Consider the following 72,089-nt stretch of genomic DNA (forward strand, 5'->3'; position numbering starts at 1 on the left):
CTCATTTTCACAATAAAAATGGTTTATGATCAGTGGGATAGGCTTCACTCTGGGATGTATTTTTACAACAATCTATGATAGTTTCATGGTCACCATTATTGGGACTAGATTTCAGTTCCAGGTTTTATTAATTGAATTTAAATTTCATTAGCTGCTGTGGTCAGATTTGAACCTGAGTCCCCTGGGTTTTATCCTAAGCCTCAAGCTAACAAGTCCAGTGACATTACCACTATGCCAATATTCCCCCTTATGTATGCAACTGTGTGCCAAATGTGACTTTATCAAGATACTCTGCTTCTCCTTTTATTACATTTCTCATTAATTAACAATGAACCATATCATGACATTCTCTTCACTCCTTTGAATGAAAATGCCATGAGATGCCTTGTTTGCACGACTTCTTGGCCAGTATCTGAAAGACTATACTGGAATGCATTGATTCAACCCATACATTCAAAAGTGAATCAATCAGGATGAATCAATAGGAAACTGGAGGATATGGGAAAGAAAAGTTTGAAATAGCTCAAATCCTGAAAGACAGAGACAATTGAATGTGTTGAATAATCTTTCTATTCCGTGTTGTGGAATCACAGAATCACATGGGACAGAAAGATACCATTTGGTTCATTGTTGATGCTCTGGAAAAGCTCTTCAGATAAATCCACTCCCTTGCTCTTTCCCCAAATGTGTCTTTTCCTAGTCCATATATCAATATATATGCAAGTTATTATTGAATTTCCTTCCTCCACCCATTCATGTAGGATAATCCAACCCATAACAACTCAATGCTTTACAGAAACATCTTTTTCTCCCCTTCTTGTTTTGCCAATTAAATTTGTGTCCTCTGGTTCCAAGTCTTCATGTCAACAGAAGCAAATGTCTCACTATTTGCTCCATCAAAACTTTTTATTATTGATATGTGTTTTATTACCTCCATTACGTGGTTCATATAATCCCTACAGTGCAGAAGGAGGCCATTCGGCCCATTGAGTCTCCACCGACCACATTCCCACTGAGGCCCTATTCCCATAACCCCACATATTTACCCTGCTAATCCCCCTGACATTAGGGTCAATTTAGCATGGCCAGTCAACCTAACCTGCACATCTTTGGACTGCAGGAGGAAACCGGAGCACCTGGAGGAAACCCACGCAGACAAGGGGAGAATGTGCAAAATCTACGCAGACAATGACCTGAGACCATAATTGAACTCGGGTCCCTAGTGCTGTGAGGAAGCAGTGCTAACCACTGTGCCACAGTGCCGCTGGTTTGCTGCAAGAAAATAAAAAAAGTGGAATGAAAATCTGCTTTTGTAAAATCTTACAGTTATTAAGAGCATTAACCAAACTGAGACCACTGATTTATATCAATAAGCCCAGTTGCATTTTTATTACTTGGGTTTCCATGATGTTTACTGGTGTATTGGGGATTGCATTCAATTATCTTCCTTAAAGATATGACCATGGCATATTTATGAGTAAGGCTATCCACCCCAAATTTTAACTTGTTCCCCCCCCTCCCCCAGACCCCCCTTTCAGCTGTGCATTTCCAGTCTGGGTTTCACCTCACTGACCATAACCCACTAATCACAATTAGATTGATCTCCCATCTTCTGAATAAATCCTATGGCACAGGTAAAATCACACGGATGGACACAGAATGGGATTTCATTTGTCGAATGCTTCAAAAGGTCAGAATGCGTTGAAGACATGAGGCTCTTTGAAAAAGCAATCATAAAACCATTAAAAAATTACAACACAGAAGGAGGCCATTCGGCCCATCTTGTGTATACCACCCAGATGCCCTTTCTAATCCCACCTTCCTGCAACAATCTTTTTGGCCAAGCAAATAAACTAAATGAAATTAATAAGGGGACAAACTAAAAGGGGCAGCTCCCAAAAGGAGGGGAATCACTGGAAACAAAGTGGAAAGGAAACTTAAAACATTAAATCAAAATAATGCACCCCAGTCCCTGTGGTGCCCAGCAGGCACGGAAGGCGTTTCCTTCCTCTACCTGGTCCATAGCCCTGTAGTTTACAGCACCTAGAATCATAGAAACCCTACAGTGCAGAAAGAGGCCATTGGGCTCATCGAGTCTGCACCGACCACAATCCCACCCAGGCCCTACCCCCATATCCCTACATATTTTCCCACTAATCCCTCTAACATACGCATCTCGGGACACTAAGGAGCAATTTTAGCATAGCCAATCAACCTAACCCGCACATCTTTGGACTGTGGGAGGAAACCAGAGCACCCGGAGGAAACCCACGCAGACACAAGGAGAATGTGCAAACTCCACACAGGCAGTGACCCAAGCCGGGAATCGAACCCAGGTCCCTGGAGCTGTGAAGCAGCAGTGCTAACCACTGTGCCACCGTGTGGCTTAATCCAATCCAACCAGTCCCAGTCCCACTCCCCTGCTCTTTCCCTATTGCCCTGCACCCCCTTTAAGTATTCATCCAACTCCCTTTTCAAAGTTATTTCGCAATTTGCTTCCACCACCCCTTCAGGCAGTGCACTCCACATGGTAACATCTCCTGTCCGAGGAGTCCAATTGGGTGCGTGAAAGACAGTGGTTGAGCTTGTTTCGATTTCTCATTGGCCGCGGAATATTTGCAGTAAATTTGTGGAGGAAGTGGGGAGAGGAGTTTCGTTCTTCACTGCACTCGGGAAGACACTGTGCCACTTGGGGTCGTGGCTCACAGCCCCTCAGTGTGAGCAGATACAATCAGAAGGGATACAATCTACACAAGATGTAAAGCAGGCGGGGAGGGGAGGGTTGTCAGGCAAGCTCGCTAAAAGTTTCCCTTTTGCCGCTTTTCTTTTCTCTCGCACATCTTAATGTGTAGTTTTATAAATGCGTCTCGTCCAGAACACCATGTCAAACAATTCGAGTAACTTCCTACTGCTTCCCATACCGGAGGTCCCGGTGCTTGACTACCTGCATAACAGGAACGTGAAGATCGTGGTGCTGGGAGCAAGGAGGGTTGGAAAGACTGGTAAGAAAGGAAAAGGGAGAATCGGGATTGTTAACTTGTCTGCACTCGAAATTCATAAACTCCATTTCCACTACTTTGATCGTGATTTACTAACCCTGAACCGAGAACAAGGAAGCATGCTTTACAATTGTCCTTAAATCCCTAACTGACTGTAACTGATTGAACCTTCTGCTCTGGCACTGACACTTCTGCCGTTAACTTTACCCCCCAAATCGCAATGGTAAAATTACAAATATTACCACCTCCGGTTTAAACTGCTGTTGTAGCGAGCCCTACCTAACAATTCAGTTACTATTATCTCAAACCCTAACCGCTAACTAAACTGTAAATGTTCTCAAATACAGAAGGCTGCTTATCTCTAAATACTGTTAGCCTCCTGAACTTCCAAACCGTAAGTAAATGTATAGTTTCCCTGAATCGCTGTTTGCTATTGCCATTGGAGCAGCGCGTAGATTGATCCCCGGTCGAGAATTCATACATTAAACAGGAATTTCACATTTTTTAAAAAACAAGAAGGATTTTCTTAGTTTTAACACAGATGTGTGTGTTGTCCAGGAAGGGGCTCTATGAGATCGCCACTGACATTGTGACAGTGAAGTTAATGAGAGCATAAACTTGAAAGTTAAATGATTGGATTGTACAGAGGAGTTTACATTTCTGTTTAAAGTGATCTTTTCACAGAATAAGCAAACAGAGTATTGTCGCCCATTAGTTTGCCAAGGACAAATCTTTCTGATAAATGTATATGCTGACTCGTTCTAGTAGGGTTCTGATGTTTAATGCTAATCTGATTTATTCATTTAAGGCCCCTTTTCAATTACTCCCTGTTGCAGTTTGTAAATCCCTGAGGTACATTAGAGATCAGTAAATTCGTTTAACGTTTCCGGAAGGAAGAACCTATCACAGGGTGAAATGCCCGGCTTTATTTCTCTTTTTGAGAAGTGTGATGGTTGAAGTGTGGTTTAGGGCTTGCTAGGAGCTAGTAGGCATATCGATCTCCTGCAAAGGTGTCAGAGGGGATGGTATTTTAGTCATTAAAGAATTTGCACAGTGATTCCTTTCTCATCTGTTATCCCTGTTTCCACATATACTTTGGTGAGATTTGCATGGAGTAAATGACTGAATACAGTATAATCAAATCAGTGCTCAAAATAAACTTTCGTTTTTTAAAAAAAAAGTTCCTCACTCTATACATGCCAGAAGCAAGTTAGTCCTGCAAATGAATCCTTTTTTATACTCCCTCCTCTGTCTTTTGCCACCTTTATCCATTTTTTCTCTGTTTTCCATTTCCACTCTTAGATTCACACAATCCCTTCATGCTCCTCATCTCAGATTGGGCTGGGTTCTCTGCATGCTTTCCCTATCTGACTATTGTATCTTTTTTTTAAAAAGTGAAAGCTTCTTTTCAGGAATGATTTGGATTATACTGTATTCAGTCATTTACCCCATGCATATCTTACCAAAGTATATCTTAGTCCCAGGGATGAAGGGGTTGACATATGAGGAGGGATTAAATAGTTTGGATTTATACTCACTGGAGTTTAGAAGAATGAGAGGGGACCTGATCAAGGTATATAAAATTTTAAAAGGGATCGATAAAGTAAATGTAGACCAAATGTTTTCTCTTATAGGGCAATCTAGAACAAGAGATCACAGGTATAGGTTGAGAGGTGGTAAATTTCAAACTGAGATAAAACTTCTCGCAGAGGGTGGTGAATTTGTGGAACTCGCTGTCCCAAAGTGCAATGGAGTCTGAATCGTTGAATAATTTCAAGAGGGAGATAGACATACTTCTAATAAAAAAGGGAAAGAGGGATATGGGGAACAAGTGGGGATGTGGATTTGTGACCAGGGAGAGATCAGTCGTGATCTGATTGAATGGTGGAGCAGGCTCGACAGGCTAAATTTGCCTATTTCTGCTCCTAGTTCCTATCAATTAGCCACAAGAGTTTTTCTGGTGCTTGCTTATTGTTTATGAGCCAAATAGTCTTGTGCACGGTTGCCTCCCTCCTCACGATCCTTGCCTCACATCATTGTTAATTGCGGTTCTCAGCTCAGTGATCTGAAGCTCAAGTTTTGGGTCATAGTTCTGGGAGTGGATCCAACCAAAGAAATATTAGAAGCAGACCATGAAGAGAGTGGCACCATGTTGCATAGTCCTACTTTAGGAAATATTGAAACAAAAGTAAGGAAGGATAACCAAGAGGTAAATAAATGGTAAGCCATGATATCTAAAAACGTGACATGAGAAATGTATCATAAGTATGAGGATGTAAACCTTTCATGTAAATAGATAACATGATGTAGCTAAAGTCATAACAACCAGTGCTTATATAGTGCCTTTAACATGAAATATTCCAAGGATCTTCACAGGGGCACGACAGTGGCACAGTGGTTAGCACTGCTGCCTTACAGCGCCATGGCACTGGGATCAATTCCAGCCTTGGGTGACTGTGTGGAGTTTGCACATTCTTCCCATGTCTGTGTGGGTTTTCTCTGGGTGCTCCAGTTCCTTCCCACAGGCAAAAAAGATGTGCAGGCAAGGTGGATTGGCCATGCTAAATTGTCCTTTAGTCTCCCAAATGTATAGGTTAGATGGATTAGCCTTGGTAAATGCATGTGGGGTTATGGGGATTGGGTGGGGAGAGATAGTCATAGAATCATAGAGGTTTACAGCATGGAAACAGGCCCTTTGGCCCAACTTGTCCATGCTGCCCTTTTTATAAAAACCCCTAAACTAATCCCAATTGCCTGCATTTGGCCCATATCCCTCTATACCCATTGTACCCATGTAACTATCTAAATGCTTTTTAAAAGATAAAATTGTATCCGCCTCTACTACTACCTCTGGCAGCTTGTGTGAAAAAATTGCCCCTCTGGACACTTTTGTATCTCTCCCCTCTCACCTTAAACCTATGCCCTCTAGTTTTAGACTCCCCTACCTTTGGGAAAAGATATTGACTACCTTGTCTATGCCCCTCATTATTTTATAGACCTCTATAAGGTCACCCCTCAGCCTCCTACACTCCAGAGAAAAAAGTCCCAGTCTATTCAGCCTCTCCTTATAACTCAATCCATCAAGTCCCGGTAGCATCCTAGTAAATCTTTTCTGCACTCTTTCTAGTTTAATAATATCCTTTCTATGATAGGGTGACCAGAATTGCACACAGTATTCCAAGTGTGGCCTTACCAATGTCTTGTACAACTTCAACAAGACGTCCCAACTCCTGTATTCAATGTTCTGACCGATGAAACCAAGCATGCCGAATGCCTTCTTCACCACTCTGTCCACCTGCGACTCCACTTTCAAGGAGCTATGAACATGTACCCCTAGATCTCTTTGTTCTGTAACTCACCCCAACGCCCTACTATTGACTGAGTAAGTCCTGCCCTGGTTCAATCTACCAAAATGCATCGCCTCGCATTTGTCTAAATTAAACTCCATCTGCCATTCGTCAGCCCACTGGCCCAATTGATCAAGATCCCGCTGCAATTGGAGATAACCTTCCTCACTGTCCACCAGGCCACCAATCTTGGTGTCATCTGCAAACTTACTAACAAAGATGTGCGGGTTAGGTTGATTGGCCAGGTTAAAAATTGCCCCTTAGAATCCTGAGATGCGTAGGTTAGAGGGCTTAGCGGGTAAATGTGTGGGGGTAGGGCCTGGGTGGGCTTGTGGTCGGTGTAGACTCGATGGGCCGAATGGCCTCCTTCTGCACTGTGGGGTTTCTATGATTTTAATGCCCCCTATATTCTCATCCAAATCATTAATATAAATGACAAATAACAGTGGGCCCAGCATTGATCCCTGAGGCACACCGCTGGTCACAGGCCTCCAGTTTGAAAAACAACTTTCTACAACCACCCTCTGGCTTCTGTCAAGAGGCCAATTTTATATCCATTTAGGTACCTCACCCTGGATCCCGTGAGATTTAACTTTATGCAACAACCTACCATGCGGTACCTTGTCAAAGGCCTTGCTAAAGTCCATATAGACAACATCAACTGCACTGCCCTCATCTACCTTCTTGGTTACCCCTTCAAAAAACTCAATCAAATTTGTGAGACATGATTTTCCACTCACAAAGCCATGCTGACTGTCCCTAATCAGTCCTTGGGTCTCTAAATGCCTGTAGATCCTGTCTCTCAAAATACCTTCCAACAATTTACCCACCACAGATGTGAGGCTCACTGGCATGTAGTTCCCAGGCTTTTCCCTACAACCCTTTTTAAACAGAGGCACAACAGTTGCCACTCTCCAATCCTAGGTAAGATATTCTGTCAGACAGTTGGTGCAGGCTCGATGGGTTGAATGGCCTCCTACTGCAGTGTAGGGATTCTGTGAAACCCATGGCATTGTGCATTGTAAGAAGATATTGGGCCAGATGAGAAAAACTTTGAGATGTCTTAAGGAGGAAAGAGATGCAGAGAGAGAGAGTCATTTAGGGATGGAATTCCAGAGCTTGGAGTCTAGGCAAGATATGGCAGTGTGATGAAAATCTAGTTCATGATCCATGTTAATATTTTAATGGTAATATTTAGTTCTGGGAAAATTTAAAGTTTAACTGTAGAAAATGGGATAAAAGCAGCTTGGGATTCTGTTACATTTAAAACGTAGGAGAATATTGGCTTATTAACAGCTAGAAAGGTAAGTTCCTAAAACAGCAACTGGGCTTACTTCTCTGCAGAGCTGAAGACGCAATGTCTACACTGCTTGCAAAGAAGTGGAGTACAGAGAGATGTTTTGTTTTGGGAGTGAGAATCAAATTAGTTTAAAAGCCTTCAGTGAACCCCAAAAGGCTCCATCATGGAGATGGGAGCTGTTTAAGAAGGTTCTCTGATTTCAATTTATCTGGGGAAGAGGCTGGACACTAAAAGGGTGCTGCTGTTAGTGGGTTTCAGGACAGTTAGAATTCAAAGGATCTGTGAGATATTGGTGCAACTGCGGCTCAAGAGTAGTCCTAGGGAGCTGAGAAGGTGGTGGAAGGTTGCTGATTCCATGTGGAGAGAGTTACCACTCAGAGGAAGCCCTGGGTACTATTTATAGCTCAGCGCAGCTAGGAGATTGGAACTGAGATGCAGTGCCAGATTAGTGAGGACAGCAGCCTGTGGAAGTGTGCAGGTTATTAGAGGCGGCAGCGCAGCTTTGTGAATCCCAGGAGAAAAGATTGAACCATCGGGAAATGGGCAGTCATTGAGGCAATCTAAGTCTGAGAGAATTCGGAAGTTAGATCTTCAAAAGCGAGGACTGGAAATCCCTCATGAGGGAGATAGAATTTTAATGAGATATTGTGACTCACATTGGTCACTAATGTCTGGATGGCTTGCTGAGAAATCTGTGGCAGATGGAACCAAAACAGATCCCATTCAATGCGCAGTGCGGTGAGTTCGACCACAATTTGCCTGTTAATTCATATTTACCTCATGTTAATTCTGAATGTTAAAATGGAAACTCTAAATTTGTTTTACTCTTCTGACTTTGTATAGTAAAGTTTATTTTGGTTGTTTAAAACCGTGGAATCTTGGGTCTTTATTCTCCTCGTGGGTAAGTTAACTTAGTGCTAATTTATTAGTGTGACAAGTAGGCTTACATTAACACTGCAATGAAAATCCCCTAGTCGCCACACTCTGGCGCCTCTTCAGGAACACTGCCAATGCACCTAACCAGACTGTGGGAGGAAACCGGAGGAAACCCATGCAGACATTGGGAGAACATGCAAATTCCGCACAGACAGTGACCCAACCCAAGGCCTCTGGCTGTGTGAAGCAGTAGTGCTAACCACTGTGCCACCGTGCTGCCCAACTGGGTAACTGGAATTTCAAACTTTATCTACTTTAAGAAAAAGTTACTGGTCCCTATCAGGATCGTAACAACAGCAACCAATGGTGTTGCACTTGAAATTAGGGATGCTCAAGGGGCCAGAATTAGAGAAGTGCAGAAATCTGAAGGGTGTAGGTCTGAAGAAGATTACAGAGCTACAGAGGAGTGAGGCCATGGAGAGATTTGAAAACTAGGGTGAGAATTTTAAAATTGAGGCTTAATTGGGAGTTATTGCAGGTCTGCATACACAGGGATGATTGGACCTTGTGCAAGTTAGGACATAGGTGGCAGAATTTTAGACAACCTCAAGTTTATGGAGGATAGAATGAGGTCAGTCAGGAGTGCATTGGAGTAATCAAGTCTAGAGGTAACAAAGGCATGAATGAGTGTATCAAAAGGAGAAGGGCAGTTGAGCAATGTTTCAGAGATAGAAATATGCAATCTTATTTATAGTGCGAGTGTATGGACAGATTTTATCTGAGATAAAAAATTATGATTATTGAGCAGAAAAGCTTCCTTTTTCATCTCAACTGAAAAGTTGCATTTCACATTTTTCTTGCAGCCTTGATTGTACGGTTTCTCACAAAACGATTTATTGGAGATTATGAACCAAACACAGGTATGTGTTATATGAGCCTTATTAAAATGGAGAGAGATTGCAGAACTCGATGGTACAGAGGGATTTGGTTGTCCTGGTACGCGAATCATATGTATGCAGGTACTGCAAGTGATCAGGAAGACAAATGTAATGTTGCTCTTTATTGCAAGGGGAATGGAATATAAAAGTAGGGATGTTTTGCTACAGATGCACCAAGAAGGTTCACTCCCCTCATTCCTGGGATGAAAGGCTTATCTTATGTGGAAAGCTTGGACAAGCTGGGCCTGTGTCTAATCGGGTTTAGAGAATGAAAAATGATCTTATGAACAAACAAAAAGGGAACAAAAATCGGACATTGGGCCTCTCAAACCGGCTCCACTTATTTAAAAAGATCATAGTTGATCTCTGTGTTTCTAATTCCAAGTTTCCATCTACCTCAGACAAGAGAATCAAAGGTTACCAATCTCACTCCACTTTAAAAATATTCAACGACCCCTACCTCCACCACCTTCTGACACAAAGGGCCCTATTTTACCATTTTGATTCTAAGTGCTGGATGGACTTGAAACTGGGAGTGTTTCAGATCTGACTTTTAGACCCGTTCTCAGGCGTCCCCCATACGCACTCTGCCTACAAAGATATCAGTGATTCTGAATCGCGCTGCACAAGCCTGTGGGTGGGGCTCAACACACCCGAAACCCTGCAGCTCCGATCAGCACCTCCAACTGCACATGCGCAGAAAAAAAAGATAGAATAACGCTCCCCTGCCACATCCCTCCTGGGCTGGATAATGCCTCCCCTTGGCCCCCACAGACATTGCCCCAGTCCCCACAACATTACTGACTGCCTTATCCCCCCCACCCCCCACTACCCAGACTGTTCGTAAACCCCCCCTTTCCCCCATCGATCTCAGGCGGAGTGGCAGCAGACCCCCCTTTCCCCACCCCCACCGATCTCAGGCAGAGTGGCAGCGGACCCCCTGCCTCCCCACTCATCTCAGGCAGAGAGATCTACCCTCCCCCCTCCACCCAACGATATCAAGCAAAGTGATCCCCCTCACCCCCACCCTGGACCCTCCCGCACAAGGCCCCCATCTTCTCTGGACTTCAATGGCTGTGTGACATCTCCCTCTCTCTCCCCTGTCCCCAATCATTGATGCACTCATCCACCAGCTGCCCCCCCCTCCCCATCAGTACACCTGCAAGTGCTCACTTGCCTTCCCCTCACTTGCCTTCCACTTGCTGGAATGCTCTGCCAAACTGCCTGCAGCTGATCTGCCCTAACAAAGGGCAGCTCCATTAAAAACTCAAGAATGGACAGTCAGGCAGTACAGGACAATGTGCGCACGACCAGTCCCCCATTTTTCTGAGGGCGATCTGGGCAGGCTACTGGATGCAGCAGAGACGAAGCGGGACACCCTCTTCCCCCCAGGAGGACGCAGATCCAGGGGTTCTGATGGAAATGTGGCCTGGGAGGCAATCGCTGCCTCGGTCAGTGCCAGGGCACTGGCCTCTCGAACCGGGAAGCAATGCTGGAAAAAGGTCAATGACCTCATCCGGGCAGCAAGGGTGAGTGCTGAACCCAATTTTGCATCTTCCCCCAAATCTCCCCCAGATCCTCCCATCCCCAGCACCCTGCATGCTTCCAGCTCCTGACCCTCAAGCACATCCTTCCTATCTCCCCCAAGAGCCCACTGCACTTGCCCCCTAAGGTCCACCACCTGATACTCTGCAGGAGTCACGCCACCATTTCTTTCATGGCTCCTTCTTTCTCCACAGGAGAAGACCGACCATAACACCTGTGAGAGGGCGAAGACAGGAGGTGGTGAGCCAGATCTCCAGGTCCTCACCCCCTTTGAGGAGCGGACACTGGAGCTCTCAAGGGAAGGGGAGATGCGGGCTGTCAGCGACAGCATGATTGGGCTGCCGTCAAGACGTGAGCATCTATCATTCCTCCACTCACTTCGAGGCAACTTCTCGGGGGCATGAGTTTCGGGTGCGAGGGGCAAGGTTTAAAGGACATGTACAAGGCACGTTTATTTGCACAGAGAGGGTAATGGGTGCCTGGAACTCGCTGCGGGGGGAGGTTGTGGATGCCGATAAGATAGTGACCTTTAAGGGGCGTCTTTACAGCTACGTGAATGGGATGGGAATAGAAGCATATGGTCCCTGGAAGGATAAGGGCTTACAAATCAGATGGGCAGCCTGGTTGCTGCAGGCTTGGAGGGCCGAAGGCTTGTTCCTGTGATGTTGGTGCTTTGTTCTATGTTCAATGGAGAAATGTGAATCATGTGTTTTGCATCCCGGATTCCTCTCCCCCCCTTGCACTTAACCTTGTGTCCTGTGTGCATGGACAGAACCTGACGCCTCGGGGCCTTCTGGACTACAAGCCCCTGCTGCAGCTCCCACCCATCCTGTTCAGGACAGCTCGGACAAGTCCTCGGGGGTTATGGGTGAAGGGACCTCCGAGGGTGACAGCGTTTTGGCGTCAGCTTCCACCTCACAACTCACCATCCCAGATACTGACACGTCGGTGAGTTCAGTTAGTGATGAGACTTCTGGGTCATTCGCTGCTGAGCACGACATATTGATAATGTTCATCAGGTGGAGGAGGGACCATCCGAGGCCTCTAGCACGCGGGGCCTGCCGGAGGCAAGTACTCAGCTGGCCCCAGGCTACATGCTGGGCCTTTGAGATCACTTCTCCCTCAGCTGCTGGAGATGCAGCAACAGAGCCAGAGAATGCAGGAGGGGCTGATGGCCACACTGGACCGACTGCGAGGCTGTTGGGAAGAGTCCCAAAGCTTTCAGGTGGCCAGCTATTGCCTGTCTTGTGTGCGTCCCAGGCCAACAGTGCAAGCGTGGCATCTGCAGTGGAAAACCTGAGGCAAGGGATCCTCATCATGAAAGGCAGGCTCCAAGCGATGGCCGAGTCACAGCAGGCCACAGCAGAGTCCCAGAAGGCTGCGGCCATGTCACAGCGGGCCACAGCTGAGGGACTGAACAGACTTCTCGAGATTCTGCGGCCCATGGCTGAGAGGCTTGAGATCTTGCAGGAGACCCAGTGGGAAAGCGCTGAGACACAGCGGGCTGTGGCTGCAGCTGTTGAGAACGTGGCCCAGTCTCACAGGGTCACGACTGAGGGGCTGCAGAGCATGGCCCAGTCTCAGAGAGCAATAGCTGTGGCCATTGAGAGGTGGCCCCCGACTCAGGTGGCCATCGCTGAGGGCTCGACCACCATGAGTAGGACGCAGGTGGTCCTCCAGGACTGGCAGGGCCAAGTGACGCCGAAGCTTCTGGAGCTCACTGGTGTAGCACCGCCATCCCATGGAGTGACCCAGGGCCTACAGAAACCCCAGGGGAGGAGGAAGGGCTTGAGCCCACGCCGGAGCCTTCCAGCCAGAAGGTGGCTACACCTTCTGACTCCCCCCTTCCTGACCCCGGGGTATCTCAGGGGCCGCGGGATGAAGAGGGTGCCATGGAAACATCCCAGATACCTGGAAGCCGGCCAGGGTGCACAAGGTCCAGGGCCTCCCGAGGACACCCGCCACAGACGCATCACAGGCAACGGGGTGAGGTAGGCAGATGGCCCCCTCCACCTCCGATGTACAATCTGGGGAGTCTCCGAGGTTAGGAGGCCATGTAAGGTTAGGAAGTAGTAGTTGCACTGAGATGGCACGGATGAAGGGCTACGTTAGTTAGAAAGATATTTAAGCACCTTAATGTTTTCTGTTCACAAGTTTTTATGTTAGAACGTATTACTTAATCACCTTTATAGCAATTAAATGTTTTTTCACCACCCACCTGTGATTAATTTGTCTCAGATTTGTCTCGAATAGGAATCCTTTTCCATTGATGATCGCTGGAGCGATGCTTCATGTTGATGTCAGTTGGGGAGGCCACTCAGTGCTGTGTTACTGAGAAAAAGAAGCCATTGATTCCCCAGAACCCACGAGCGATTCCCTCCCATCCCCCATCCCACCCGTCCCAGGGCCCTGTATGAGGGTTTCAGATCCCTTACCCACTACACAGACATGGGGCCAGGTGCCAGCATACATGCAGAGCTCAGGTAGGAGTCAGACTAGTTTGCACCAGGGCATCATCATAATGGTGCTTAGCGAGTTGTCATCACCCTCCTACCTGTCAAAAAACTCACTAACACAGAGTACCCAGGCCCACCACTCTGTGTGACAATGTTTCAGGAGATAGAAGGAATTTTTGGGGGGAGTATGGAACCCACAGACACAAGCCCCTAGCGAGTGAACCGCCTGGTGATCAGGGCCTCCCTAACCGCACTCGCATGCCTCATTTGAGTTGCCAGCCCTCCAGCACCTGGGTGGTGTTCCTCAGCATGCTCTTCCTCTTCTTCCTCCTCCTGCTCTTCCTCCTCCTCTTGCTGGTCATCCTCCTCAGCGACGCCAGCTGGTCAGTCTCCACGCCCTCTTCCTCCTCCAATGGGCCACCTCTCTGTAGAGCCAGGTTGTGCAAGGCACAGTACACCACCACAATGCAGGAAGAGATCACAGGGCTGTATTGTAGGGCCCTGCCAGACCAGTCCAGGCACCGGAATTGCATTTTGAGGAGCCCAATGCACCTCTCCACTACCGTGCGAGTGGCTACATGGGCCTCATTATTGCGGGTCTCCACCTCAGTCACAGGACTCCGCATAGCCGTCATCAGCCATGTCCGAAGCGGGTAACCCATATCACCCACGAGCCACCTCTGCAGCTTGGGCTCCTTCTCAAATGCCTCCAGGATGTCTGAGCTCCTGACAATGAAGCTGTCGTGCACACTACCTGGGTGTCTTGCGCAGACGTGCATAATGTTCATATTATGGTCACAAACTAGTTGAATGTTCAGGGAGTGGAACCCCTTTCTGTTGATGAATCTTCGTGGATTCTGTAGGAGGGCCTTGAGGGTAACATGGGTGCAGTCGATGGCGCCGTGTACGTTAGGTATCCCCACAATGGCCGCGAACCTGCAGTTGGGCTTCCTGATGGGCCTGGTCCAGGTTAAATTTGATGTACTGCCCAGCCCGGGCATGCATGGCTTCGGTGACCTGCTTGACACAGGTGTGAACAGCTGACTGGGAAATGTCACATACATCTCCGCTAGGAATCTGGAAGGAGCCAGTTGCATAAAAGTTCAGAGCAGCCGTCAATTTGATAACCACCGAGAGTGGGTGCCCCACCCTGCCCCTAAGTGCCAGGTCCTGCAATAGGTGGCAGAGGTATTGCACTGTCTCCTTTTGGAGGCGGCGACGTCAGCGGCACATGGTGTCCATCTGTTCAAATGACACTCGTGCACGGAAATGTCGTGGGTTCTGCTCCCTCCTCCTGCTCCTTCTCCCTCTGGGTGAATGGCGGCCACCTCCTGCTTCTGGTGGTCGTCTCCCTCTACTCCTGCAAGTGGTAGGGTCCGGACCCCCTGTGCCCGCAATTCTCCCTCCAGCTCCTCTTCCTCAGCTCCAGCAGCAACCAAAAGAACAGCAAGATTGATCAGTTGCATTGCAAAAGCCATCTCGTCACTCTGAAGAGGGTTGGGGGGGGTGGGGGGGGGGGAGGGGTGGTGGTGGTGGAAATGGAGAGAAACACATGTAGAGGTCAAGGAATGCTGCTTGCCCCAGCCCATCAACAGTCACTGTCCATACCCCCCAATTCTCCCAGCCACATGTTTCCCACAATCACAGCCCCCCTAATTCCCCCAGCCACATGCTCTCCAAACTCACAGCTCCTTGAAAAGCTGAGAGGCTGCAGCAGCGCAATTTGCAAGGGCTTTGTGCACATCCTTCAGCTGGAAGTGAGCTGAGTGCACTGGGACCAGCAGCATCCACAAGACCCGAGGTCAGTGCTGAGACCAGGGTCCGTGCTGCAAGTTGGACATCGGGAGAACCTGCTGAGCAACAGCCGCCCATCCCCCACACACTTGCAGAGCCGCCACCCACCCGAGAAAGAAAATGGCCGCAACGAAAGGACACCCATGTGCAGCAGAGAGCCATCAGATACTATGCACTTACCTCCTCATTAACCCTCACTGATGGAGCACTCGAATCAGACTTTTATGGAGCATGTCTGTTTCGGGCCGATTCCAGATTGGCAAATGCAGTGGTGAAGGGGGAAGTGCCGGTAACGTTGGGCGTGCAGCCCATTAAGCCAATTTAAATGCATGCAAATACATTTAAATGGCCTTCGTGCCCATTTTGGGTGCAGTCCCAATCACGCCCATTTTTGGGCCTTGGTAAAGGGCGACCCAGTACGGAGACGGGCGCAGATCGCGCTACTCGCCTCATGCCCAACTTTACCAAGTTTTCATGCCTGAAAATGGGCGCAATTTGATGGTAAAATCGGGCCCAAAGACTTCCAAAGTCACACAACCCTCTAAGAGGAAAAGAAAATCCTCATTTTTGTCCTAAAAGGATGAGCCCTAATTTTAAAATTTTAGTTCTGGACTCAAGAGGAAACATTCTTTCCACATCCATCTTGTCAATACTGTTCAGGATCTTGTATACTTAAACCTCACACTCTCATAAATTCCAGTTTACAATCTGTCCAACCTCTCCCCAGAAGACAAGTTGCTCATTCCAAGTATCAACCTAGTACAGCTCTTCTGAACCTCCTCCAATGCATTTACATCCTTCCTTAAATAAGGAGACCAAAACTGCACACAGTATTCAAGATGTGGTCTCACCACATAGATACACAAAAGATCCCGAGGGGACTTGACAGATTGGATGCCAAAAGGATGTTTCCCTTCAGGGAGAGACTGGAAGCAGAGGACACAGTTTAAAAATCAGGAGCCTCTCGTTTAACAGAGATGAGAAGACATTTTTTTCTTGAACACCGTGAGGTTGTGACACTCTGTTTCCCAAAGACTGGCAATGGCAGAGCCATTGAGGTAGAAGGATTCTTAGCTAACAAGGGAGTCAAAGGCTATCCAGGATCGGCAGGAAAGTGGAATGGGGGCCACAATCAAGAGTTGCATGATGTTATTGAAGAGCTGGGCAGGTTTGATGGGCCAAATAGCCTGCCTCTAATTTGTACATTTGGGTGCTTTTCATTTGTCAATTTATTTTTAGTAAATTTAGTAAATATATATTCTTTAAATATTCATATTTAACATATTCCTTAAATTTCAGGAGCTCTGTACTCGAGACAGATTAGCATCGATGGCGATCATATTTCATTGCAAGTGCAAGACACTCCTTATGCTAATCAGGTAGAATCGATTTCTCTATTTTTCCTTTTGGGATTTCTGGACTTGCCCCGATAATTTCAAAAGAGGGTCCCCTCCAATTCTAGTATCATTTTCTTTCTACGTCGTTACATCAAACATTCCGTAGGCTCCCTTAATGAGAATCCCATTTCCCAATGAATTGAGTCAGTTTTTCTTTTGGCCCATACCGGGTAGGTTGAAATCACTTGAGCTCAGTTTATATAGATCCAGCACAGCAAACAGAAGAGATATTTGTTCATCAAATGGATTCGAACCATTATTTAAGCCACAGTGACCAGGTCACTGGCACACAGTCAGGCTCTGTGGCCCGGAAAGGAAAGAGAGGGGTTAGGAGAGCAATAGTGGTGGGGGATGCGTCGGTTAGAGGCACAGACAGGCGATTCTGTGGGTGCGAACGGGACTCCAGGATGGTAGTCTGCCTACCTGGTGCTGGGGTCATGGATGTCTCCGAGCGGATAGGAGGCATATTAAAAGGGGAAGATAAAGAAACGGATGTCATTGTACACATTGGTGCAAATGACGTAGATAGGAAGAGCAGGGGGATCCTACGAGAGCAATTCAGGGAGTTGGGAAATAGGCTAAAAAGTAGGGCCTCCAGGGTGGCCATCTCTGGGCTGCTCCCAATGCCTCGTGCCAGTGAGGCTAAGAATAGGGAGTTAGTACAATTGAATGCTTGGCTAAAGGACTGGTCCAGGAGAGAGGGCTTCATTTTCCTAGATCAATGGGAAGTTTTCAGGAGAGGATGGCACCTGTACAAGAAGGACGGGTCACAACTAAGTTGGAAGGGCACGAATATCCTGGCTGGGAGTTTTGCTAGTGCAGTTCGGGGGGGTTTAAACTAGTATGGCGGGGGGTGGGGGGGGGGGGGGGGGGGATCAAAATATTAGGTCTACAAGTGTAGAGGCTGGGGACGAGCCTGGGGCTGGGACAAGGCTGGCAAAGAAGAAGAGCACTCTGGGGGAGGATGACCTCACTGGGCCTGGAGGTCTGGAGTGCTTATACTTCAATGCAAGGAGCGTAGCAGGTAAGACAGACGAACTTAGGGCCTTAATGCTCACGAGGAATTTGGATGTGGTTGCAGTGACAGAGACTTGGTTGAAAGAGGGACAGGACTGGCAGCTGAATATTCCGGGGTACAAGTGTTTTAGGCGAGACAGAGGAGGGGCCAAAAGAGGTGGGGGAGTAGCAATATTAGTTGGAGAACGTATTACAGCGGTGCAGAGGGAGGACAATTCAGAGGGGTCGTGTAACGAGTCACTCTGGGTGGTGCTTAGAAACAGGAAGGGCGCAGTCACTATGTTGGGGGTGTACTACAGGCCCCCCAACAGCCCAAGGGAAGTGGAAGAACGGATATGTCAGGAGGTACTGGATAGGTGCAGGAAAAATAGGGTTGTTGTAGTGGGAGACTTCAATTTCCCTGGTATAGACTGGAAATCGCTGAGAGCAGGGACTCTGAATGGGGAGGAATTTGTAAAATGCGTACAGGAGGGTTCTTTGGAACAATATGTAGATAGCCCGACTAGAGAGGGGGCTATACTGGACCTCGTACTGGGGAATGAGCCCGGTCAGGTCTTCAAAGTTTCGGTACTGGAACATGTGGCAAATAGTGACCACAATTCTGTTAGCTTTAGGATAGTGATAGAAAAGGATGAGTGGTGTCCCAAGGGTAAGTTGTTGGATTGGGGGAAGGCTAACTTTAGTGGGATTAGGCAGAAATTGGCAGCTGTTGATTGGGAGAGGCTGTTTGAGGGTAAATCCACATGTGGCATGTGGGAGTCTTTTAAGGAACAGTTGTTAGGGCTACAGGACAGGCATGTGCCTGTAAAAAAGAAGGATAGGAAGGGTAGGATTCGAGAACCATGGATAACCAGGGAAATTGAGGGACTGGTCAAAAAGAAAAGAGAGGCGTATGTTAGGTCCAGGCAGCTAAAAACGGAGGGAGCTCTGGAGGAGTACAAAGAAAGTAGGAAAGAACTCAAACGGGGAATTAGAAGAGCAAAAAGGGGTCACGAAATGTTCTTGGCAGACAGGATCAAGGAGAATCCCAAGGCATTTTATTCATACGTTAGGAACAAAAGGGTTGTCAGGGAAAAAATCGGACCTCTCAGGGACAAAAGTGGGGAATTATGCTTGGAGCCCAAAGAAGGAGGGGAGATCCTAAATGAATACTTTGCGTCGGTATTCACAAAGGAGAGGGATGTGTTGACTGGGAGTGTCTCGGAGGGGAGTGTTGAACCGTTGGAGAAAATCTCCATTACAAAGGAGGAAGTGTTAGGTTTGTTAGAGAATATAAAGACTGACAAATCCCCAGGGCCTGATGGAATCTATCCAAGGCTGCTCAGGGAGACGAGAGATGAAATCGCTGGGCCTCTGACGCAAATCTTTGTCTCGTCACTGGACGCAGGTGAGGTCCCAGAGGATTGGAGGATAGCTAATGTGGTCCCGTTATTTAAGAAGGGTAGGAAGGATAACCCGGGTAATTATAGGTCGGTGAGCTTGACGTCCGTGGTGGGGAAGTTGTTGGAGAAGATTCTTAGAGATAGGATGTATGCGCATTTAGAAAGGAATAAACTAATTAACGATAGTCAGCATGGTTTTGTGAGAGGGAAGTCATGCCTCACTAACCTGGTGGAGTTTTTTGAAGAAGTGACCAGAATGGTTGACGAGGGAAGGGCCGTGGATGTCGTCTATATGGACTTTAGTAAAGCATTTGACAAAGTCCCTCATGGTAGGCTGGTGAAAAAGGTTGGATCTCATGGGATAAAGGGGGAGGTGGCTAGATGGGTGGAGAACTGGCTTGGTCACAGAAGACACAGGGTGGTAGTGGAAGGGTCTTTTTCTGGCTGGAGGCCTGTGACTAGTGGTGTTCCGCAGGGCTCTGTATTGGGACCTCTGCTGTTTGTGATTTATATAAATGATCTGGAAGAAGGTGTAACTGGGGTGATCAGTAAGTTTGCGGACGACACAAAATTGGCAGGACTTGCAGATAGTGAGGAGCATTGTCAGAAGCTACAGAAGGAGAGAGATAGCCTGGAAATTTGGGCAAAGAAATGGCAGATGGAGTTCAATCCTGATAAATGCGAAGTGATGCATTTTGGTAGAAATAATGTAGGGAGGAGCTATACGATAAATGGCAGAACCATAAAGGGTGTAGATAGGCAGAGGGACCTGGGTGTGCAAGTCCACAGATCCTTGAAAGTGACGTCACAGGTGGAGAAGGTGGTGAAGAAGGCATATGGCATGCTTGCCTTTATAGGATGGGGCATAGAGTATAAAAGTTGGGGTCTGATGTTGCAGATATATAGAACGTTGGTCCGGCCGCATTTGGAATACTGCGTCCAGTTCTGGTCGCCACACTACCAGAAGGACGTGGAGGCTTTGGAGAGAGTACAGAGGAGGTTTACCAGGATGTTGCCTGGTATGGAGGGGTTTAGTTATGAGGAGAGATTGGGTAAACTGGGGTTGTTCTCCCTGGAAAGACGGAGGATGAGGGGAGACTTAACAGAGGTGTATAAAATTATGAACGGCATAGATAGGGTGAACGGTGGGAAGCTTTTCCCCAGGTCGGTGGTGACGTTCACGAGGGGTCATAGGTTCAAGGTGAAGGGGGGGGAGGTTTAACACAGATATCAGAAGGACATATTTTACACAGAGGGTGGTGGGGGCCTGGAATGTGCTGCCAGGCAAGGTGGTGGAGGCAGACACACTGGGAACGTTTAAGACTTATCTGGACAGCCATATGAACGGAGTGGGAATGGAGGGATACAAAAGAATGGTCTAGTTTGGACCAGGGAGCGGCGCGGGCTTGGAGGGCCGAAGGGCCTGTTTCTGTGCTGTATTGTTCTTTGTTCTTTGTTCTATTATCAGAGGGGAAAATGTGTATCCTACTTTATGTAGGCAAAGGCAGAAAGAATTGAGGTGCATTGAAACAATGGTAAAAAGAAAAGGCAGCGTGATATCCTTCCTGTGTGTATTGTCTTTCAGCAAACAGCTATTTGATTTGAAATAAATTTGTATATAATTGCTTGTCCACTGTTTGTAATCCCTAAAGAAGATCAAGCCAGTTCAAAGAATTATAATTAATGTTTAAGAGCCTTTTCTTTTAAAGTCCTCTTTTGCAAGCAATCTTCAGGGAGGATTTTGCATATTGTCAGTGTTCCTGCCCCCAGTGACAAAGTTGACAGCAAACCTGCCCCAGCTGCAGTGGGCTGCCCCGCAACCATTTAATGCTCAGAGGAGCGGTAACTGGCTCTGGGCAATGCCCCCATCTGGGAGGAACTCACCCTTCCAAGAGTTGCTGGTCATTCAAATGGCTGGCAGCTATTTGGTTCTAGCTGCACCACTGGGAACCGGACCTTGGGGGAGGGTGCGGACATCTGATAGGCCCAGGAGGAGGCAAAAGATGAGCCCGCCCCCACCTTTCCCACCAGTAGCCGAGGAATGGGACCTGGCCAGCTTCAAAATGAATTCCACTGTCCGCTGCTGCAGGAAAAAACGTTAGCTGGGAAAATACCGAGAGTGATTGTCCCTTTAAGGACAACATGGCAGAGTAAGGGTCACCTGGCTTGGGGTACCAATTGGGACTGAGGATGGATAATCACTCCAGGGGGTAGAGCCTTCTCTTAGGCAGAGAGACATGTAGGGACCTAGGTGAAACCATGTGGCTGCTGTAGACTGCTGAACAATTCTAAATAGGTCCTTTTTGTTTTCACTGATGGAATCTCTGAAAGTGCATCATCTACATAAGGATAAAATTGCCATGACACTGCCTCTGGCCTGACATCTGTGAGTATTCTGTTTTAATTGAAGCACTCGCCCCCTCTGAGAATGCCTCTCTTTGAGTGAATAGACCCTTGTGAGATATTGAAATATTGCCAGATCTTGAGTATTGTAGAATCAGAAAAGATGGACAGTTCCAAGATATGTGGGTGGGCATTGGAGAGGACACAGCAAGACCCCTGGGTCAGAATCCACAAGAAAGGTGAGCAAAATGCAGAAAGGTACCTCCAGTTACATTGTACACTAGGAAGTGGTCCGGGAGGCTTGATGCATTAGAGAGGCTGAGGGACAGATGCAGAACAAACCTGAATTGGCTGGTACAGTCAAAAGCTTAAAAAGAAGCATCTTTTTAAAAAAAGAGAAAATAACCCTGCGAAGCAAGAGCTGTGGCTTTAAGTTAAAAAATAACTTAAGTTTTAATAAAGGGAGTCACTGCTAAGTGTTTTTTTTTGAAGAGCAGACAGTAAGCAGTGCTTTAAGTTAAAAAGCAATACTCCAGGTGAGCTGCAGTGAGGTGTCCCGAAGTGTGGGGAAATCAAGAGGTTGAAACTGAGAAACTCCCAGAATGCAGGATCAGAGCAGAACCTGCAGAGGTTCCGTGGCAGCAATTGCTGCACTGATGGGTTTCAGGCAGAGTTTTAAAAAGAAGTTAACAAGTTTATAAAAAACAATGGCCTCTTGGACCTCGAGTGCACAGGGTCTCTGAGTGAAATTAACAAAAAACAGCACATCAAAAAGAGATAGCGAGAAGAAAAGAACAGACTCCTTGAGTTTTAGAAAATCAAAACAAAAGGAGTGGCCAGGGATGCACCAAAATATCAAAACGGGAAAAACAGAGAAAGCCGACAGCTGCTGACATTTAAGTTTTTAAGAAAAAAGACAGTCTTAAAGTGGCAATGCATTTAAAGAGGTAATACATTTAAAGTGGCAATGCACTTAAAGTGGCAACAGAGAGACATATGGGGACCTAGGTGGAACCATATGGCTGTTGTAGGCTGCTGACCAATTCTTATTAATAAACTTTTTTTTTCACTCATGGATTCTCTGAGAATGCATCATTAAGTGGCCACGTTAGGGCTTCAGTTAGCCAAAGGGTGAGTGAGCCGACTGATGTTTCCCCTACTGCATGTAAAATTATTGTGGGACCATGGGGAGGGGTTGATGCTTTAAAAGTTGACCAAAGCACCATGTCTACTTTTATATCCTCGTTTTCCCCACACTCCTCCACCAGGTGTGTAAAATTCCACCCCACATGTTCTGTTATCCATTTTCAGCATTGAATATTCCTAAATCAGAAACGAATGCCAAATAAAATCCCTTTTGCCTTACACAGACACGATGAGCCCGGTTTTACCATTTTCATTCTAAGTGCTGAATCTGGGCGTAATGCAGATCCGACTTAGAAATCTGCTTTCAGGCGCCCCCATACGCACTCAGCCTGAAAAAAAATCGCTAGTCCCATTTGCGCTGTGGGCGGGGCTTAGCGCGGCCAGAACAATCGGAGCTCTGAACTGCGTATGCGCAGTTAGAAACAAATTTGAAAAAGCGCGCCCGTGTCAGATCACTCCCGGGCCGCAGAAAGCGGAGAAAGCGGCCCAGGAGTGACAAGCGGGAGCGATGGTGCACACAGACATCACTGTCCCCCTTATCAACCCCCCCCCCCACTACCCACACACATTACTGTCCCCCTTATCAACACCCCCCACTATCCCCCTTATCCACTCCACCACTACCAACACACATCGCTGTCCCCCTTATCCACCCACCCTCTCCGCTACCCAGACCGATCACCACCACCACCCCTGCCCCTTCTCCTCCCCCACCGATCGCCCGCAGAGTGGCAGCGGACCCCCTTGCCCACCCACGCGCCCACCAGATATCCATCTGCCCCCCCCTCCAAAGATCCATCTGCCCCCCTCCCTCCCTCCACCAGAGGTCTATTTGCCTCCTCCCCCCACCAGTGAGCGATCGGGCCTTCCCCCCCCCCCCCCCCCACCAGACAACGATCTGGCCTCACTCACCCCCCCCCCCTCCCCACCAGACAATGATCTGGCCTCACTCACCCCCTCCCCCCTCCAAACAACGATCTGGTCTCACTCATCCCCCCCCCCCCCGCCCCCAAGAGAATGGTCTGGCCTCACTCACCGCCCCCCCCCCCTCCATCCCCGGAGGAACATCTGACCCGCCTCCTCCTCCCTCCCCACCAGACAATGATCGGCCCTCCCCCCCACCACCAGAGAACGATCAGCCTTCCCCCCCCCACCAACAAACAACGATCGGCCCTCCACCCCCCCCTTCCCACCAGAAAAACATCTGACCCGCCTCCTCCTCCTCCTCCTCCCCCCCCAACCAGACAACGATCTGACCTCACTCCCCTCCCCACCCCAACCAGAGAATGATCTGACCCGCCTCCCTCCTCCCCTCCACCACTGATCTGAGTCAGAGAGCCGTTGGAAGCACTGAACGTGTTCTTCAGCAGCTGGAGCGCCCGATTCAAACTTTTATTTAGCAGGTCCATTACGACGCGGTTCCGGATTGGCAAACGTGGTGATAAAGGGGGAATTGCTGATAAAGTTGGGCGGGCAGTTCATTAATTCAATTTAAATGCATGCAAATGCATTTAAATCGCCGTTGCGCCCGTTTTGGGCGCGAAGCGGATTGCCGCCATTCCCGGGTCTCGGTAAAGTGGCAAACTGTGTGGACGCAGGCGCGGATCACATTAATGGCCTCACACCCGACTTTACCACGTTTTTGCGCCTGAAAACGGGCGCGACGCAATGGTAAAATCAGGCCTAATGTGTTTGACTCAAATCTCCAGCAAGCACCCATGTAACAGACCAGTTGTCACCAGAGAACAGCTGGTGGATGTCGCCTGTATATGTTTTAGAGAAGTGCCTGACATTCCCTCATGAATCCATCAAACTTGGAATACTGTGTGCAGTTCTGGTCATCCTGTTATTAGAAAGGATATTATTAAACTAGAAAGAATGCAGCAAAGATTTACTAGGATGATACTGGGATTTGATAGTTTATGTTATAAGGAGAGGTTGGATAGACTGAGACTTTTTCCTTGGAGCATAGGAGGCTTAGGGGGTAATCTTATAGAATAAAATAATGATGGGCATAGACAAGGTAGATAGTCCATATCTTTTCCCAAAGGTAGGGGAGTCTAAAACTAGAGGCATAGGTTTAAGGTGAGAGGGGAGAGATACAAAAGGGTCCAGAGAGACAATCTTTTCATGCAGAGGGTCTGGAATGAGCTGCCAGAGGTAGTAGTAGAAATCATAGAAACCCTACAGTGCAGAAGGAGGCCATTCGGCCCATCGAGTCTGCACCGACCACAATCCCACCCAGGCCCTACCCCCACATATTTACCCGCTAACCCTCTAACCTACACATCCCAGGACTCTAAGGGGCAGTTTTTTTAACCTGGCCAATCAACCTAACCCGCACATCTTTGGACTGTGGGAGGAAACCGGAGCACCCGGAGGAAACCCACGCAGACACGAGGAGAATGTGCAAACTCCACACAGACAGTGACCCGAGCCGGGAATCGAACCCGGGACCCTGGAGCTGTGAAGCAGCAGTGCTAACCACTGTGCTACCGTGCCGCCCTAGTAGAGGTAGTAGTAGAGACAGGTACAATTTTGTCTTTTAAAAAGCATTTAGACAGTTACATGGGTAAGATTGGTACAGAGGGATATGGGCCAAACGTGGGCAATTGGGACTAGCTTAATGGTTAAAAACTGGGTGGATTGGACAAGTTGGGCTGTGCTATAAACCTCAATGACTATAAGGCTGGAATTTTACCGGCACACTTGCCCCGATTCCAGGGACAGGCAAGGCTCGGAGAATGGCATTCTCCATTGGCCTCAGGGCAGGATCATACGAACCTCGCACGGACGTGCTGTTAAAATTCTGCCCTAAGTGTGGGACTATTGATGTAAAACCCACAAACCATCAATCTGCATGCAATGAATTGCCACAATCATTCAGGAATGTGTTCAAGGGGGAAGAAAGTGGGATGCTTATGGAATGGAGAAGGATTTAGAAATGTAGCAGATTAGATGGGAGATATAATGCCTCCTTCCAACACAGTTCCCAAATGATGTGATCAACTCACTCTTTAAACCTAAGTACTTCTTAAGTTCAATTTGTTTCTATCATTTTGAAGCTCAAGATTAAATTACAGCTTGAAGATCATTGAATTCTGTTGCTTTTCCATTTAACATAAACCATTTGGTCTTGTGTAGACTTTTTCTATTATTCGTCAGTTTTCTGGAAGTGATGATGACATTACAACCCCAGTGATTCATGTTGAATTTACTGCATGTTTTATGAGTCTGTTCGTCAGTAATTCCTATAACCAGTGCCTTGAGAATCTGGTAAATTGTTGAGCAAACATTAACAAGAATCAGCAAAAAGGAGAGCAAAAATGCTATAGAATAAATATTTTGCTGCAAATTTATTTCATAGGAACAAAAGTAAGCCATTCAGCCCATCAAGCCTGCTCTGCTACTTAATATGGTCATGGCTAATTGGACAATTCAATACCTTTTACACCCATTATCCCCATAACTCTTCATGTTATTGTAAATCTGAAATCTACCAATTTCTGCTTTAAACATATTCAATGAATGAGCTTCCACAGCTTCCCTCAGGAGTAGAGCATTCCAAAGATTCACTACCCTGTGTGTAAAGAAATTTCTCCTCATCTCGTTCCAAAGTGGCATCCCCCTATTTCGAAATTGTGCTCCCTGGTTCTAGACTCCCCAACTAAGGGAAATACCTTATCTGCATCTACCCTGTCTATTCCTTTAAGTATTTTGAGGTTTCAATTAGATCACCTCTCATATTTCAAAATTCTAGAGAGTACAGGCCTAGTTTGCCCAATCTCAGTCCTGCCATCCCTGGAACAAGTCCTGTGAACCTTCGTTGCACTCCCTCTGTGGCAATAATATCCTCTCTGAGGTAAGGAGACCAAAACTGCACACAATATTCCAGATGCTGTCTAACCAAGCTTCTATACAATTGAAACCAGACCTCATTACTCCTGTACTTGAATCTTCTTGCAATAAAGGCTGACATTCCATTAACCTTTCTAATAGCTTTCTGCACCTGTATGCTAGCTTTCAATGACTTGTGGACAAGGGCATCTGGGTCTCTTTGTACATCTAGACTTTTTAATTTTTTACCATTTAGGAAATTCTCTGCTCATCTGTTCCTTCTTTTACCAAATGGATAAACTCACATTTTTCCACATTATGTTCCATCTGCCAAGTTCTTGCCCACTCATTATGTCTGTCCAAATCCTCCTGTAGCTGTTTTACATTTTCCTCACAACATACACAAACTTGGTCCCTACATCAACTCTCCTTTATCAATTTTGTTAGTAACATCTTCAAAAAACTCCCAAGTTCACCAAACATTATTTCCCATTCCTAAATCCATGCTGACTATGCCGAATCAGATCATGATTGTCGAAGTGTCTATCACATCCTTTATAAGAGATTTCAGCATTTTCCCTACCACTGATGTAAGGCTAACGGGCCTGTTAGTCCTGTTTTCTCTTTCCTCCCTTCTTTCACATTACAATTAATAACCAATTTTGAAAGAAAGTAAATAGAGGGGCAACAATGGAGTTGGGTTTAATCCTGTAGGAATAAAAATATAGATTGTTTTCCTGAATTCAGAGGCTGATACTTATCAATGAAACTGTGACTTGTCTATGCCATTTCCTCAATGGAGACTACAGCAGGATCAAATGCCTGTATGGTATTGCCAGTTATCTCTATCTGTAATCTTCTCCGCCCCACAAACCTCTTGAGATATCTGTGCCCCGCTAACTCTGATGTCTTGTATATTCCTAAATATAATTGCTGCACTGCTAATGGTCATGTTTTCAGCAGCCTAGGCCCTAAACTCCTAGAATTAATCATTTGTTAAGAGGGATGGTTAGTCCAGTAAGAAGTCTCACAACACCAGGTTAAAGTCCATTGGACTTTAACCTGGTGTTGTGAGACTTCTTACTGTGCTTACCCCAGTCCAACGCCGGCATCTCCACATCATGGTTAGTCCAGACATTGGGTTAAAAGGTACATACAAGATGGGCGAGTCAGGGCTGAATGAGAATTAAAGGCAAGTTTTCATACACCGTAGTCTGGGAGGAGTGGAGTCAAAATATAGAAGGAGGATTTAACATTCCTCCTTCCCATTTGGGAACAGAGTTTGAAGTAGTTCAGAAAGATATTTGCAGTTGATATTTTTTCCCTTTAAAATACACTCCTTTTAAAAACTTCCCACCTATTTCTCCTAATCTTTGACAAGTCTTTGGTCATCTGCACTAGTATCTCCTTATGGCTTGGTGTCACCTTTTAATAATGCCCCTTTGAAGAGCTCGATTTTACTCCATTAAAGTCGCTATATAAATGTAAGTTGTTGCTTTTATTGTCATTGGGCAAGTATTAAGTTCAATGGCTTGTTTTTTTTTGCATGGAGATATCCAGCACTAATATGAGATTATAACCATTCGGATACTCATAATCATGGGGAATGCAGTGGAAGCCTACAATCAATATCAATTACTTCTATCACATGAATGACTTTCTTTATGATTTGATCATATACAGCTAAGGGATTAATCGAACCACTTTTGACTTGCTGATGGACAATTTGCAGGCAAAGCCCTAAGCAAAGGTGTATCATCCTCCTGAATATTAAAATTCCCTCTAGACAGGCAGGCATGGATTATATTATACACAGGCCTGGCCTTCACATCCAAAGAAAAGGAATATTTACTAGGTACAGCAGCAGTGGTGGCTTTCACTTAAAAAAAATTCCAGCAAACCAGCCTAGGGAGAGAATTCTTATAAAAATACTTATGAGTTGAATCTGCACAGATCCTGTTTCTTCACAGCGGCATTGTAGAATCAATCAGCCCATTATGCCCATGTCAGCTCTTTGCCAAGACAACTCACCTAGTCCTCCTGCAGCCCCCTTCCCCCGTCTATTTCTTGTAGCCCTGCCATTTTGTTCTCTTCAGATAATTATCGACTTCTCTATTTAAATGCCTCAATTGAATCAGTTTACACTACACCCTCAGGCAGTGTTCCAGATTCAGATCAATCGCTGCGTTTAAAATGCTTTTCTTCATGTCACCATTGTGTTATTTCAATGACCTTACATCAGTGTCCTCTGGTTGTTTTTTGCCAATTGGAACATTTTCTCCTGATCTACTCTGTCCTGACTCCGCCTCATTGTGAACACCTCTATCAAATCCTCTTTTCAAAGAGAACAACCCCAGCTTCTCCAGTCTATCCAAGTAACTGAACTTCCTCATCCCTGGAATCATTCTTGGGAATGTTTTCTGCATCCTCTGTATCTGTATGCTCATGTCCATGTTATATTGTGGACAAATTAGCAGCAAAATTGAGAGTTTGTGACATGTTTAATTACAATAGAACAGCTTGAGCAATGCTCCAATAGTCATCTTTGGCCTTGCCTGTCAAGGTTTGTGCATGAAGAATGACCAAAGTGCTGTTGGCACCTGTGGACCATTTACTGGAAAGAGTTGGCATTTTCAAGAGAGAAGGGAAAGGTCTTTCTTTATTCCAGCAGTTCATTTTCAGTTTTATTTTAATTTTTAGTTACACATTCCATTCATGTTTCTACTTCTCATTCAATATGGTACTTTATCTTATAGTGGTGTACTCTCAAACAGTTATTTGTTTATTTATTATTGTCACAAGTAGGCTTTCATTAGCATTGAAGTTACTGTGAAAATCCCCTAGTCGCCACACTCTGGCGCCTGTTCGGGTACACTGAGCATGGCCAATGCAAATAATCAGCGCCTCTTTCAGACTATGGGAGGAAAACGGAGCACCCGGAGGAAACCCACGCCGACATGGGAAGAACATGCAGACTCCACACAGTGACCAAAGCTGGGAATTGAACCTGGGTCCCTGGCACTGTGAGGCAGCAGTGCTCACCACTGTGCCACCGTGCCACCCCCAGTGCCACCATGCCACCGGCACCAGAGTGCAACTACAGCTGCAATCAATCCATCAAAAACCTACTGTAGTTTATGTTGTTGTGTAAAGAAAATGTTCAATGTTAATCTAAAATTATTAGCTATAAATTAAGCACAGGTCTATTAAATCATCATTCCCCACATGTCAGATTGCGATCACAGCATCATGTTTGTTTACTGATTGGAACTTTGCTTTCTCTCCTTGTTGCAATCCTCTGAAAATCAATTGATTTTAAAGTTGGGAAGCTCGTGAGGTGCAGAGGGATCTGGCTGACCTAATGCATGAATCACAAAAGACTAGTGTACAGGTATAACAAGTAATTAGGAAAGCTAATAGAATATTGTCATTTCTTGTGAGGGGAATTAATTACAACAGTAGCAAGATTATGCTTCAGTTGTACAGGGCATTGGTGGGACCACATTTGGAGTATTGTGGACAGTTCTGGTCCTGGTTCCTTATTTAAGGAACGATGTAAATGCATTAGAAGCAGTTCAGAGAAGGTTTACTTGACTAATACCAGGAATGGGCGGGTTGTCTTTTGAGGAAAGGTTGGAAAGGTTGGGTTTGCATTCATTAAGGTTTAGAAGAGTAAGAGGTGACTTGATCAAAACCTTTAAGATCCTGAGGTATATTGACAGGACAGATGCAGAGAGGATGTTTCCTCTTGTTGGAGAATCTAGACCTTGGGGTCACTATGTGAACATAAGACGTTGCTTATTTAAGGCAGAAGAGGAGATTTTTTTTCCTGACGGTTAAGAGCCTCTGGAACTCTCTTCCTCAAAAGGCAGTGGAAGCAGTCTTTGAATATTTTAAGGCAGAGCTGGATAGATTCTTGATTAACAAGGGGATAATAAGTTATTGGAGGTTGGCAGGAATATAGGGTTGAAGTTACAATTGTTCAGCCATGATCTTTTTGAATAGCTGAGCAGGCTCGATGGGCCAAGTGGTCTACTCCTCCTAATTTATATGTTCGTGTATATGTAAATAGAACTGTAGTAGAAGGACGTGGTAACTAAAGGGTTAACATAGGACTGAGGACAGTACCAATCAGGGTGATGTAAGAAGGCACGTGACCGAGAGCTGAGGTCAGTCTAGAGATAGGTAGCAATATGTAAGGACCTAGCATGGTATCCTCTCCATACCTTCACCCTTTACATTAGATATGTGCATAGTTCAGTAATGCTAATAAAGTCTTCCTTGTAACTTCAATGAGATTGCTTCATGGTGATAGACATTTAGCTGCACTGAGGCCTTGTAAAATGTGGATTGGACTAGTAGCAGGATGAAACCGATGCGTTGATCAATAAAGTGAAGTCTAGCAGTCCAGTGGCCTAAATTATAGCCACGCCCATTTTACAAACAGTTTTTTCCCTCAAGAGAGACAAGCTGTTTAAAGTAAAGTTAAAGTTTATTTATTAATCGCAAGTAGGCTTACATTCACACTGCAATGAAGTTACTGTGAAAATCCCCTAGTCGCCATACTCCGGCACCTGTTCGGGTACACTGAAGGAGAATTTAGCATGGCCTGTGCACCTAACCAGCACATCGTTGGACTGTGGGAGGAAACTGGAGCTGTTGTATCGAATGCAGACAAAGCTGTCTGTTTTAGATCAGAGGGGTCTTTACGAAAAAAGTTTCCCAAAAGAGAAAGGCCTTGTGTCATAATTATTTGCTGGATTTGTCTCATAGTGTTAAAACCAATGGGATATTTTTTTGTGGAAGATATATTCTTGGAGTTTAGGGAAGAAGATAGTTTCTATCAGGGAGGTAAATCAAGTATACTGTCTGGGTAACCATTATTGCAGTTAATTGTAAATGTTGTTTTTTACTGTTGTCTTTCTTGTTGCGTGTATTTAAAGTTTAAATAACATTTTCTCATTTGAATAATTTACAACAGGACTGACCAATTTGCGCACTGGATTTTAACTGTTTTCTCACATTTTTCGAAATCACAAAAATAAACTGTTGAAAACCAGTGTTCCACATTTCCCTTCTGAGACTTGGGATGCCTTCGCATTGAACATCAACGGGGTTCATAACTGCAGAGACCCATTCACTGAAAGCAAATAGAATATGTACAAGCTTGCACTTTTTTATGAATTACCCAGGATTGTTGTGATTATTTGAAATTTGACATTCAACCTCTGCACCATGTCTCTCTTTTTATCAATAACTAATTTTTCCAGTAGTTTTTCTAACATTAATTGCTATAAATGAACAGAAATGGTGTAGGATGCAAAACTTGCCAAATTACAGGAGGTACAATAGAATTCAGTACCCAAAGGGTTACACTTGAAGAAAAAAACACTTCGGAAACTTTTACTGAAACCAGAAGTGAGTTCAAAGATTTGTCATATAGATTTGATTTGACGCAAGAATTGCAATATGCATTTAGTTAACAAAGAAAATAGAGGCTGTGTTTAAATGTTATCTTTGTATTCCTGTGACAGGGAGATGGAGATGATTCTCACAATCCAGATGTTGTAACCCGCTCACTTCACTGGGCAGATGGTTTTGTTTTCGTCTTTTCACTTACGGACCCAGAAAGCTGGAAAGCTCTCCGTCCGCTCCATCAGCAGATCAGGAAGATCTATCCAAACACCAGACTTCCATTTGTGCTAATAGGAAACAAGGCTGACTTACCTCATGCACGGCAAGTGGAAACCAATGAAGGAATTCAGTTGGTAAATGAGATAGGGGGGACTTACTTTGAAGTTTCCGCCAGAGAAAATTATAATGAGGTCTACGATGCTTTCCATCATGTCTGCCAGGAAGCCAGTAAAGTGATTGGAAGCAATAATGGAGAAAAGAGAAGATGTCTGCTTTTAGCCAGGCCCAAATCGCCAAACATGCAAGACCTCGGAAGACGATTAAAACAGGCTCTTTCATCTAAAGTGAAATCCACTACATCTGTTTAAGACTCTTTTTTCCAAACTGCAAGATTTTTTTTCTTTGATTTACCTTGAGCATCAGTAAGATTTTGAGCCAGAGGAACCCAATGAGATGAATCCTCAGATGTTTTCAAAGACTAACACATGAATAGAAAATAATTAGGCATTTTCAGTTTATGTCCATCCTTTAAATACTTAATTTTACATAATTTAATTGCTGTTAGGTGTGTAATATTTGCCCCAGAATATGGCTAATTGTGTTGTATTGTTTATGGTACAATCTACACACAGTCACCTGCAGAAAGGGCTTGTTTAGTGTCCCTATTCCACTCGGTTACATGAAGTTGAAAATCATTCACAGCCTGAAAAAAGTGTGGGACATTTTGCACTACCAGAAGGATGTGGAGGCTTTAGAGAGAGTACAGAAAAGGTTTACCAGGATGTTGCCTGGTATGGAGGGTATTAACTATGAGGAGAGATTGAATAAACTGTGATTGTTCTCCCATGGAAAGACAGAGGCTGAGGGGCGATCTGATAGAAGTTTATAAAATGATGAGAGGTATAGATAGGGTGAACATTTGGAAGCTTTTTCCTAGGGCAGAAATAACAAATACAAGAGGGCACAAGTTCAAGATAAGGGGAGAAAGGTTCATTGGAGATGTGTGGGGAAGTTTTTTTCCACAGAGGATGGTGGGGGCCTGGAATGCACTGCCAAGTGAGGTGGTTGAGGCAGTTACATTAACCACATTTAAGATTTATCTTGATAGACATATGAACAAATGGGGAATAGAAGGATATAAGTGGTTGGCCTAGATAGCTAAATGTGATCGGCAAAGGCTTGGAAGGCTGAGGGGCCTGTTCCTGTGTTGTACAGTTCTTTGTTCTTTTAAAAATATGGGGTTGGCTGAGGCAAGGGCGATCTTCCGAGTGCCTAGATGATAAATATGCTGAAAAGTGTAAATTGAGCCACGGAGAGAAGAAAGGTTTCTAATTCTACTGTTCTTTCAAAAAGCCAGAACAGACACGATGGACCTAAAGGCTTCTTTCTGTACTGTAAGTTTCTATGATTCTATTTGTGCCTATTCAACTGAGCAAACCACAGCGTTACTACAATTGTCCTGAAAGCTCCTGTGCTAGAAAATGAAATCAGTCAGGTTTCCTGTTGCTGGTCATTTAGGGATGCCAAGGTGGCACAGTGGTTAGCACTGCTGCCTCACAGCGCTAGAGACCCGGGTTAAATTCCGGCCTCGGGTGATTGCCTGTGTGGCGTTTGCATGTTCTCCCCATGTCTGCGTGGGTTTCCTCTGGGCGCTTCGGTTTTCTCCCACAGTCCAAAGATGTGCAGGTTAGGTTAAATGGCCATGTTAAATTGCCCCTTAATGTCCGGGAGATTAACAGGGTAAATGCATGGGGTGACTGGGATAGGGCCCAAGTGGGATTGTTGTTGCTGCAAGCTCGATGGGCTGAGTGGCCTCATCCTGCACTGTAAGGATTCTATGATTCTATTCTATTCTATTATTATCCAGTGATGCCTGATGAAAAGTATGAATGGATGTTTATCCGGTAATGATGGGATTGTATTTGGCGATGCATCTGTAGCTGAATAGTTTCCTGTCACTCACTGCCAAGACTGAGTCATGAATAATATCCACATGGAAGCAGAGAAACCTGCCCAACAAAAGCTCTTTATTCGTATAAATTGCGAGCAGCTGATATTGTCAAAAATAAATTACTATTTGTAAAACTACAATTTAACCATTTAATTCCAAATCCTAACAAATCTGAGCCTAAATAATGAAAGGGGAGTGGTGAAATTTAAAAGAAAAGACAAAGAAAACTCAAAGTGTATGAATATTGCCTTCACTTTGGGCATTAGGAGATGGAAAATGTCTTCTGGTGTCGTGTGTTCAAAACAATGTGCGTTCCCCTCCCCACCCCACATCGGCATCCTTGAAATTGGGGGGGCTTGCAATAAAAAAGGTGGCCTTCCCGCACACACTTGACCTGTCACCATTTTACGGTGGGTGGATAAAGCATCAGACACCTCTCCAACCATTAGACTTATTGAGACCTTTAAATGTCTAATGGTGTGGTAACAAGTGTGACATGGGAAGTGACAGGCAGGCGGCTGTAGGTACCTTCTTGGGGAGACAGTTGTGTCACCTATGTCCATTGGCAGCATCCCAACCAAGATTGTATCCCCCACCCCATCTCTTCAAGCTTCCCTGCCCTCTCTTGCTGGGATCTGTGAGTCAACCCTGTTCAAAATCCCTGGACTTGTCCAAAGTCCAGGGTGGATGACACTTCTTCCTGGGAGACTATGTGTAGTCCCAGCAGTAGCCACTACTCTCTTCTGGGGCTACTTGGGGGCTACTCCCCCAAACCCCCTGCAAAGTTGCGTGCAAAAGAATGTTGGCTATCTCCAGAAGCTTTGTTATCCTACTTGACTTTTTCCTGCAAGAACACAGATTCAATTTATTTTGTTTGTTTACATCAATATTAAATGTCAGTACACGGCATATTTAGTGTAAATATGTGATGGCTGGTATTTTGCGGTAATGGTAGCCAAGTGTTTGCTGCCAGTGTTCCTCTGAAACTGATAGCCTGCTGGAGCCTGCCTGTACAGGTAAATGCAGAAATGTGGGCCGCTTTCTTTGAGCCAGCAGTACTGGGACTTTGTGGTGACTTGATCCCTTACTTAAACTGAGGCTGTATTTGTTACTGATAATTCAGTAGATTTCCATTGAATCTCTGGGGATCCCTGACACAGTTCGGCAATCTTCCTGCCCTAACTACTGAAAGGTGATGTCCGTTACCAAAGAGAATCAGGGCTATCTGGTTCGGAAAGCATTTTTATTGCCATGCAACAATGGGAATAATGACCTCGGAAGTCAACAAACACAGAAATTTATTCACCACTGAGATTCCGTGTAATGTCTGTCGCTTGCTGAGAGCCCAAGTTTGTAAACTTTGCTTGAGCTGGTTTAATAGATAGGAATAGGTAGGAGTAGGCCATTCAGCCCTTCAAAGCTGCTCCGCCATTCAATATGATCATGGCTGATCCTCTCTCTTAAGGCTATATTCCTGCTTTCTCCCCATATCTCTTGATGCCATTAAAATTAAAAGATCCATCCATCCATCTGTCCGTCCATCCATCCACCCATCCACCCATCCATCCATTCACATTTAGTAACTTGGCCTCTGTGGTAGAAAATTCCTTCACTTTCCTTTGAGTGAAGAAATCTTTCCTTGTCTCAGTCCTAAATTCTGACATTCTGTTCCCTGCTTTTAGGTTCCCCAACCAGGGAAAACAATCTCCTTGCATCTAGTCTGTCCAGTCCTGTTAGAATTTTATGTTTCTGTCAGATCTCCTCTCATGCTTCTAAATTCTGGTTATTACAGGCCCAGCTGAACCAATCTCTCCTCATAGGAGAGTCCCGCCAACCCCAGTAACAGCCTAATGAACCTCTGTTGCACTTCCTCAGTGGCAAGTATATCCTTTCTTAGGTAGGGCGACCAAAACTATGTAAAACTCCAGATGTGGTCTCAGCAAGACCCTGTATAACTGTAGTAAGACATCCCTACTTCTGAACTCAAATCCTCTTGCAATGAAAGCCAGCATACCAGTTGCCTTCCTAAATGATTGCTGCACCTGCCTCTCCACTTTCATTGACTGGTGTACAAGAACACACAGATCCCTAAGCACATCCACACTTCCCAATATATCACCATTTAATTAATAGCCTTATTGAAATGTATAACTTCACATTTAGCCATCTTGTACTGCATCTACCATATGTTTGACACTCAGTCAACTTTTCTAAGTCACCTTGAAGCCTCTTTGCAACCTCCTCACAGCTCATTATTCTACCCAGTTTTGTGTCATCAACAAACTTGGTTCCCTCATCCAGGTCATTTATATATAATCATGAACAGATGGGGCCCAAGTACTAAAACCTTCAGTAACCCACTAGTCACACCCTGCCACTCAGAAAAAGACCCATTTTAGGAAACGTAATCTTCTGGAGGTGGGGAGGGGGGGGGGAGATAGGGCCTTAAAGTAATATTTATTCTTTAGAGATAAAGAAACAATGTACAAAACATTTATAATACAAAACTTTGTGGTCAGGAATTATTGGATGGCAGGGTTTCTTGTCCCACCACCTCAAGACCACATCCCGACTGATACTGGCTGTCCCGCACCATTTAACCCTCCAAGGAACATGAATTGGCTGGAGACGGGATTTCCGCCCTTAAGTGCTTCCGGCTAATCTGATTTGCTGGCAGTTCATTAGTCGCAGCATCACCAAAAGCATAGTGGCCAGGATTGGGACTACAAACAGTTCCAGAGTCCTGGACCAGGTAAGTATAGGGGGTCTCAAAACAGGGAAGTGAGAGCCCACGTGGGTGGGGAGAGGGAGGCTGTCGGGATCTTTATAAAGCAGCCAGAGGGGTTAGGAACACTTTCAAAGGCAGATCTTGTGGGGCAGCACTGAACCTAGAAAGGAGGCCATTGAAGGAGCAGCCCCCCCACCAACCCTATTCCTGCCTTGAGACCTGAAGAGGGTGACTGACCTTTTGGGCTTCCCCCATGCCGCCGAACATCCCGCCAGCCTCAAAGCTGTGGAAAATGACATTTCAGTGGTCATTAATTGTCCATTTGAGGGCCTCAACAAGGACAGGCCAGCCTAGGCCTCGCCCATTGCACCATAAGATTTCAGAGGTTGGGGCCAGTGAGAGGACGGAAGGCCATCTGGGAAATGGCACCAACTCCTACCTGCAATCCAATCAGCCAGAAATTATGATGCAAAATTTGCTATACCTGTCATAGTATGGTATCAACTTTGTATTGATCGGTACGACAAAGCAACTTCCTGAAGCTCTCTTTTTAATTCCTTTTACAAACTTCTGTATTTTGTGTAGCACTTTTCCCAACCAATTTTTAAAAAATACATAAAACATTGTGAACGGGCTTCTCTGATCTCATTTGTGGCTGCCCCGCTGCAAGTAAGAACAGAAAATTTGGCATTCCAGTCCTCCCTCCATTCACTTTCAGTGGCACCAGAGAATCGCAGCCGCGAACGAGGACGGAGGTTTTCAATGTATATTTTTCTTCTTGCTAACCTTGGTTCCTCTATCTCCTCCTCTTTTTGCTCCGAGGTTTCCAGGTGTTTTGTCAGCGTAGCTTCTCCAATATTAGCTCCTTTAAAATCTTAGCATCCAAATGGGCTATTTCCTTTCTTTTATCACAATCTTCTCCCAATTCTTCCTCTGTTTTAGCACTTAACTAACACGCCCTTCATGAGCCCATCCCATTGTGCCGGTCTTAGTACCTCCTCCACCCGTAATAATCCTCCTTGCAGATTGTTTTTCCTGTTTTCTATATTATGAAGCCAATTTCTTTCTTCCCTTTTTTCATGTTTTAAAACAGCCGTGTATAGCAGAAATAAATGAGTAAACTGCTGAGTTATCCTAACCACAACTTAAAACGTGATGATTTTTTAAGCTTCCAAACATTTCCGCTGAAATGATTACACAAATGTTCTGTGCTGCAAATATAATTTTCAAACTTTGATTTTTGTGGTAACTGCATCATTTTCTCTCATAGAAACTAGAAGCAGGAGTAGGCCGTTCATCCCTTCAAGCCTGCTCCGCCATTCATTTTGATCATGGCTGATCATTAAATTCAATGTCCTGATCACCCCTTCTCCCCATATCTCTTGATCCCTTTAGCCCCAAGAGCAATATTCAGTATCTTCTTGAGATCAAGACAGCATTTTGGCCTTAATTACTTCCTGTGTTAGTGAATTGCACACATTCACCACCCCCTAAGTGAAGAAATTTCGCCTCATCTCTAAAAGATTTATCCCTTATCCTCAAACTGTTACCCCTAGTTCTGGACCCCCCACCATTGGGAACATTTGTTCTGATTCTACCCTGTCTAACCCTGTTAGAATTTTGTAAGTCTCTATGAGATCCCCTCTCATTCTTATAAACTCCAGTGAATAAAATCCTAACTGACTTAGTCTCACCTCATATGACAGACCTGCCATCCCAGGGATCAGCCTGGTAAACCTTTGCTGTACTCCCTCTATAGCAAAGACATCCTTCCTCAGAAAGGACACTAAAACTGCACACAATACTCTAGGTGTGGCCTCACCAACACTCCATACAATTGCAGCAAAACATCCCTATCCCTATAATCAAATCCTCTCGCTATGAAGGCCAACATACCATTTGCCTTCTTTACAGCCTGCTGTACTGTCTCTCGATCAAATTTGTGGTGCGCAAATCACAGAATGCTATCATGACCCTACTATCACTGATTCCACTATTGATAGTCTGTGCTGTTGAAGGTCCCTGCCCACCTCCCCAAGCCCAGACTGTAATCACGGAGAAATCATTGAATGGAACCCTTTGCATGATTAGTCTTGCTTGAAAACCCTTCAAAAAGTTGTATTGTTGAATGAAGTCTACCTGGGTTTTAAATGACAAACTAAGTTTGTAACTAATGCTGAACAGCCTCACTGGCCCTGAAGAACTAATTTTATATTTATGATAACAAAAAAATTTTTTTGTGCTTATATTTTAGCTTCTACCTGAAACCCGTGTGTATGTCTCAACCATTTATTTTCCTCTGTAAAAGTTTTAAATAAATACTGTTTAACTTCCATCTTAGATGTCTATGAAAATACTTCACTGCGATTGGTCGTTTACCTTGTTTGGTGACATCATTGGTGGATGCTAATGGATCACTTTGATTTGGCACCAGATTCCAACTAAACTTGGTGAAGGGGAAAATCCATGCCCCAGAAATCGCGTGACCTTTGTGGGCAACTTTCTTTGAATTAGCAGTGAGTGCCATAGCTTCATTGCTGACCACACAATTGCAAGCCATTTCCTCTCTCACATGAGACTGAGTTCATCACTTCAAGCTTTTTTCCAATGTCACCATCACCAGTGACAGACCTGTAGCAATTGGTACTAATAGGATATGATTGCCTACTGTATTGAGTGGGCATCCCAGAGCTCAAAATCCAACAGGGCAAGCTGCAGGCTTCATTAGAGACGTTTCCGATCCTTCACCCAGAGGCCTTGGCTTTCTACCCAGCAGGCACAGGTGGCACTGAGGCAATATGATTTCCCACTTGTGATCTTACTGTAACCCTGATCAACCTGTAAAACATGTCCCTGCTGCAATGAAATGAAGCATGGTGTGTGTTCAAGTATTGCCCAAGATTACCCAGCTTTGCTGCTACTTATCTCTTCCTCCCCACAAAACTCTCAACCATTGGATGATGCTGAAACTGTATGTGAGAGTGAGAAGGTGAAAGATTACATCAGAGTATGACTCTTCAATGCCGTTTTGACTGGGAGTCACAGAGAATTTTAGGATGATTATAGCACAGGATTGATCTCATTCTTGCCCTGAGATGTTGGGCGGGATTTTCCAGCCGCACTCGCCCCAAAACGAGAAAATCCCACCTGAGGTCAGTGGGCTTTTGCACGTTCCGCACCATCCCCCCACCCGCTACAATTCCCCTGGCAGGCGGGGTGGGAAAATTCCCCTGGTTTACTCTAATTCTCTCTCTCCACCAACCTACTGAATATTGACATGGTACAATTAGCTTAACATATATAACTGCTTTCCGCATTTGGTGCTTAGAGCAGTGCAGCCATATTAACAACAGCCGGCATAGATATATTGCATTACCCTTGGATATTGCTGACAAAAGAGGTATTTTCAGCAATACTCGAATACTGTGCTACCAAATGACTATTCTTGGCTTCCTATGTTATGTACAGATAGTTGAACAAATCTCTGTGGGGGAGAAGGTGCTGAGAATGCCATTAAAGATGCACATTACTAATCACTATACTTGAGAAGAAAATTGCAAGCATTCATTATTAAAGTGTTTTAATCCTTCCAAAACTATCCTATTGATACAAACCTAAAGCGCTGTGATTGCAAACATTCAATTTTATTTCTGCATTAGAAGTTTTACCGCCAATCATGCATTTACTTGATTTCTGGAGAAAAAGTAAGTTCAATTATTACATTTCATCAAAAGAACTTGAATTAGGGTTTGGACCAGTTTCATAATTTGCTGTTGTGTTCTCGTGCTGAGGCTATTTTGCATAATACAACCACAATCCTAAGTTTATTCCCTTCAGTTCGTGGTGGTTTTGAAGTTTTGTGTTGTGGTTCTCTTGAGAAGGACAGGAACAGATGTTTCCTACACCAGTCTACCACCCAATAGACAAGAAAATAAAGTCCAACACAGGCAAACTCTTATTCAAGTACATGTAAATGAACATGTAATTTTCAGGCTTCATTTCCAAATTTTCTCCGGAATGCTCAGTGCAGAACAATATACGTTAGCTGTACTCTGCTACTTTGGGTAAGTCGCCATCGTTAGTGTAGCTAATTGTGGAGAGTTAATGCTGTGACATGACATCCTCATGACTGCATTTGCCAGTAGGATTCACTCTTTAACAATTATGAGTAAAACCCTTGGCTAACTTTCCTCTCATTAGTTGAGAAGGATGAATTGAAGGGCTGTTCTGGCTGATGTTTGCTAACTTAACAGATTAAGAAGTCTCACAACACCAGGTTAAAGTCCAACAGGTTTATTTGGTAGCAAATACCATAACAGATACCAGGGATCCTGGTCCACACTTCGTGTTATTTTGCATTTACCTGTCTGTTCTCCACCGTAGTTTGAGAGGACCATGGGCTGCTTTCCTCTTTTGAGAGAGAGCTGACTGATGGCGATTTAACTTAAGGGTCATCACACCTCAAGCAAGGGGAAAGGTTGAGAAGGCAGAGCCTTCATAGGTAACGGGTATGGGAATTGAACCCAGGCTGTTGGCATCTGCATCACAAACCAGTCATCCAGCCAACTGAGTTAACTCACACCACCTCCGCCCCCATCCCCCACCTCCCCACTCCCCCTGTATTAACCTAACACCTAATCTGTAAACAAATTAAATCAGGGACAAGAAAGTTTTGAAATGGATAATCAATTCGAATCTGGCACAGTAAGTCTCACAACACCAGGTTAAAGTCCAACAGGTTTATTTGGTAGCCCGAGCTTTCAGAGCATTGCCCCTTCATCAGGTGACTCACTTGATGCAGAGGCAGTTCTCTGAAAGCTTGTGCTACTAAATAAACCTGTTGGATTTTAACCTGGTGTTGTGAGACTTCTTACTGTGCCTATCCCAGTCCAACACCGGCATCTCTTTATCAATCCTAATCTGTACACATTTTAAAAACTAATGTTAATGAGTAAACATCTCAGTAACATTTTTTGCATTGATCACAATGTCATCAGAGCCCTGTAACTGCTATCCCCCCTGCTCCACCCCCAGTCCAGGCCACAGATATTTCTTATTCTCCGTTTTGCAAAGTCACAGGATAGATATGGATTTGGGTAATTCCTTTACTGGTTTCTGTTGATCAGGAGCACTCAGCCATAATAGAACAATACAAAGAACAAAGAACAATACAGCACAGGAACAGGCCCTTCGGCCCTCCAAACCCGCGCAGCTCCCTGGTCCAAACTAGACCATTCTTTTGTATCCCTCCATTCCCACTCCGTTCATGTGGCTATCTAGATAAGTCTTAAACGTTCCCAGTGTGTCCGCCTTCACCACCTTGCCCGACAGCACATTCCAGACCCCCACCACCCTCTGTGTAAAATACATCCTTCTGATATCCTTGTTAAACCTCCCCTCCCTTACCTTGAACCTATGACCCCTCGTGAACGTCACCACCGATCTGGGAAAAAGCTTCACACCGTTCACCCTATCTATGCCTTTCATAATTTTATACACCTCTATTAGGTCACCCCTCATCTTCCGTCTTTCCAGTGAGAACAACCCCAGTTTACCCAATCTCTCCTCATAACTAAGCCCTTCCATACCAGGCAACATCCTGGTAAACCTCCTCTGCACTCTCTCTAAAGCCTCCACGTCCTTCTGGTAGTGTGGCGACCAGAACTGGGCGCAGTATTCCAAATGCAGCCGAACCAACGTTCTATACAACTGCAACACCAGACCCCAACTTTTATACTCTATGCCCCGTCCTATAAAGGCAAGTATGCCATATGCCTTATTCACTACCTTCTCCACCTGTGATGTCACCTTCAAGGATCTGTGGACTTGCACACCCAGGTCCCTCTGCGTATCTACATCCTTTATGGTTCTGCCATTTATCGTATAGCTCCCCCCATAATGCATGGTATAAGCTGATCCCAGAGTGAAACTAAAGTATTGGCTAGTTGCGGAACAGACCCAGCAGTGTAATGTGCCACTGTGAGGTCAGGAATGTGATGATTGTTTCTGTGAAGGGTGGAGAGAATGCTTTGCTGATGGAGGAACAGTGCCTAATGAGGTAGCTTTTGTTGGAATCAGTGTGCAAGTAAGAACAAAACCAAAGCAAAAAATGCAGATGCTGAAAATCTGAAATAAAAGCAAAAAGTGCTTGGAAAATATCAGCAGGTCAGGCAGTATCTATGGAAATAAACAATTACCTTGCAGGTCCAGTGACCTTCCAGGCTTTCTATTTCCCTTTTTGTGCTTGATCATATATCTAAAAATATTCCGCTTCCAGAGCCACAGCCCCTAGTTTCAATTTATTCCTAGTGGATTTTAACTTAAATTCTACCCTTTGTGCTATAATTGCAGATATTGGCTTCTTGACAGAAGCCAGAGGGTGGTTGTAGAGAGTTGTTTTTCAAACTGGAGACCTGTGACCAACGGTGTGCCTCAGGGATCAGTGCTGGGTCCACTGCTATTTGTCATTGATATTAATGATTTGGATGAGAATATAGGGGGCATGGTTAGTAAGTTTGCAGATGACACAAAGATTGGTGGCATAGTGGACAGTGAAGAAAGTTATCTCCAATTGCAACAGGATCTTGATCAATTGGGCCAGTGGGCTGACGAATGGCAGATGGAGTTTAATTTAGACAAATGCGAAGTGATGCATTTTGATAGATTGATCCAGAGCAGGACTTACTCAATTAATGGTAGGGCATTGGGGAGAGTTACAGAACAAAGAGATCTAGGGGTAAATGTTCATAGCTCCTTGAAAGTGAAGTCACAGGTGGACAGAGCGGTAAAGAAGGCATTCGGCATGCTTGGTTTCATCGGTCAGAACATTGAATACAGGAGTTGGAATGTCTTGTTGAAGTTGTACAAGACATTGGTAAGGCCACACTTGGAATACTGTGTGCAATTCTGGTCACCCTATTGTAGAAAGGATATTATTAAACTAGAAAGAGTGCAGAAAAGATTTACTAGTATGCTACCGGGACTTGATGGATTGAGTTATAAGGAGAGGCTGAATAGACTGGGACTTTTTTCTCTGGAGTGTAGGAAGCTGAGGGGTGATCTTATAGAGGTCTATAAAATAATGAGGGGCACAGATTAGCTAGATAGTCAATATCTTTTCCCAAAGGTAGGGGAGTCTAAAACTAGAGGCCATAGGTTTAAGGTGAGAAGGGAGAGATACAAAAGTGTTCAGAGGGGCAATTCTTTCACACAGAGGGTGGTAGGTGTCTGGAACAAGCTGCCAGAGGTAGTAGTAGAGGCGGGTACAATTTTGTCTTTCAAAAAGCATTTCGACAGTTACATGGGTACGATGGGTATAGAGGGATATGGGCCAAATGCGAGCAATTGGGATTAGTTTAGGGGTTTAAAAAAAAATGGGCGGCATGGACAAGTTGGGCCGAAGGGCCTGTTTCCGTGCTGTAAACCTCTATGATTCTATGACTCTATATCACCATGATATCCAGAACATTGGGTGGTATGGTGGCACAGTGATTAGCACTGCTTCCTCACAGCGCCAGGGACCCAGGTTCAGTACTGGCCTTGGCTGACTAGCTGTGTGGAGTCTGCACATTCTCCTCATGTCTGCTTGGGTTTCCTTCAGGTGCTCCGGTTTCCTCCCACAGTCCAAAGATATGTGTGTTAGGTGGATTGGTCATGCTCAATTACCCCTTAGTGTCAGGGGGATTAGCAAGTTAAATACATGGGATTATGGGAATAGAACCTGGGTGGGATTGTTGTCAGTGCAAGCTCGATGGGCTGAATAGCCTCCTTTTATACTGTAGGGATTCTATGATTTCTAGGCTACTAGGTTGAAGCTCCAGAGTTTTAATGGTCCTTTTGTTGACCTCTCAGGTTGGGAATCATGTATTGGCCATAAATCATGCCATTTCTAAGCCACTTCACCATTATTTTTGGTCTTGGTGGCTGACATGTAAAATTGCATAAATCCAGTAAATTGGGAATTGTTATTGAATATAATGAGGACTGCATGTCCAGAGGGATCTTTACTGCCTTTGAGCTTAATGTTGAAGCATTACAATAGTGGCAACAAAATAAGGCAATTTCTCATGTAACTCACTCCATGATATCCTGGACTATTTTGGTATTAGCAATGATACAAATGGTTAATAACTCATCATTATGGTGCTACAAGCTCAGGCCGAATAAAACTATCTGACAAAAAATGCACTATCCAAGGATAATGTAAGAGTAATTTAATCTGTCGTTTAGTTTGACAATTCCAACCGCCTCACAGTTCTCTCTTGCCATGTATGAACTTTTGGGAATTTTTGCAGGGCTTCATTGACAATGCCCTATTGAACTGTTTGGCAGCTTTCCCAGTTTCCATGCAGGATGGATTCTCACATGATTGAATCTCCCACTTATTGTGGATGTTTGCATCTGGGAAAAGCTCAATGAGGAATTTTAATTCTCCCTAGTAAATCTTGCCAAAGATAAAATATTCTGATGCAAATCCTATACTGATACTAGATTTAATGCTGGGTTTAATAGGAGTGTAGAGATAGTCTAAACCTACTTACGCTGCAGGATCAGAATACCTATTAAGAGCAGTGAACATGAAAACAGAAAATGCAAAGGCTGCTTATCTGAACAAGTAGACAATGGTTGAAATTCACAGGAAGTTGGTCAGTAACTATAAAGAGCCAGGTGGGTTAATTTTATGCGAGAACCTTAATTTTGATCACAAACTTATGTTGGGTCCCTACAACACTGAAAGAAACCAAATACTCTATATTCAAAACTTTATACTTATTGCTATTTATGTTAAAATTGAGCTTTTTCTAAGATGGCTGTTACAAGTCACCTGATCACAGGATTGGGCCTATGTCCGACAGCTATCCCCAGCAGTTTCAAGAACAAAATAATTCTTTTCCAGCTTCTGGAATTTCACAGTCCATTCAACAGACCCCCCATAATCATTGAAAGTAGAGGAAGTGCAAACAGACTGACTCCCCCATCCTGAACTATTGCAAAAGAGAAAGATTGAAACTTGTTACTGGAAGTGATGCTAATAACCAAGCCATTTCACTCCTAAGGAGGAGCAATAGAATCTTGGCCAGGAGTGCAGGAACTGATTGCTAAACTGCAATTAACTATTAACGTGCATGTCACATGACCCAAGCCTTGGGCCTTTGGACAGTTTTAACATTAGAGGTGGGATTTTCCACTCGCCCGCCTGTACCCCAAGACAGAAAATTCTCACCCAAGCTCAACGGACCTTTAAATGGTCCACCGAATCTTCTGTCCTGCCCTCTACGATTTCTGCGGCAGGTGGAACAGGAAATTTCCTCACAGGCAGACTGTTGTTTCAACATCAACTGGACAGAACTCCAGCAGCCAGGCTGAGTAAGCAGCCTCAACTCCACAAAGTCTGCTGGATTCCAAAATATCTGCTTAACATCTGCCAAGTGGTCTAAACACATGGAAAGCCCATTGTGTAATACCATCCTTCATTTCAAGAATTTTCATATTGTTTAATCTACCAGAATTTCATTGGAGCCAAACCCCACCACGAAGGAAACACCCTCTGAACTCTTACTTTGGGCTCCAGAATTCACATGAACTAATATTCACGTTCTGTGATCTTCATACTATCAAACTCCTTTTCTTCATCCCTTCCCTTTTACATTGTCAATGTGCAGAATGGAAATAGTGAACACTGTCTTTATCCAGGTTTTGAATGCATGAAATAAACTAATCCTCTAAATTAATCCTAACTCGAGTTTGCTGTGGATTATTACCACTACTGAATCACTAAAAAGCAAGGGATTGGTGAACACGCCACCACTTATTCTTTTAAAAATAATTCAAAACACCTTCAGCTTACAGACAGGTGGTAAGAGCAAATCAGTGCAGGATGTCTGTCTCTCTCCTGTCCGTAACACTTAAAATGCCAATTCTTGTGTGATGTGAAATAATTTTGATTACAAAGAAATGCAAATATGGCCGCATAACTCCCCAAAACTGGGTCTTGATTCGATTTGAACGTACTGAATCTGGGAGGTGGTATTACACTCAGTCGCCATTTTTTAGACTATTAGTTTGCCTCAGGCTTTCCTAAGACAAGCAGTTAAATTCCCTGGTGGCAAGCATCTTGTGATAGAGTGGCCCGAATTTTCACTCCCGATTCAGGTGTGGAGCATCGGGAAATCTCCAACTCATGAGAAACATCCTCAAATGGTCGGATATTTGCTTTGGGTGGGGTGGGGGGGGGGGGCGGGGGGGAGTTGGGAGTGTGGCAAGGCGAACAAGAGTTGAGCCCATCAGTTCGGGGGCAGCCACATGGGCTGTTGAATGCTGAATGGGTTGTTTAAGAGGCCCACCTCAGTGATCTGGGACATTTTCTTTATTTGTTCATAGGTATGGGGCTAGACCAGCATTTATTGCCCATCCCTAATTTTCCTTGGGAATATGTTGGTGACCCACCTTCTTGAACTGCTGCAGCCGTATGGAGAGAGTCCCAGGATTTTGATCCACTGACAGTGAAGGAACGGCGATATAGTTCCAAGTCAGGATGTTGAGAGTCCTGGAAGGGAACTTGCAGATGGTGGTGTCCTCATTCATCTGCTGCCCTTGTCTTTCAAGCTGTTGAAGGAGCCTTGGTGAGTTCCTGAAATGCACCTTGTTCATGTACACCCTGTTGCCACTGTGCGTTAGTGGTGAAGGGAATCAATGCTGAAGATGATGGATGGGTTGCCAGCTTTTGAGTGTTGTTGGAGCTGCATTTATCCAGGCAGGTGGAGAGTATGCCATTGTAGCTTGACGGTGGACAGGGGAGTCAAGAGGTGAGTTGCTTGCCATAGAATTCCTAGCCTCTGACCTGCTCTTGGAGCCACAATTTTTATATGGTTGATCCAGTTCAGTTTCTAGTCATCGGTAACCTCCAGGATATTGATAGTGGGTGATTCAGCAGTGGTAATGCCATTGAATGTCAAGAAAGATGACTAGATTCTCTTTTCTTGGAAATGGTCATTGTCTGACACTTGTGTGGCACAAATGTTAATAGCCACTTATCAGCTCAAGTCTGAATATTGACCAGGTCTGGCTGCATTTGTAGAGATGCTACCCACTGTACCAGAAGACCTTATGACGTGACAGATTTCACTATATGTAATAAAGCACAAAGCCCATTTGACACATTCAAATCCCTTCAAGTACTTAATCCCTCATGAAAACAAATATTTTCTTCAAGTGCTTTAACACCTTATTAAAAGAAAATATATTTTTCATGGCCTAAATCTCTATAAAAACAATCATGTTTAGGCATAGCCTCACATTAAAGATAGCTAATTCCTTTCTTATCACTTGGAGCTCATAATCAAACTGTGAATTTATGGACCACCCCACCCATTGTGGTAATGATAGGTTATGGAAGCAATTAAGCAGCACTAATTCTATAATGACAACCCTCAAGCTTGTACCAACAAAATCTTTTGAAATTGCAAGCACCAACTTGTTTCAATTAAGAGTGACAGTAGGCAGATTTGGCTACAAAATTTAAAGGACAAGCGATTTAAATAATTTGAGGGCTCGACAGTTCCACAGACTTTATTAACCTTTTACACACATTCATACATACTGTTAACAATCCCAAAGAGGTGCCTGAACTTCTCCAAAAGGGTACCTTACCTCTCCAAAGTACCCAGTAAGTTTAGACTTTCTTCTCATAGAGTCATGTTACAGAAACCTGAATGAAGAAAATAGCTTCTGAGTCAAGACAAGGGCACTTTTAAATGTGCCACTGTCTCTTTGAACCATTGTTGTGTAAAATATGACTCACATGCATCCATTCCCCACTTCCCTTCCACCGCACCTGGTGCGAGGTTCAGGGTCGCGACTCACCGATTCAGGGCTCTGGTGCCATTTTGCTTCAGGCTCAGCCCTTCTGTGTTCGCAAAAATTCAGGCTGAAGACTTGAGGTGGGAATATAATTTTTTGAGGTTTTACCTATAGACTGGAAAATAACAGGAAAAAGCAGAATAAGGATTGTAATGATACAATTGTTCCAGATGCCTCTAACATTTACACAAGCATTCCAACAGCACTTTTAGGGCAATCTGTCCCTTAATTCATAGTCTATCCCAGTACTTCAGCTGTTGTCAGCATAGCTCTGGTAGTACTATTGTCTCTGAGCTGGTTTGTGCATTTAAATCCCATTCAAGCACTTGAGTCAATAAGATTAAGCTCACATTCCAGAGATTCACACGGATGATCCCAGGAATGGTAGGCCTGACATACGATGAACGTCTGAGGATCATGGGATTATATTCATTGGAGTTTAGGAGGTTGAGGGGAGATCTGATAGAAACTTACAAGATAATGAACGGCTTAGATAGGATGGACGTAGGGAAGTTGTTTCCATTAACAGGGGAGACTAGGACGCGGGGGCACAGCCTTAGAATAAAAGGGAGTCACTTTAGAACAGAGATGAGGAGAAATTTCTTCAGCCAGAGAGTGGTGGGTCTGTGGAATTCATTGCCACAGAGGGCTGTGGAGGCCGAGACGTTGAGCGTCTTCAAGACAGAAATTGATAAATTCTTGATTTCTCGAGGAATTAAGGGCTATGGGGAGAGAGCGGGTAAATGGAGTTGAAATCAACCATGATTGAATGGTGGAGTGGACTCGATGGGCCGAATGGCCTTACTTCCGCTCCTATGTCTTATGGTCTTATGGTCTTAAGTATTGAGGAAAAAGCCGTGTCATTGAAAGTGTCCCAGTTTTGTTGCGACAGGAGCTGGAAACAAGGTGGGATGGTAGTGGGGGCACGTCTGATGACTTTTGGCCTTTGAGCATGCATTCAATTGCACAAGGGATCTCCCACCCGCACCAATTAATGCTCTTTAAAGGAATCACTGTGCACCTCTCATGTGAGATGTTTTTGACTTTTTTTTATGCTGCTGCAAAAGTTAGTGGAAGTACTGTGTTGTTGGAAAAACCCACACAACTTCTTTGAGTGAGAAATGAATGATGTTGGATCTGTGGAATGAGGGGTGTGGATTTGAAAGGCCTCTGAGCATAAGACTTGCTCTCAGTCATTGGGGGGGTGGGGAGTGGGGAGGGAGGAGGGGTCTCCCTTGGCTGCAGCATAACAGAGAGCTAGAAAAAAGATAGCAGAGTTGAGCAGCTTTGCGTAGAGGGCGGACTGTTCTCAACCAAAGCAATACTGATCTAGGATATTCAGAGAGCACTGTTTTTACCAGCAGCAATGTCTGAAATGGCAATGCTTCACCAAGGAGATGATCAGTGAACTGTGTTAGGTCCACCAATTGGGCAATGGCCATATAGCTGGTCAAGATGCTAGTGAGAAGTCTCACAACACCAGGTTAAAGTCCAACAGGCTTATTTGGAATCAGGAGCTTTCGGAGCGCTGCTCCTTCATCAGGTGAGTCAGCTGCTAGTGGCCGTCGGTCACCATTGATTACAGTCTCTTTGCGGATTATTCCAGGCTTGTGTTGGTGGCATTGCCAACATTCTCTCTTCCACCTTCTTCCTTCGGGAAAAACACAAAAGTCTGAGGTCATGTACCAACCGACTCAAGAACAGCTTCTTCCCTGCTGCTGTCAGACTTTTGAATGGACTTACCTTGCATTAAGTTGATCTTTCTCTACACGCTAGCTATGACTGAAACACTGCATTCTGCACTGTCTCGCTTCCTTCACTATGAACAGTATGTTTTGTCTGAATAGCGCGCAAGAAACAATACTTTTCACTGTATGTTAATACATGTGACACTAATAAATCAAATCAAATCAATTCACATGCATTGCTGTATCAGGTAGGTCAGAGAAGCGCAGTGCCCAAGCAAAAGGGATTTCACTTTCTTCTCTCGAAACAGAGAGAAGCAGAAAGAGTCAATGGATGGGAGGCTACTTTACGTGATGGATTGGACTAAATTCACGACCTTTTGTAGTTTCTTGCTGTCTTGGGCAGAGCAGGAGCCATACAAAGCTGTGATACAACCAGAAAGAATGCTTTCTATGGTGCATCTGTAAACGTTGGAGAGAGTCGTAGCTGACATGCCAAATTTCCTTAGTCATCTGAGAAAGTAGAGGCATTGGTGGGCTTTCTTAACGATAGTGTTGGCATGGAGGGGGGGGACCAGAACAGGTTGTTGGTATCTGGACACCTAAAAACATGAAGCTCTCGGCCCTTTTTTGTTTTGTTCCCGTTGATGTAGACAGGGACATGTTCTCCATTATGCTTCTTGAAGTCGATGACAATCTCCTTCGTTTTGTTGACATTGAGGGAGAGATTATTGTTGCTGCACCAGTTCACCAGATTCTCTATCTCATTTCTGTACTCTGTCTCGTCATTGTTTGAGATCCGACCCACTACAGTGGTGTCGTCAGCAAACTTGAAAATCAAATTGGAGGGGAAGTTGGTCGCACAGTCATAGGTGTATAAGGAGTATAGTAGGGGGCTGAGAACACAGCCTTGTGGGTCACCAGTGTTAAGCATGATCGTGGAGGAGGTGTTGTTACCTATCCTTACTGATTGTGGTCTGTGAGGTAGGAAGTTCAGGATCCAGTCGCAGAGGGAGGTGCTGAGGCCTAGGCCACGGAGTTTGGAGATGAGTTTCGTGGAATAGTAGTGTTGAAGGCTGAGCTATGGTCAATAAATAAAAGTCTGACATTGGCGATGGTTATCTGGAGTGAGGAATTGGAGCAGAGTGGAAAGCCACAGGTGCACAGCCACACAATTCAAAGCTGGTGCTTCATACCAGATTGCTGGAGGAGGGTGAAGTGAGATTTGAGAAGGTGCATAGGACTGGAACACACCGCCATCCTGAATGGGTTCAGCAATGCAACAGTCACAGTGACTACTGCACCAATTATTCCGAGCACCGTCTCCTCCAAGGGGCTGAGAAGTCCAGCTGTGCCTGTCTTTAGCTGTTTTTTGTTTCTCCCTCTTGTTATATCCACCTTGTCTGCAGGAGAGTAAGTGAGTCAGTGAATATATCACAATGTGTCTGGAGGGTATGTCATTCCTAGTTGAGTAGCTGGGTGCCTGTAGCAATTGAGGGATTTGGATATGAGGCTTGAAGTAGTAGTGTGTATGGGAGTGTAATATATGAATATTAGGTATGAGTCCTGATTGCTGGAGATTGCTGATAGCTGAGTGATGGAGCCGTGGTGAATTGAATAGCATGCATGGTTGGTGGCATGGTCAATAGGATATGGCATTTGCAGATATGGAAGAATTTGGTCCGGCTGTCACAGATTGCCTAGGACAGTGTGGTGGGGGATGGGGATGCTGACTTCTGTGGTTGGTGACAGTAAATGTTTTACTCGTCCCACATTGGACAAATGGACAGATGAAGCTGACCTCGGTGGATGTGGTGGCAGTCCCCTCAGGAATAGTTTACTGGGTGTGAGCCAAAGTCTTAGCGCTGGGTCGATGTCAGCATGGATTACTTGGGAAAACTCTTTCCTGTCCGAAGTGATTTTTCCCCTCTCATGAAGCTGCTTCAATCTTGGTTTATGTGTGGGCCATGAGATCCAAACTAATCAGGGTTAGAAATGTTTTGTTTTTGTGCTGGAGATGTGTCTTTGGCAGAGCTCCTAGGCCTCTCCTATGTTTATAAGCCAGTAAGCTGCTAGAGGAGCCTTCTTCATAAGAGAAAGAGGGAGCTATTCCTATAATATTTTTTAAATTTTGAAAGATTCTATAAGGTTATTAAACAGGGAATTCTTACAGATGCATTCGCTCACCTTGTTCCAGCAATCATCTGTTTTGCTTGACTGGTCAACAGCGTCCTGGGGAGGTTGGGAGGTGTGGGGGCGGGGGGGTTCTCCAGTAGAACTTATGTCCTCAAGGAGGATTTTGTCTGAATTTTATCTTGACTATTTTTCTATGATTCAGAGTTTGTTTCAAAGATTGTTTACTCGGCCTATCCTTTACATTCTCTCGACCATCTTTTGTTTCTTGTCCCATTACCATCTCCTTTTGAATGGCAGCATTATCTTTTTTGGTCATTAATATGCTGCTCAACCTTATCACATATCTTCCTGTTCATTCTTCATCCAATTTCCCTCTTTCCTTGCCTCTTTACTTGCTTGAAGCCTGTTACATCTCTAACTTCTTTCGGTTATAATGAAACAGCAATAACCTGAGGCATTAAATCTTTCTTTCTCCACAGATGCTGCCTTGCTTATTGAGCATTTCCAGTATTCTCTGCTTTTGTTACAATCCCTGGTATTTATGTTTAAAAATTGACATGACAATTATTGTTTAAGGAATAGATGACATAAAAATGAAATTATTAATCCATTGGATATTTATTCTGCTTGTGAGTTGAATTCATTGATCATTAACTGGACATCCTTGTCCCTCAACCCAACTGAATACAAGGAACAGGAAGGAACAAATTACTCCAGCATTGTTCCAGGTTCAAACACAACTGTGGCAAAGAAAACACAATATTTCAATGTCATCCTCTCGTAAGTATTAAGCAGACATGTACAATGGTTTCATAGAATATGTTCGGAAAATTACAGTGTGGAAAATACATTATATTAAATCCAGAAGTGAGAAAATATATTCCAGTGTGCACAACAGACACAAACTAACTCGCAATAGAAACAGTCAACAGACAAGCAGCCTACTGAATGTGTCAAAGTTTGTGTGGATGGGGGGAATGTCCAATGCAAGTTATTGGATGTTGAATCTGGAAAGCCAGACAAAAGAAGAGCATTCTTAGACAATAGAATTCCCAAACCAAACAGTGCATTACTCAAAATATTTTAGTGATTCTGGCAACAAGGACTGAGGAAGTAATAATGAGATTGATTTTTAACAATGGTGCAAATTGAGCCGGTGGTGAGCTATGCCTACTCAATCATATGAGTAGGAAGCCAAAAGCATTTTGTTGGTTGAACCTCATTTTAATTTGGTAAACAGAGTGCTCGCACTCAATGAGCACCAATAGGCAACTCACATACCAGGGAGGCAGGAAATGCAATGGCTCCTCCATGTAACCAATCCAGGGAGCTTTTGAATAGGAGGAGGGGAGTGGGGGCTGTTAATCCCAGGGTAGCACTGAGCAACTGACAGATTTATTAGTGGCTGAGAGGAGCATTCAAATTATTTTTGGCCCCAGAATAATCAGTGATGCAACATATTTGATAGGACATTTTGGAGCACCCCTCAATGATCCCTTTAAGAATCCAGCCACTCAACATCAAATTGAACTGGGAAAAATCCTCTTCTGTCCATTAGAACAATTAAATTGTATTGGGTACCTATGAAAGGCAAAAATGGGAAAGCATTGGTTGTCATTTTCATGGCTTACTGGGCCATTGATTCAGACAAGTCTCAGGCAGCTAGTGGGCAGTAGGTGTGTTTCTGAAAATTGTCTACCAACTGATCTATTTTTAAACATGAAGTAAGCAATATGTGGCCAAAGTTCAGGCATACTTTTCTTTGTAATTTTCAAAACAATTTTTTTTTGTAAGGATGGCAAGAGTAAAGGTGGAGTTGTAGAAGAGTGATGTGAATTCAGTTTTGAGAGTACAGGTGGATGGGTCCAAGGTGTTAAAACCATTTGTCCCTCCACCATAACTACCTTGTGCTATTTCAGACTCTATCCATGTCTTACCATTGCACTTTACTTGCATTTTACATCCTATATCCTCCATAGGCACAGTGTTAATGATAGCAATTCCAGGATTTTGTATACAAGCCATAGCAGACCACCCCATCCTGTGAAATAGTCAAAATGAAATGAGTTTCCAAGATTGCAATCACTTTTATCATGGGCAACAGATTAATGTTATGCACCTGCTTTGATGCTGAGTAAAATGGGGCTACATTCTTTGGAATTGGGAAGACTGGGAGGAGAAATCATTGAAACATATAACATTCTCCAAGGGCTTGACTGGGTAGATGCCAAGAAGCTGTTTTCCCTGCCTGGTGAGTCTAGATTTGGGTTCAAAGTCCAAGGAAAAGGCATTGGTCTTTTGGGATTGAGATAAAGAGCAATTTCTTCACTTCTGTGCGTGTCTTTGAAATTCTCTAACCCAGAGGGCCGTGGATCCTTAATCACTAAGTTTAATCATGACTGAGGTCAATATATTTTTTCACACAAAGTGAATCAAGGGATATGGTAACAGGGTGGGAAAGTATAGTTGAGACAGAAGATCAGCCATTAGCTTATTGAATGGCGGAAGAAATCTGAGGGGTCAAATGTCTAATCCTGTCCTTATTTCTTATGATTTTATGTTGAGGAGTGTTGTATCCAAACAAGTTTAGTTACAAGGTTCAAGATTGTGTTGGGCTTTTCTTCTGATGCAAGTGGAATAAAGTTTAAAGTTAAAGGTTATTTATTAGTGTCTCAGGTAGGCTTATATTAACACTACAATGATATTAATGGGAGGAAACCCTAGTCGCCACACTCCGGCACCTGATCGGGTTCACTGAGGGAGAATTTAGCTTGGCCAATGCACCTAGCCAGCATGTCTCTTTGGACCGTAGGTGGAAACCAGAGCACCCGGAGAAAACCCACGTAGTCACGGAAAGAAGTGTAGACTCCGCACAGACAATGACCCAAGCCAGAAATCGAACCCGGGTTCCTGGTGCTGTGAGGCAGCAGTGCTAACCAATGTGTCATTGCAGATCTCCCATTCCCTCCGGTGAGGTTCATCTCAGGCCAAAGATTTATACATTGAGATTGTGAAGGTAACAATAAGAATTCAAGTAATTCCTTTATCTTCAGTACCACACAGCCCATTAAGTACTTTTGGAATGAAGTCACTATTGAAATGTAGGTAAACGTGGCAACTATATTGAGCGCAGCATAGCCCCACTGTAGGGTCTTTTCATTCCTTTGAATAGACAAGGACTGCACTGGTATGAAGTTTAAAATGTATTTCTTTTATTGAACAATATTTTATTAAAGAAAATTAAATCATTAGAGAAACAAAAAGAAAGAGGGAAGTTGGAGAGACTGGCTTTTTCCGCCAGCCCTGTACTGATCACACTGAACTGAGCTTCAGCAGCATCTTGAAAATAGAACTGCACGAACACACACTGAAAGCAAACATATTTCAACCCTTATCTCATTATTGAAATTGTTTTCCACAAGCTGTCTCTGCCTGGCAAACACAGATCTTGCATCTGTTGTTATCAAAACTTGTTTTGCTTGCTATGTACTTTTCAGGAATGCGGTCAATTTTTAGCTAACCCAGCATGCCTTCTGAGTTTCAAAATGTAATCAAGTGTGAGTTAACTTTTTAAGCTTAGCAGAGTTATTACATAGGCAGAAATATCTTAAAATGAAGTATTTGCATAGACTGAAGCGAACAGAGCTAAGCATATATAGGATCTCTCACCCACAAATAGGAATGAAATAAATGACCATTGATCTCTTTTTAGGAAAAAGTAAAATACTGTAAATGCTGGAAATCTGAAATAAAAATAGAAAAAGCCACAGCAAATCTGACAGCATGGAGACAGAAACAGAGTTAATGGCTGCGATTCTTCCAAAAGTGCTGAATTGACGGGAAAACTGTTCTGGATCCCAACTGTTTTGTTAATTCAGCTCCTCACCTGAATCTCCGCATTCTGTACTGCAGAGGTCCCAATCGTGAATCTCATTAAAAACCCAGGGGGGTGGGGCCTATTCGCGGCGTGTCTGACAGTTTTGGAACTCTGCACATGCGCAGTGGTCCCGATCTGTCTGTCTCCCCGTTTGCTGACCAGCTCGATTGCTGGCCAGCCCGGGACTCCCGCAGTGCTGCCCCTCCAGCCACCCCCCTCCATGGCAGACCACCACCTCCCCCGGCCCGCCCCAATCGCTGGCCTCCCTCCATCCCAGACCGATACGAGTGCAGACATTAGCTTGGCTTCAGAGTGGAGTCTGACCACAGCCACAGTGCTTAAAATAAAAGAAAATTACTATGCTTGCTGGAATCTGAAACAAAAACAGAAAATGTTGAAAAATGTCAGCATGTCTGACAGCATCTGTGGAGAGAGGATAGAGTTAACAATTTGAGTCTGGATAACCTGAAGGGTCACCATGCCCATGCCAACCTGGCAGTGCCAACCTGGCAGTGCTAACCTGTGCCCGGGATGGACCCCAGTGGGAGCCTCATGGGGGAGGGGGGGTATTGATATATAAGTGGTGGTGGCCTGGAGTGGACAGAGGACCCAGAGATATTGGCAATGACCACTGGGGTGGGAGGGAGGGGGGCTGGGGAAGTGGGTGTCAGCTCCGACTGTGTGGGAGGGAAGGGAGGGAAGGGGAAGTGGTGTAAGCTCCAATGTGTGGGAGGGGGGAAGGGTTGATGATCAGAGGGAAGGGGGGAATGGGAGGGAAGTGCTGACTCTGATCAGGGGTGAGGAGGGGAGCCCCTTGGACAACCATGATGGGCTGGGGGGATGAGGTTTATCCCTGTTATGATTGGCGTGCCCTTTAAAGATGGCGCCCTGATCTCAGGGCAGCTCTGCCCCCCTGTATGATGATGTGAAACACGTTCCATTGATTTTATTTGACAGAATGTGGTAAGATCTGGAGACAAACGCACCGGTTTTCTGGCTGGGAGCAACGCTTAGCCATTTTCTGGTAAGATTCCCCCCACTGGGCAGTTCTTTTATTCACCAGTTACTTAGGGCAGAATGTTGCTTTCCACTTGTTTTAGTGTTTTTCTTTATTTTTCTGATACCATTTTAGATATGGAAGTACATTACCAAATAAAAATTTCATAAAATACTATCTGTTTAGTTGTCAAGCTCAATGCTACAAGTCCTGGTTTATTGGAAATGGTTGGCTACCATAATAATACCATACAGCATTAATCAAAATATAATTTCATTGTTACCGCTGCACTTTTGCTTCTTTTTTTCCATTATTTTCTCCTGCTCTTGCAAGTCACTGACACCTGTGAGATTCACCTGTACTTCACCTAAAAAATTAGATCTTCCATGCGTACAGAATGAAGTGGAGTTGCCAGCATTGGATTGGTACTTGCCAGTGGGCACAGTAAGAAGTCTCAGAACTCCAGGTCAAAGTCCAGCAGGTTTATTTGGGATCACGAGCTTTCGGAACACTGCTCCTTCTTTAGGTGAGTGGAGGTTAGTTTGCCGTGTTTGTGAACTAACCTCCACTCACCTGATGAAGGGGCAATATTCCGAAAGCTTGTGATTCCAAATAAGCCTGTTGGACTTTAACCTGGTGTTGTGAGACTTCTTACCGTACAGAATGAAGCATTGGAGCCAAGCGCCACCCTATCCTCACTAAGCATTTAGCAAATAGCACACAGCATGCATATAATTCCCAACAGGGGTCAATGGATAATGATCAGAAACCCCACCTAATTTCCCCAACATAGCACACAAGCACTGAGGCCAACCGGAGTGCCATAAACTCTGAACTGGACTGAATTAGCTAATTCAGCACAGGCCAGGAATTAAACCTGAAGCCCAGCCAGTGAATTCCAGTTGGATATCCCATATTATTCTCATGTTGACTTTAGCTAACAGAAGGAATTTCTATATCCTAATGGCTGATGCCTCCCTTCACTAACCAGAGTTGCTAGGGGTAATTACAGAAGTAATTTCTGCCCTGATTGAAATGACTTCATTTCTAAAGAGAGGTTTGCAGGGAGTAAAGGGGAGGATTAAAACATAATTGGATCATTGCCAAACTTTCCATTGGCGCAGTTGCATGGAAATGTGCTTTCCAGATGGAAGTCAACAAGTTACAAAACTTTTATGGTATAAATATTAACATCTTAGCCAAGCACCGCTCAGTGCATAAGTACTTCAATCATGCAATAATTAACCCACATTCTATGTATAATTCCAGTCAAAAATGTTTTTTTCCTCTGACACAAGGTTTACTGAATCTCCTGTTACTTTAGTACCATAATTCAGTATGAAAGTCCATGCTGGTGATGAACAGGCACTCAAGTCTTGTATATCTCAAACACTGTTGATCAGATTAACTTACTTTACTTTAAGAGATTCACAGAATTGTTATGGCCATTCAATCCATCGTGTCTCCATCGGCTCTCCAAATGAGCATTTTAACTTAGTGCCATTCCCCTGCCTTTTCTCCAAACTCCTGCACATTGTTTTTATTCAAATTATCATCCAATACCCTCTTGAATGCCTCAATTGACTTGCCTCCACTTCCATGTAGTGAATCCCAGGCATGAACTACTCGCTGTGTGAAAAAGTTTTTCTCACATCATATTTGCTTCTTTTGCAAATCATCTTACATCTGTGCCCTCTCATCCTTGATTGTTTTACATGCAGGAACAGTTTGTCCCTATCTACTCCAGCTCCCTTATGATTTTAAGCACATCTATCACCTCTCAGCCTTCTTCCCTCCAAGGAGAATATTTCCACCCTCTGAAAACAATCCTCATAACTAAAGTTTCTAATCTCTGGAACCATTCTTTGAAACCTCTTCTGCACCCTCTCCAATTCATACACATCCTTCCTCTGGAACTCTTTATTGTTTCATGGGATGAGGGTGCCGGTGGCAAGTACCAGCATTTGTTGCCTATCCCTTATTGACCTTGAACTGAGTGGCTTGTTAGGCCATTGCAGAGGGCAGCTAAGAGCCAACCACATTGCTGTAGGTCTGGAGTCAATGTAGGCCAGACCAGGTAATGGCAACATATTTCCTTCCCTAAAGGGCATTGGTTTCATGGTCATCATTAAAATTTTAATTCCAACTTTTTATTGCATTCAAATTCCACCATCTGCTGCAGTGGGATTCAAAACTTGAAACGGGGCCCAAAGATCATTACCCTGGATCTCTGGATTACTAGTCCAATGACAATACCACTACATCACCGCCTCCCCTTACTGTATACAATATTCCAGCTGAGGTCTAACCAGTGTCTTGTATAAGTTCAGTATAAGCTCCTTGCTCATTTCCTTTATGCCCCTATTAATAAAGCACAGGATACTGTTGCTTTATTAAGTGTTCTCTCCACCTGTCCTGCCACCTTCAATGATGTATGCACAGGTACAGCAAGGACGCTCTGTTCCTGCACTCCCTTAAGAATTGTGCCTCTTATTTTATGTTGTCTGTCCTTTCTGTGAAGGACTGGTAAGGAAGATAAATGAAGGGAAGCTTTTTTTTTGCAGGGTGCCTCAAAAAGACTAACTCTGGAATTTATTTGGATGTGGTAATGATGAATTGGGTCAACTGCTTTGAATTTCTGTGGCTTTAATGTGTTGAGCAATTGCTATTTACTTGCATCCATCTGGTAATGTTTTTATTTCTCAGTTGAGAAATATGTTTATCTGGAGCAGTTCTGGCATGTAGCAATAAGGTTATATTACGCTTGGCTGGGCTTGTTTTGTGGTAAGAAGTCTCACAACACCAGGTTAAAGTCCAACAGGTTTATTTGGTAGCAAAAGCCACTAGCTTTCGGAGCGCTGCCCCTTCGTCAGGTAAGTGGGCGTTCTGTTCACAAACAGGGCATATAAAGACACAAACTCAATTTACAAAATAATGGTTGGAATGCGAGTCTTTACAGGTAATCAAGTCTTAAAGGTACAGACAATGTGAGTGGAGAGAGGGTTGAGCACAAGTTAAAGAGATGTGTAATGTCTCCAGCCAGGACAGTTAGTGAGATTTTGCAAGCCCAGGCTAGTCGTGGGTGTTACAGATAGTGTGACATGAACCCAAGGTCCCGGTTGAGGCCATCCTCATGTGTGCGGAACTTGGCTATGTCTCTGCTCAGCGACCCTGCGTTGTCGTGTGTCGCGAAGGTTGCCTTGGAGAACACTTCCCCGAAAATCAGAGGCCGAATGCCTGTGACTGCTGAAGTGTTCCCCAACAGGAAGAGAACACAAGGCGGCCTTCACGACACACGATTGTTTATTTTGTAAATTGAGTTTGTGTCTTTGTATGCCCTGTTTGTGAACAGAACTCCCACTCACCTGATGAAGGGGCAGCACTCCGAAAGCTAGTGGCTTTTGCTACCAAATAAACCTGTTGGACTTTAACCTGGTGTTGTGAGACTTCTTACTGTGTTTACCCCAGCCCAACGCCGGCATCTCCACTTCTTGTTTTGTGGCCTAGTGTCTTTTCAGCTAATGGTAATGGTCAGTTAGCTGAGAACTAAAACCTTTTGCTAAAGAATACAATGTTCACATTGTCCTTTATTAAAGGGTGTTTTTTTTTGTGTGTGAATCAAGGTGAAAGATGTCAGTTCCAACGAAAGAACATTTTTCATTTGAACTACTATGAGTTTCAGCATTAAAAATTCTAGGTCAAGTAGAGCAGAGCCAGTTGCACAATGTAGCTTCTTGCTCTTACAACTTCATATTTTCAGTCAAAAAGCTGAGGAACGAGTCCAGCAGTCCCAATATAATGTTATCACTCGATCCACCAGGCATTCTGTGTCTTTTCATTAGCAGCCAATTAGCCAACTATTATGGAGTAGGTTTATGCTATGAGTCTATGTTCCAGTAAAATTTGGCTGCAGAATTGTTAAAATCATTTTATGTAGGCTCCTTACGTCCAACAGACGAATGCCTTTTTTTCATCGGCTCGGGGCAAACTTGAACCAAAATGTTGGAGTTAGAAAGTTAGTGTTTAGCCATCTGTGCCTCTAAGATATAACATTGTACAGACGGCAATGATTTTGAACAAGCAATTAAATAAACTTTGATGAAATGACCTGGATTTTGTGGTCTGACTCCATGGAAAATGTGGAAAACTAAGGCAAGCCTATCCTTGCAACAGAATCGGCCAGATTGGGAATTCAGGGTGCCGGCTAGAGACCTGAACCAGCTCACATCCTTAAAAGGCATTCCAGGAAAATGGGAGCCCTGGGAATGGGGTCAGAAATCCCAGGAATTGGGACCCGCCTTCTTTTAAGGAGCCAAATCATTCCTTCTCATCTGAGACAAAACAATTTGGGGATCTCTGGGGTAACAGATTTGGGGTACTTCTCCTGGGGACTGATAGTAACCCTACTCTACTATCTACTACTCAATGGGTAAAAAGTTCCTTCCAATTATTTGTCTTGATTGTGGCTTGTCACTTTTACATCTTTGCCCTCCTGTTCTGAGTTCACATTCAAATAACCTGCATATATTTATGTAAAGTGTTCCCTGTTGTTCTGGGGATAATGTGAAATTAATTTTACATATGGCAGTGATTATATAGTGAATAGAAGCTGCTATGTCTTTCATGCTTTTTCAACAGATTGTTAAATAGTGATTGAAATCTTTAACTGTGTTTTATAGGTCTCATAAAAAGAGTTTCTTAGAGGATAACATACACCTCACTAATGGTGTTGACCAGGAAGCCATTCCAAGCAAATTCCAGGCCAAATCAATCCAAATATGGGTCTATTAGACAGACTTCATTTAACCCAATTCAAAAAATCTAATTTCAATTTATTTCACATGGCAGCCTTCAATTTCAATGCCTGATCATTGCATAGTTGGAGGAACAATATACATGCTTGTAATGGTTCCATAATATGAGGCCTGGGTTCAGCTGCATCAATAGCTGAACATTACAGGCTCCTGAACGGTCGCTAAATCTAAAACATGACTTCTCATCCCCTGTGCTGATACATCTCATTTATATTTGTATTTGCAAAGCAAGTGGGTCTGGACATTTCTTACTAAGTGAGTACGATGCTTGTCAAAGAGAAAAAGAATTGGATTTACTGAACAAGAGCATTTTGCCTTCAAGAATTCACAGACGCATGCTAGCCAGAAATTCCCATTGCACCTTCAGTTCTATTAATTTTCAGGAAAAATTACATCTAAAATGTAAACTGTAAAATGATGCTAGCATACATAAGCTTCACAAATTAATTTAAAGTTCCTCCGTGTGCTGTTTTATTTATTTTAAGTGGCTTAATGGCTCCATTAAAATAGCTGACAGTTATTTAAAGTAATTGCAATATTTTAATTGTCACAGTTTGGTGAGCTGATATGAAAAAAATAATCACACAGTGCATAGTATAGAATGCTGTCGATTGCATTTCAGCTCCTCAGACAGACAGCAGCCCTAGGGATTCTGCACTCCCAGTGTCAGCGAGATTCAGACTATCCATTCTGATGCTGAAAAATTCCCTATTGTCACGCAAATAAAACCACAGAGGAATTATTAATTTTAAGTTTCAAAGGCCTATCCCTCTCTCCATTTTCCGAATCTTTTCTTCACAGTTTTGTTATACAACGTTCGCTTTTGGCTTCTTCACTGAACATTCTTCTTTTGTAAGAAGTCTCACTACACCAGGTTAAAATCCAACCGGTTCATTTGGAATCACAAGCTTTCGGAGCACTGATCCTTTGTCAGGTGACTCAACTTGTGTTTTAACCTGATGTTGTGAGACTTCTTACTGTGCCCACCATCATTGAGTCCACATCATTTTTCTTTTGTTCGGCATATTTTGAATTTTACTAAAATCATTATATTACCATTTTTCTTTATACCACCATGGACTCAATTTCCATTTCTGAGGGTATGCAAATTAACTTCTCTATAGCCAGTCAAGTCTCAAGGATAGTAAAGGTTGACATTGGTGACATTATTGAACTGATTACGGCAACATTCTGTGCAGCAGCGTGAAGCTCTTTGATCACTGAGTCAACACAAAATAAGTCGGTGCCCTGGGGCTATAATCATTTAAAAATTAAATCATTACTTAAATTTTAACTTCCTCATTTTCTATTTTTCTGTTTGGAAATTTCTTTTCAATTTGTGAGATAATTGAAGGAGTTCATTTTTGGGGTAGGGCACATTAACTGCAGAACCTTCTCTGTCCGATTACTTGCCTAGAGTCCTAAACAATGAGAGCTGACTTCATTGTTGAATAGAAACTGTACGGCTGATGAACTAGTATTAGGGAAATAACAGCACAAAGCCAGATTTAGCTGTTTCATGTTAATTTAGCTGCTTTTCACCTCCATTATATGGACAGTGGTGATACACCAACATTGCTGATTGAAAAGTGTTGGTGTGCATGGAGTACCTAGCTCTACTGATCGTTATTAGGGAGTATTAGATATACCTGGCGGGTCTCACACATTCAATCCTCCATAAAATTTAGGTCCAAAACTCTACTGCCCATGTCTTCATTTGCATCAAGTGCTGTTCTCCCATCAACCCTGTGCTTGTTGACTTGCATTGGCTGCTGCTCAAGCAACCTTCATGGAATCATAGAATCTCTACAGTGCAGAAGGAGGCCGCAAGATTTTAAAATTCTCATCCTTATTTTCAAATCACCAATGGCCTCACCCCTCTATTTCTCTGTTTTCGCTCCAGCCCCACAGCTCTCCGAGATAACTGCACTTGCTCCTTATGCATCCTGAATTTTCATCTCTTCGACTTTTGTGGCCATATGGCTTCAGCTGTCTAGGCCACAAACTCTGGAACACCTTTCCTACACCTCTGTAGCACTCTACCTCACTATCTCGCTTTAAGCCACTCCTTAAAACCTACATCTTTGATCAAGCTTTTGGTCCTTATGTCCTCATATCTCCTTCATTGACTCAGTGTCATATTTTGTGAAGTGACTTGAGTAATTTTATGACATAAAGGTGCTATATAAATATAAGTTGTATTATTGATCCAAGGGGGAAAAGGAGGGGGTGTGTTTGCTTACCTACATCTATATGCATGTGTTTATGGAAAAATGCTCCAAATGTGAGTATTGTACCAGGTTCAGTTACACTGTGATTGCCTTAAGGGAGAGCTGATATGAGAGAACGTTCAAATGGAATCTTATTCCAAACAACTTGAGACCAGAAGCATCATTTATAATGGCTGAAAATTTCCAGCTCTTCCTGCTCGTAGGGTCTTCCAGTTCTGCCAAAGGCGACACCCTGCGGCATGTTGCCTGGCAGCAGAGGGTACAGGGCATGCAATACCACATAGACATTGGTGGGACCGGAGGATCCTCCTACCACAGGCCATCTCCACTGGAAAATGCACCATGGTGGTGATGGTGGGGGGGGGGGGGGGGGGGGGGGGGGGGCGGAGAGAAAGGCCACCCATTGTCTGGCATATTGACATTTAGGGGACTGAACTGAGAGCACTTTGGTGTGTAGAAATAACCCATGAAATTCAGTATGATGGAAACATTTCAATGCCATGCATAACTGCCCTTCCAAACCAGTCTACTTACTGTTGATGCCAATCCAACCTGCACCAAAATTACCAGGGCATCATGGTGGCACAGTGGTTAGCACTGCTGCCTCACAATGCTAGGGACCCAGGATCAATTCTGGCCTTGGGGCACTGTCTGTGTGGAGTTTGCAAGTTCTCCCCATGCTGCATGGGTTTCCTCCAGGTGCTCTGGTTTCCTCCCACAGTCCAAAAATGTGTGGGTTAGGCTGGTTGGCCATGATGAATTGTTCTTAGTGGCAGGGGATAAGGAGGGTAAATATATGTGCGATTACGGGGATAGGACCTGGGTGGGCTTGTTGTCGGTGCAGGTTCAATGGGCCAAATGGCCTCCTTCTGCACTGTAGATTCTACCTGGACTTGGGTAAATGGGAATGCTCCGAAAAGGAGAGGATGTGGATTCTATTCAAGATAAATGAAAATGCTACCTGTGTGGTACCTTCTATATTTTACTTTGGAGATACTTCACCATGGTAATGGGATTCTGTGTAATCACATACCTCAGAATCACAGAATTCTTATGACGCAGAAGGAGGCCATTTGGCCCATCTTGTCTGTATCAGCTCTCCAAATGAGCGTCATAGCCAAGTGTCATTCCCATGCCTTTTCCCCATACTCCTGCACATTGTTTATATTTAAGTAATTATCTAATACCCTCTTGAATGCCTCGATTGAACCTCCCTCCACCATACTTCCAGGTAGAGCATTCTTGGCTCGAACCACTCATTGTGTGAAAAATAGCTTTTCTCACAACTGCCTCTTTTTCAAATCTTATTAAAACTGCCTTCTCGTTGTCAATCCTTTTACAAACGGGAACAGTTTCTCCCTATCTACTCTGACCAGCCGCTCATGATTTTGAACATCTCTATCAAATCTCCAAGGAGGACAGCCTGAGCCTCTCCAATCTATCCTCATAACTGAAGTTTCCCATCCCTGGAACTACTCATGTAAACCTCTTCTACACTCCCTCCAATGTTTCACATCCTTCCTATGGTGTGGCATCCAGAATTATTCATAATCATAGAAATCATAGAAATCATAGAAACCCTACAGTGCAGAAGGAGGCCATTCGGCCCATCGAGTCTGCACCGACCACAATCCCACCCAGGCCCTACCCCCACATATTTTACCCGCTAATCCCTCTAACCTACACATCCCAGGGCTCTAAGGGGCAATTTTTTTTTTAACCTGGCCAATCAACCTAACCCGCACATCTTTGGACTGTGGGAGGAAACCGGAGCACCCGGAGGAAACCCACGCAGACACGAGGAGAATGTGCAAACTCCACACAGACAGTGACCCGAGCCGGGAATCGAACCCGGGACCCTGGAGCAGTGAAGCAGCAGTGCTAACCACTGTGCTACCGTGCCGCCCCTATAATATTCCAGCTGAAGTCTAAACAGCGTCTTGTATAAATTTAGCATAATCTTTTTGCTCCTGTACTCTATGCCCCTATTAATAAAGCCCAGAATTCTATCTGCTTTATTAACTGCTCTCTCCACCTGTCCTGCCATCTTCAATAATCTATGCTCATATGCACCCTCTACACCTGCAACTGCTTAAGAATTTTACCCCTTACGCTATATTGTTTCTCCATGTTCTTCCTGCCAAAATACATCACCTCACGTTTCTCCGCATTGAACTTCATCTGCCATCTATCTGCCTACTCCGCCAACTTGTCTATGTATCTTTGAAGTTCTACACTGTCCCCTTCGCAGTTTACAATATTCCAAGTTTTGTGTCATTCACAAATTTTGAAATTTTCTGCTGCAAACCAAGATCTCAATCATTAATATATGTTAGGAAAAGCCAGGGTCCCAAAACCATCCCTTGGGGAACACTACTACAAACTCTCCTCCAGCCCGAAAAATATCCATTGGCCATTACTCTCTGCTTCTTATTATTCAGACAATTTTGCATCCATGTTGCTAATGTACCTTTTATCCCATGAGCTATAACTTTTCTCAAAAGTCTATTGTGTGGCACTGTATCGAATGTCTTCAGAAAGTCTAAGTACACTACATCAACAGCATTACCCTCATCAGCCTTTTCTGTTAACTCCTCAAAACACTCCAGCAAGTTTGTTAAACACAATTTCACCTTTAAAAATCCATGCTGGCTCTCCCTAATCAACCCCCACTTTTCCACATGACTACCAGTCTGTCCCGCATAATTGTTTCTAGAAGCTTAACCATTACTGATGTTAAACTGACTGGCCTTTAATTGCCGGGGCTATCCTTACAATATTTTTGAACAGGGCCTTAACATTTGCAATTCTCAGTCCTCTGGCATCTCCACTGAGTTTAGAAAAGACTGGAAAATTATGGCCAGTGTCGCTGCAATTTCCATTCTCACTTCCTTGAATTTTCTGGGAATACCTAGCTGGCCAAAGTTTTTTTATTCATTCCTGCGACATGGGCATCACTGGCTGGCCAGTATTTATTGCCCATCCCTATTGTCCATCCATTGAGAAGGTGGTGGTGAGCTGTCTTCTTGAAATGCTGCAACCCACGTGCTGTGGGTTGACCACAGTGCCATTAGGGAGGGAATTCCAGGATTTTGATTTAGTGATTAAATCATCACTGATAGATTATATTTAGATTTAGATCAATTTGGATCTGTAGAAGAAAGAAAAAAATATGCTGGAAGTCACAATTATTTTGAAGCTAATGGTTACTATTTATTAAAGTTTCATTTTTAAAAAAAGAGTGAAGGTGATATACATTAAACGAAGTAAGTATGTGCTCTGAACCAAACACGGCAGCAATTATCAAGTTGAAAGAAGTGAACTCACAATGGTAGATGGAATATGGTTTTGAAATTTATTATTATATTTGCTGAAGAGTGATATTGACTGTAAACGCAATTGTCGACACAAAACATTATCATGGTTGACCTTATTAATCATCATGGTTTTAATCCTTTACAGCGTCACATGTAGAGCGATATACAAACTGTAAGTTCATAATGAACACCAAACATACATTAGATATCAATACCTCAGTGTTTGAATGCAGCATGTGGTATGGCGCTGAGCCATGCAGATCAGAACATCTGTCTCACATCTGGGCCAGCAAACCCAAGATATTTCAGCAACAGGGAAACTACAATCGGTTCAATATCCCCAGGTAAGGAAACAGAAATGTCAGCAAAGGCCCGCACTCTTGATTGCCACCTCTCTCTGCTTGAACTGCATCAATGTGGACATCAGAAAAAGACACAGGTGGTCTAGTGACTATCCCTATAGCTTGATAGCAAAATAATGATCATTTAGGGCGAGTGACTAAAATGTTGTTTTGGAATCATAGCCAACAGGAAACAATTGGAGGTAAAATACACAGACTGTGATGGAATGATGCATCATTATAATGGTGGGGATGTTGTCTTACAGCAATTGGGCTGTCCTTGTTATTTAAAAAAAAGCAAAAGATAGCTGACTTAGAGCGAGTAAATGTCTTCTGCCATTCTGAGATACAGCACTATCTTGTATAGTCATTTCTGCATGTCAATAGCACTGAGTACTGTCTCAACTGGCAACACATCCATTGGATACTATTAACGTAACATGATAAAAGCTTGAGTCACGCTTTCCTGCACAAGTCCCAGTATTTTTGTGGATGGAAGAAGCAGCTGACTCCAATCTGCCATCCAGACTTCTGTGAGAGCAACTGTCCTGGGAGCTCTGGCATGGCAGTCTCTGTTGCAGGTGTCCTTCGAGATGTCAGACAGAAAGTAATCAATAGCTGGCATGGGTTTCCAAGAAGTGCGCTTGACAAAGGACAATGAGCTTGTTAAGAAAAATCTGGCTGATATAAAGGGAAAGCAATAGATTTGATATTGTAGAAGGGTGGGATCAAATGGGCTTTTTCATCCGAACTCACTGTTACAAACAGGTGAGGAGGGATAAAATGGCTCCCATCTTTTTTCACCCCTTGTTTGACTGTAACAGGGTTTTTTTGTAAAAAGGATACACTTGTCAGTTCAGCGAGTGTTACATGTTCCCACATGGCAATAATAAAGGAACCAGACAGGCTTTCTTGCACGTTCTTGTACATTTGCACATTCTCTCTGTGTAGGTTTCCTCTGGGTGCTCCGGTTTCTTCCCACGGCCCGAAAGACATACTGGTTAGGTGCATTGGCCAAGCTAAATTCTCCCTCAGGGTACCCAAACAGGCATTGGAGCGTGGCGACTAGGGGATTTTCATAGTAACTTCATTGCAGTGTTAATGTAAGCTTACTTGTGACACAAATAAAACTTATTTATTTTAATGCAGAAAGAGGTTAGCTTTACTGTATTTAACCTGATCTGAGTAAAATTCATAAAATATGCTCTGATTTTCGCATACATACCCCTGAAGTTCACACACGTTCACACACACACACACATGTACACACACACGCACACACGCACGCACGCACGTGCTCACGTGCACGCGCACGCACACACACAGAGACCAGGAAAGGATAGACTAATCAAGTTCAGGGAAATAAATGTTGGTGTCTTTGTTGTCTTCAGGATGAATTCAATGGTTTCATAGAATAGAAAGGTCCATTTCATAGAATCCCTATGGTACAGAAGGAGGCCATTCAGCCTATCTAGTAACTGGAGATCATGAAAGTGAAAAAGAGTTGTGTGCCTTGACCCTGACTCGGCTTCTGACCATGTCCAATCAAGTAAATGCCCAACAAATTTTGGAAGTGGGTCAGAGGTTACTGTGCAACTGAGGTTAATTTCTGGATTCAGTAGCTGGATTATTGGACTTGTTAATCAGGTCACTAGTGTATTGATGGGCTGACTGTGTTTCTTACATTTGATTCAGTGTAGCCTAGAAGCAGCAAGAGCAATCAGATGAAATCTTTACCACATAACTGAAGTCCTAGGGTAAGGAATGCAAATAACTATTTATATGTAGAAATATATGCCCCAGTGTAAATTTAATTCTGCATATAAAAATGGCTTGTGATGGAACACATCATTATATATTTGTTTGATTCTTATCACAGTTCATTACTTTTGTTATAATCGCTTCACAGGAGATTTGATTTGATCTAATTCCACCGAGGGAGCTGATAAATTATGTGAATATAAATTCAAACCATGACTGATGATTCAACTGCTGCATTATCAAATATCTGCTGAAGAGACATCAGTCAATATGTAGCATAATGCAAATGCCCTCTGGAACACTAGCAATATCATTTGGATATCTGTGCTCATCTGGTAATGTGCTTTGATACAGTAAAATATGGTATATTAGACATTTATAAAATTATATATTTTATATATTGTTGAGACTCTTGGGCATCATTTTAAACTAACAACAGCAACAATAACATATTAAAATGCACTTATATGACATTTTTATTATTGCAAAATGTCCCGTGATATGGCTTGATAGATCATCATTTTTTTAAATTGTGGAGGATATTTACTGAACAGATTCACAGGAGTCTGTTGTTGACTTTTTAACAAAAAGATGAAACATTTATTAAAGAAGAAACATTAACTATTACTGTATATACTAGACACCAAGAAAAAAATGATACAAACTCATGCCATCCCTTTTATCCCAGCAATACCATGAAAGACCCAGTGCAGAGGTGCCACTATTTCCACACCAAGGATAGAGCTGGCTCATTTGCAAAGAACTCTCTTGTCTGGTAGACTTATGAACATAGATGTTCTGCCACAGCTGGTATCTCCCTGAGATCCAGAAACCTCACTCTAAATTCACTATTACTTTAATGTTGGAGCAATAGTCCGACATAATTTTTATCTAGAGAGAATCTTAGACCTTTCTGCCTTCACTCTGTGGTATATCTAAACCAACTGGATCTAAAACTACTTTGCTTGTCTCTCCATGTCTCTATATGGATCTTTTCTTTGATCCCCTATTGTTAGACAACAGTAAGAAGTCTCACAACACTAGGTTAAAGTCCAACAGGTTTATTTGGTAACACATGCCACAAGCCGAAAGCTTGTGGCTTGAGCTACCAATGAAAGCTTGTGGCTTGTGCTCCCAAATAAACCTGTTGGACTTTAACCTGGTGTTGTGAGACTTCTTACTGTGCTTACCCCAGTCCAACGCTGGCATCTCCACATCATGGTTAGACAACAGAACAGTTTTTCTACATTTTGGGTGGGATTTCCGGCCGCGCTCACCTCAAAACCGGAGAATCCCTCCTGAGGTCAATGGACCTTTGCATGTTCCGCCCCTCCGCCTGTTACAATTCCCGTGGCGGGCGGGACGGGAGAATTCCCCTCTTTGTGTTTGTTTTAGCTTCCCTAAACTACAAACTCTTTGATAACTCATCTCTCCACTTCAGGAATTGTAAAATCACATTAAAATGCATGTACAGGGCTCAGAGATTTCCCTCCTGCATCCACAAAAATCCCTAAAATGAAACCAAATCCAGGTTTCACCTTTCTTAACACACGAATAAAACAATATAAATTGAACTTAAAGCTATATCTTGTTCTTAACACCCACAAATGCACATAACCCTTACTTAAAACTGTATATCTAGTTCCTAACAATTATTTGACAATTAGTTTTTTATTTTCACAATGAAGTTACTTATATTTGTTATACTTTAGTTTTCATGACTAATTAGTTTTACAAGTTTTATTGGATGATTTCTATTTACTCTCAATGCTGAGGTCAGCTTAATACTCACCTGATGTTGCTGAGGGCAGGCCTGAGTATTTCAGTCTGATCATAATGTGACTGATGATTTTCCCATGAAGTTAGCATGCCAAATTGGAAACCTGCCAACTTCCAAGGCCCAATTTCTGCCTGTTCAGCCAAGTTACGGTAAAGGTTTGTCTCTTAAAGGAAGGCTGTATTCTCCTGAGGCTCTTTTTCCTTTACAAAATGGTAGATTAAGACTTCTCAGAAATAGGTAGGAAGCAGGTGCTAGCGTTCTCTGAAGTCTCCCTGCTGGTGCCTCTGGAAGAGGGGAGCGGGAAGAGGGAACCCCTGTTGCCCAGAAGGTTGCCTCATTGTCCATCAGACATGAAGAGAGAATGCAGAAGTTGTCTGCTCAAGGAGAGTTATGTCCTGGACTTGGATAAAGTGCAGGAAATATTTCAATGATTTGATAGAATACCAAGGGTGAGTACTGCTCTTCATTATCCTGCACTTTGTTTTAAACAGATGGCCACTACCACTCAACAATTCCCATCTGCCATCACATCCTGTCCCACCAACACCTCCTCTTAGTCTAATTGCAAACACCAGTCACTGATATTCTAATTTCAGATTTC

At 43.9% G+C, this 72,089-nt stretch overlaps 1 protein-coding gene across 1 annotated transcript; it reads left to right on the forward strand.

The window, feature by feature from the left end:
• Positions 1 to 2,647: 2,647 nt before the first annotated feature.
• On the forward strand, positions 2,648 to 36,357 carry rasl11a (RAS-like, family 11, member A). The gene is made up of 4 exons (XM_078211336.1): positions 2,648 to 3,002; positions 9,386 to 9,442; positions 16,555 to 16,634; positions 31,912 to 36,357. Exons 1-4 carry the CDS (start codon positions 2,861 to 2,863, stop codon positions 32,377 to 32,379), a joined length of 747 nt encoding a protein of 248 aa, XP_078067462.1. The 5' UTR covers positions 2,648 to 2,860; the 3' UTR covers positions 32,380 to 36,357.
• Positions 36,358 to 72,089: the final 35,732 nt, after the last annotated feature.

This window comes from Mustelus asterias, chromosome 4 (genome assembly GCF_964213995.1).
Source record: "Mustelus asterias chromosome 4, sMusAst1.hap1.1, whole genome shotgun sequence".
In the NCBI taxonomy this organism is placed as follows: Eukaryota; Metazoa; Chordata; class Chondrichthyes; order Carcharhiniformes; family Triakidae; genus Mustelus; species Mustelus asterias.

Bases quoted from the DNA above. Each gene is read 5' to 3' on its own strand.
- rasl11a (XM_078211336.1), top strand. From the start codon at position 2,861: ATGCGTCTCGTCCAGAACACCATGTCAAACAATTCGAGTAACTTCCTA. The intron at 9,443-16,554 runs GTATGTGTTATA...CTTAAATTTCAG, and splicing joins AGATTATGAACCAAACACAG to GAGCTCTGTACTCGAGACAG. The intron at 16,635-31,911 runs GTAGAATCGATT...TTCCTGTGACAG, and splicing joins ACACTCCTTATGCTAATCAG to GGAGATGGAGATGATTCTCA.